Source organism: Olea europaea, unplaced genomic scaffold, assembly GCF_002742605.1.
Source record: "Olea europaea var. sylvestris unplaced genomic scaffold, O_europaea_v1 scaffold1948, whole genome shotgun sequence".
Lineage (NCBI taxonomy): Eukaryota > Viridiplantae > Streptophyta > Magnoliopsida > Lamiales > Oleaceae > Olea > Olea europaea.
The window spans coordinates 40,425-112,513 of record NW_019237320.1 but is presented as its reverse complement, the minus strand read 5'-3'; the positions used below and the strand labels follow the sequence as shown (position 1 = coordinate 112,513).

At 33.2% G+C, this 72,089-nt stretch overlaps 6 protein-coding genes across 6 annotated transcripts; 2 read left to right on the top strand and 4 right to left on the bottom strand.

Moving 5' to 3' along the window:
- Positions 1–12,870: 12,870 nt before the first annotated feature.
- LOC111379205 (phosphoglycerate mutase-like protein AT74) lies at positions 12,871–18,413 on the top strand. Its single transcript, XM_023002550.1, has 2 exons — positions 12,871–13,412; positions 17,791–18,413. Exons 1-2 carry the CDS (start codon positions 12,929–12,931, stop codon positions 18,177–18,179), a joined length of 873 nt encoding a protein of 290 aa, XP_022858318.1. The 5' UTR covers positions 12,871–12,928; the 3' UTR covers positions 18,180–18,413.
- A 1,340-nt stretch (positions 18,414–19,753) lies between these two features.
- On the bottom strand, positions 19,754–28,372 carry LOC111379204 (zeta-carotene desaturase, chloroplastic/chromoplastic-like). The gene is made up of 14 exons (XM_023002549.1): positions 27,933–28,372; positions 27,331–27,455; positions 26,892–27,026; positions 25,949–26,021; positions 25,733–25,806; positions 23,216–23,320; positions 22,841–23,085; positions 22,650–22,737; positions 21,852–21,894; positions 21,586–21,742; positions 21,335–21,463; positions 21,112–21,184; positions 20,458–20,622; positions 19,754–20,139 (listed from the first exon to the last, which is right to left on the bottom strand). Exons 1-14 carry the CDS (start codon positions 28,102–28,104, stop codon positions 19,984–19,986), a joined length of 1,740 nt encoding a protein of 579 aa, XP_022858317.1. The 5' UTR covers positions 28,105–28,372; the 3' UTR covers positions 19,754–19,983.
- A 6,169-nt stretch (positions 28,373–34,541) lies between these two features.
- On the top strand, positions 34,542–40,084 carry LOC111379202 (phosphoglycerate mutase-like protein AT74). Its single transcript, XM_023002548.1, has 2 exons — positions 34,542–35,083; positions 39,462–40,084. Exons 1-2 carry the CDS (start codon positions 34,600–34,602, stop codon positions 39,848–39,850), a joined length of 873 nt encoding a protein of 290 aa, XP_022858316.1. The 5' UTR covers positions 34,542–34,599; the 3' UTR covers positions 39,851–40,084.
- Positions 40,085–41,424: 1,340 nt separating this feature from the next.
- Positions 41,425–50,036, bottom strand: LOC111379201 (zeta-carotene desaturase, chloroplastic/chromoplastic-like). Its single transcript, XM_023002547.1, has 14 exons — positions 49,600–50,036; positions 48,998–49,122; positions 48,559–48,693; positions 47,618–47,690; positions 47,402–47,475; positions 44,885–44,989; positions 44,510–44,754; positions 44,319–44,406; positions 43,521–43,563; positions 43,256–43,412; positions 43,005–43,133; positions 42,783–42,855; positions 42,129–42,293; positions 41,425–41,810 (listed from the first exon to the last, which is right to left on the bottom strand). Exons 1-14 carry the CDS (start codon positions 49,769–49,771, stop codon positions 41,655–41,657), a joined length of 1,740 nt encoding a protein of 579 aa, XP_022858315.1. The 5' UTR covers positions 49,772–50,036; the 3' UTR covers positions 41,425–41,654.
- Positions 50,037–55,188: 5,152 nt separating this feature from the next.
- Positions 55,189–60,948, bottom strand: LOC111379200 (guanine deaminase-like). The gene is made up of 5 exons (XM_023002546.1): positions 60,631–60,948; positions 59,105–59,164; positions 57,464–57,654; positions 55,734–55,838; positions 55,189–55,511 (listed from the first exon to the last, which is right to left on the bottom strand). The coding sequence occupies exons 1-5, from the start codon at positions 60,644–60,646 to the stop codon at positions 55,323–55,325; spliced, it is 561 nt and encodes a 186-aa protein (XP_022858314.1). The 5' UTR covers positions 60,647–60,948; the 3' UTR covers positions 55,189–55,322.
- Positions 60,949–61,772: 824 nt separating this feature from the next.
- LOC111379199 lies at positions 61,773–68,553 on the bottom strand. The gene is made up of 6 exons (XM_023002545.1): positions 67,666–68,553; positions 66,911–67,013; positions 65,269–65,324; positions 63,311–63,475; positions 62,091–62,204; positions 61,773–62,011 (listed from the first exon to the last, which is right to left on the bottom strand). The coding sequence occupies exons 1-6, from the start codon at positions 68,551–68,553 to the stop codon at positions 61,919–61,921; spliced, it is 1,419 nt and encodes a 472-aa protein (XP_022858313.1). The 3' UTR covers positions 61,773–61,918.
- Between the last annotated feature and the right edge of the window lie 3,536 nt (positions 68,554–72,089).

The following is a 72,089-nucleotide window of genomic DNA, read 5'->3' as shown; positions in this document are numbered from 1 at the left end:
GTTTTATAAAGTGTGTGATAATATACATTTGCTTAATTAGAATTTAAGTAGTGCCAACTATGCTTTGTAATTTATTCAAAGACAAAAGAAAAAGAAAAATATAGAGATTAAAAAGGTAATATCCAAATGTTTTGAAGGATGAATAGTATAGTCATATTAATAATTTTATGGATTCAATATCCAAATTATGGAATTATTAAATTTCTAAATTAGGTATTTAAGAGCATAATAAATGATATTGACTTCTTTTCCTAATTTTGGAAATAGTTATTAATCTTCAATAGTTTAATCTCCTGATAATGTCATAATTGGTATATGTGATAAATTGATAATGTACAAGTATACCATGTTAGTCTTGCTTCTCTTTGATACGAGGAGCGGAAAATTCTCGTAGAAAAAATTGAAATGAGAGCAATAGGTGTTCTACGACAGCTAATAAATTCTATTTAAATTGCTTTGTAACCAGTTTTTTGTTAATTAAAGAATTAAGCACCCGTCCGGCCTTCATTATTTCACACTATAATAAGAGAAATAGTAATCATTTGAAGAATGGATGAAATTTTTTCGATTTACGTGTAATATTATTTTATTAAAAAATATACGATTAATAAGAATAGAGAGAAAATGAATTATAATTTACAAAAAATCTATTTATACATCACTTTTTTCACATCAATTTTCACGCTCCTCTCACAAAGGTGGGATCCACTATTAATTTAATCGTGGACTCCACTCACTTTGCATGTGTGTGTGCTGTGAAAAAAGTATACGTATAGAATGGTTGTATAATTTAATAGGGAATAATGGGAGCCAAACGGGGTTAAATGTGGGGGGATTTTTCTAAATGGCCTATCACTATTCATTCTTGTCAAAATGTCTATAATATCCTTAATGAAATGGCTTGTCATATTTTGCGCAAAATATCCTGATTTATTGGGATAGTTCCAAAATTCTTCTATTTCTTTCATTTCGAATTTTAATATATAGTTCCATCATTTGATCTAATAAATTAGCATAATCTGTAATATAATTGTCATATAATTCTTTAAGATTATCATATTCCTTAGACGATATATCTATAGTTTCTAGTTGAGAAAAAATACTCTTTATTTTTTCTAATAATCTTTCTAACAGATTATCTAGTCCCTTAATTGTATAGCCTGACATCATATAGATAATTCCTTACAAGGTTTATGATAATAATAACATGATAGATAAGTTTTTGCAAACATGATAAGTAATAATCCCTACGATTCTTTCAATATATTAGAAGAATTCTTTCTAAATTTAACAAAAACAATAATTTTACCTTACTTTTGATCTTAAATCTGTATTCTTAGAACCGAGTGACCTTCAGGCTCTGAATCTACAAACTGCTCCCTCAAACGGCCTTTTACCTCAATAGGAATTCTGCTATTTCAGCTTCTTGCCCTCACTGTATCTTTTCTTAGAATTAAGAATAAGGATTTTAAGTAAAGAAAATTCTCTCTTTATTAAAGTAAGAAAGAGATTATCTTCTTCAATCTGTCAAGAATCTATGGGATAGGAAGTTTAGAAACTCATATTTTTCTGATATCAAAAGATTGAAATTTTATTTATATAATGATTTATACAAGGTTTCTATTGTATACAAGGGGTTTCCAGAAAAATTGATTTTAAAACAAAGCTTAAAGAAAGAGAATGATTCCTGACTCGAGATGATCCATTCTCTCCCAAAGACCTCTATTTATACATGACTCAAATTTACTATTATTGGTCTATTGCATCATTGCATACATCAGAATTTGAAAAAAGGCTCACATGCCTCTCTATTTTTTTCCTCTTGGGGTCTACATTTTCACATGCGTTTTTTACTTTTTCATCAAAGGGACATCTTTTCCTCTATTATTGCCTCTCCATCTTTGGCTCCATATACAGCTGTCTAGATGCTTTAGTAGTGGTAGATCCCCTTTTATTTTTTTCCATTCATCTTTTATCTTGAAGAATCAATCTTTTAATTTTGTCTGCATGTGGGGCACTCCCTCAATCTGCATGATTCTTGGATTGTTGTAGGACTTCCATTAATTTGATGAGTATCAAATTTCTGGATATATTCTTTCAAAATAGTAGATTTTTCTTTTCCATTATTCGTAAGGAGTGTTCATCCTTCATATTGGCACAAGCATCTGAATTTTTTGTCATATAAGTTCTTTGCAATGTTGTAAAAAACTTTCATCCCCAAAACTCTTCGGGATTTTATCCATGATTTATTGATTTTAGGCAATGGTTTATTATTTCGGCCAATTTCAATCTAGAAATCTCGGCCAACATATCCAATTGTGATAATATGTTCAGCAGGATAGTATATCCTTCCATCAATCTCAGGACTTATTAAATAAAATTTGATATAAATTGATCTCCATTGGGCAAATTTTGAAACTTCTGCCCTGAATATATCATCAAATTTTTCAATTTCTTTTAAATCTTTTCCTGGATAGATCAAATCCAGAATTCCATAATCTGCTGCCATTTTGACCATGAAAGGGTCTGCATCTTTGATAATTATTAATTTGGGATAAACATGATCTCCCGATGCAATAAAATATGATTCATTTTCTTCCAATTCATAAACAATTTTGGTAAATGATCTATATTCTTCTTCTTTTGATGATAAAGGGATATCATCATCTTCATCAGTTTTGATTCTGATAACTCTTGTATGTTCATCGACATTTTTTATCGTCACCTTCCGGGGACTTGCTATGTCTCGTTTGATATTGCTGGGTCCACTGCTGCTTCTTGGCTGTGTACATGTTTGTATTTTTGAGATTGTATCAATTGGTATTTCCTGTTTGGTATTTAATGACTTGAATTGTGAAGTAATATCAACAATTCNTCTTCTTTTGATGATAAAGGGGTATCATCATCTTCATCAGTTTTGATTCTGATAACTCTTGTATGTTCATCGCCATTTTTTATCGTCACCTTCCGGGGACTTGCTATGTCTCGTTTGATATTGCTGGGTCCACTGCTGCTTCTTGGCTGTGTACATGTTTGTATTTTTGAGATTGTATCAATTGATATTTCCTGTTTGGTATTTAATGACTTGAATTGTGAAGTAATATCAACAATTCTGTCATTCAATTCTTTGGTATATTTGGAATGAGAATTAGAGATTTCCACCAACAATCTGACGTTTTGTTGGATAGATTCTACCATTTGCTCTAATTGCTCAATTCCAATTTTCATATCTTCTGATTCTTCCATGAGGAATTTCATTCGTCTGTTGACGTCTATTAATGAATTTTTGATATTATCCATCTCCGAATTCGATATTCCTGCTCAAAAAATCTGCAAGATAATTATTTATTCCTTTAATATGAACAATATCAAAATTGTAGAATGATAAATATACTTGCCATCTGTGTAACCTTCTATATTGAGGTTCCATAGGTAACTTATTTCTAATAAGTCCTGCAATTTGAGAATTATCAGTTTCAACAATAAATTTTTTAGATAAAAGGAATAATAAAAACTTTTTTATTCCTCTAATAATTGCTAACAATTCTTTTTCATGAGTAGTATAATTTATTTCTGCTTGGTTAAAAGTTTCACTTGAATATCTGCATATTTCATTTAAATCTGTTTTTAATATAGCTGCCCAATATTTATCCGAGGTATCAGTATTAACAATTAAATTATCTTTTTCATCTGGTAATCTTAGTTTTGGTAAATTTTTACATTCTTCTTTTTAATGCTTTAACAATTTCAGTATGTTCTTTATTCCAACCTTTAGTATTTATTTTTCTAAATAGAATTTGTATCTTATATCTCTTTTTGAGAGATTTTCAATAAATCCTTCAGCATAGTTTAGACATCCTAAAAATTTTTGTATTTGTTCTTTAGATTTTAATTCATCTGGAAAGTTTTCTATCTTTTTAGATATATGAGTTTGTAATTTTATTCATTTTCTATCTATTGATAATCCTAGAAAATCTATTTCTTGTTTCTCAATTATAGATTTCTTTTTATAAAGTACAATTCCTTCCTTTTTACATTCATTTATGAATTGTAATAAATGATTCATATGTTCCTTTTTATTATTAGAGCATATTAATATTTCATCTATATAAACAATAAGAAAATCACTATACTTTTTGAATATATTATCAATTTTTCTTTGAAATATTTGTGGTGCATTTTTTAAGCCAAATGGCATAACTAACCATTCATATTTTCCTTGAGGTGTACTAAAAGCTGTATATTGTATACTGTCTTCTTTCATTTTTATTTGCCAAAATCCTGATTTACAATCAAATTTGGAATAATATTGTTTTCCTTTTGCAAGATTTATTAGGACTTCTTTATTTGGTAAAAAGTAACCATCAAATTTAGTATCTTTATTTAATTTCTTATAGTTTATTACCATTCTAGCTTTTCCTCTAATTTGCTCAGAATGTTTCATAACCATAAAAACTGGACTACTATGAGGTCCATTATTGGGTCTAATTAGCTTTTGTTCTAATAGTTCTTTTATCTGAATTTTAAATTCTTGCATATCCTGTAAGGTATACATCATTGGTCTAACTCTTATTATAACATTTTCTGTTAATTCTATTTTAACTTTAGGGTGATATGGTTTCCAAAATAATAATGGGTTTTCTCCATAAATTTTTTCTAATTGTTCTATGATCTTATCTCTATTTCTGTTTTTAGGATCTTTTTATAATGATAGTTTTTTATTTTTTATTTCATCTTGTACTATTGGTCGTTTTTCCCATTTATCATCACGCTGGGTTGGCTGAACTCTGTAGGGTCTAAACTCTCTTGGTATTTTTAATAGATGTGCACAAGGTGTTTGTAATATTATCATGTAATTATTTTGTTTATAATATTGAAATTGTTGGATAAAATCATTTCCTAATAATATATCACATTCTAACTTATTATAATTATATACTTTATTTATTATAACTTGTTTACTACCAAGTATTATATTAACTTTTTTAGCACTATCAATTATTTTAGTACTTTCTCCAGTCACTCCTGTTATTTTTATTTTACTGTTTTTACTCCATGAATTTATTAATAAATTTTTAAAAATTGTTATATCACTTCCTGTATCAATTAAGGCACAAGTTGTTATATTTGTTTCTACTATAGTAACTTGTATATATACTGCTAATGGAAAACTTATTTGATTATTCATCCACTTCCTATTTTACATAATATAGTTTGTCCTTTATGAGTTATATATAATCCTTCTCTTTTTATACTATAATCTTCTAATCCATTTAAGAAACTCATTCCTAATAATATACGAGGTTCAATATCCATACTTTCATCCAAATAATATGGTACTAAAAGATCAATCCCACCTATTTTTATTGGTACCTTTACCTTTAATTCTGTAATATATAGTTGTCCATCAAAAGTCCTGTATTCATATGGTTCTATCTTGTAAGTAATTAATCCTTCATTTTTATTTGCAGCCATATGACATTCACCAGCTCCTGTATCTATCAATATATTTGGTCCTTTTATATACATTCTACAATTGAAATATTTTCCTTCTATTTTCATATTTCCAATATTTCCATGAGATTTTATTTCTTTTATACCACTAGTTTTTCCTAAATATTCTTTTTTATTAGGTAGTCTAAGATTTTTTGATTTCTTTATCAATCTTCCATTATGAAATGTTATTTTATAATTTTCTTCTTCTCTTAACTCTGTTATTTCAGACTTATTTTTAGTTATATTAAATTCATATTCTTTTGGGATAAAATTTATTTGTTTGTTTGGTTCCACTATTTTACTAATATCCTTACATTTCTTATGAATTTCTATATATGGTTTATTAGAATAAATATTCTCATAATTAGAATTAGTAAATGTGTATAATGCCCTATATTCCATAGTCATAATTTGATATCCTGGTTCTATTATATCATTTCTATGTAATTTGAAATGTAATCCTAAGACTTCATTAAAGTTTTTATCTTTCAATGAGACACAATGTTTTGAGTAACAAGTAAATATTAACTTTTGATATGCTAAATTTCCTTCTATAGTTCCTAAATGACCATCTTCCAGATTTATAATTCTTCCATCATGTAGACTTACAGTTAATGGTGAGTCTATTCCTTCCCTAAATAAAGATTTAAACATTATTTGTATTCATGCTAAATAAACATATTGGATCTTTTCACTATGTTTTTTACTTATTTTTTATAATAATTCTGATACTGTATTTTTTGTTAAAAGGTTTATTTTATGTGTTCTTTGAGTAGTCCTAACATCTATAGTTTTTTCAATGGGTAATTGGCGCAAAACGTCCCTACCTTTCGAGTGTATTGTGGAAAACGTCCCCACCTTTCATTTTTTGGCATTTTTGCCCCTATTTTCATATTTTTTTGTGCTGAATGTCATTTTCACTTATTTTTTTACGTGAAATGACCAATTTACCCTCATATTTAAACAAAACAAAACAAAACAAAACAAAAAGAAAAAAATTGCAACGATAGGCCCAAACTTTTCATATATGCAAATGAGCCCAAAATTGAAAAAACACAGCCCACAACCTTCGAGCCTTTTCCACCCCAATGGCCATAGCTATCCCTGTTTTCTCCCCTCCCCTCCTCTCCAATGCTGCCGCCTCACCTTCACCATACCTCTCTCCCACCCCTTTTCCAGAACTACCAAAACATGATAACTAACTTCAAAATTTTCATTTACACCCCAGCTAAACCATTTACTTTCCAAAATCCAGTTGCATCTCTCTTTTACAATTCCCTCCTCAAAAGCTCCTTTAACGCTCAAGACCCCAATAAAGCCCACCTCTTCTTCGTACCCTTTTCTTCCAACACCTTCAGGCGTTCTCTTGCGCATCTTGTCAAGGACTTCACAGTAAACATCCTTATTGGAATCGCACACTTGGTACTGATCATTTCTTTCCTATCACAGGCGGGTATTGATTATTCAGCCGACCGGAATGTTATTGAGCTGAAGAAAAATTATGTGCAAATTTCTGTTTTCTCTGTTATCTCCGGTAACTTTATCGCGCATAAGGACTTCACTTTACCTCCACTGAACCCATCCACTAGCGTCGTCTCTGTCGCACCGGTGAATGCATCAACGATGTCATTTCTGGGTTACTTAAAATGGGATGGAGAAATGAGTCAAATTTCACGGAAGAATTGAAGAAAGATGCCGATTTCTTGTTGATATGGAAAGAGATTCTTTAGATCAGGTAGGGAATGTCAAAACCAGTAAATTCTGCTTGCTTTTTTGGGATGGTGAAGGCGATAGCTCTAGGTTGCGTGCCGGTGGTGGTTGTAGACCGTACAATTCAGGACTTGCCGTTGATGGATGTTTTGAGGTGGTCCGATTTAAGTTTGCTGGTGGTCACACGCATCTACGCTAAGCGGCCATTAGGGTGGAAAAGGCTCGAAGCTGATGAAAGTTGTTTGTGGTGTGAGTCCGGTGTTTTAGGCGGCGTTTCGGTGGTGGTTGTTGAGGTGGAAGCCGGCAGTGGAGTGTGGGTGGTGTGTGGAACACAAATTTTTCAATTTTGGGCTCATTTGCAAATATAAAAACTCTAGGCCTATAGTTGCATTTTTTTTCTTTTCTTTTTGTTTTGTTTTGTTTAAATAGGAGGGTAAATTGGTTATTTTAAGTCAAAAATAGGTGAAAAGGACGTTCAGCGCAAAGAAATGTGGAAATATGGGCAAAAATGTCAAAAAAGAAAGGTGAGGATGTTTTTCACAATACACTCGAAAGGCATGGATGTTTTGCGCCAATTACCCTTTTTTTAATCTTATGGTATTCATTTATTGCTATTCTTTCTCTTCTTCATATTCTATCTAGAATTTCCCATTCCCCTATTTTTAAATCTAAGGATAACTTCTGTATTTTCTTAAATTTATTATTATCAAAAGTTACTTTTAATCCATAATCTTCTATTCCCTCATATTCTTGGATTTCTATGTTATTATTTTCTATTTCTTCAATTTCTCTATTCAGATTCTGATCCATAATCTTCTGAATCTGCTTCACTTATAAATACTTCCTGATTATTATAATGTTCAATATCAGATATTTCACTTAATTCACTTTCTATTTCAAAATAATCATTTTGTAATATTCCCACTTTTTTCTTTGTGCAGTCAGGATTTATATGGCCTATTTTTCCACAATTTCAATACTTATATTGTTTTTTTTTTTATCTTTTTTATAAGGTTTATTTTTTGTATATTATTTTTCTTTTTATAATATTTCCTTCCAGGTTTTATGTATTTTTTCTTAAAGTTTCTGTATTTTTTAAACTTTCTGTTTTTATATTTTCTTTTATTTCTTTTTTCAGAATTACATCCCCATCTTGTAGGTTTTTCCATATCTTCACAATATATTCTAATTAATTTTTCTAATTTTTTCAGTAATTGTCTTTGTTGACATATATATGCAAGTCTTTCAAACAAAAAATTTATTTTTGATCCTAATGTTTTATGTATTCCTATATTTTCTTTAATATATTTTTCAAATTATATTTTAAAATATATTCTCCCATAAACCTGGTAATTTATTATAATACATATCTTGATATACTTCTTAATTCTCATTACTATAAAATTGAGTATAATAATATTCCTTGAATTCACAAGTATATTCTTTAATTTTACACATATCACAAATTGTTAAATTAATTAACTTAACTCTTGCATTATCTTTTTCTCATATTGCTTCTTCTTCATAATTTCTTAACCAATTTTCTCCTAAGAATTCATCTGCAATATATTCTACTAATCTTTCTATTCCTAGTTTATCTGACTTTATTATTTCTGTTTGTACATTTCTTTTTATTAATGATTTTGTATCACTACTAATTCCTTCCCACCAATTTCTAACATTTCCTTCAAAAGATGCAATTAAAAAATCTATTCTCCTTTCAGTATTTTATCATGTATCATCTTTATTATATAAAAAGAATAATATCATTGAGTCTGTCCAAGTTATTAAGGCTTTCTTAGTATCTATTTTGCAATCTAAGTCTAATTTTGTCACTCCATGGTTAACAGGTTTATCATAATTATTATTTAATTCAAATCTATTACTATATTTATTTCCTTTGAACGGTTGTTTATCTCTTATTTTATCATAAAATTGTCTATATGGTTTATTATACATCGGAGCATAACTTGCATCTGGATCTATTGATTCTTGTTTAGAGGTTCTTACGAGATTAGGTCCTCCTCCAGTATTCATTAAGATTTGGTATTTATCATCTATACTTTCTAAATTTAAATGATCAAAATTATCTATAAATAGATCTAATTCTTCATTCATCTTCTTTGTCTTGATTTTCTTCAATTTTTTGTTTACCTAACATTTTTTCTTTAGATTCCTCTTCTTCTATTATTTTAGGTAATATATTTTTTCTAAACTCATCATCAAAGCTTCCTGTTTCTATTATTATATTTTTTCTTTCAATATGTTTTTTCCCCATTTTGGTTATTTCTTTTTCTATAAATTTTTTATCTATTCTATTATTTTTTTCTTCATTTTCTTTTAATTTTCCGACTTCAAGTTTCAATATATTTATATCATTTTTTGCTTCTTTTATTTCATTCTTTATTTCTTGTACATCATTTATTAATGTTCTTATTAAATGTTTTAATTCTTCCATATGATCACTGATTGACATTTTCTCTTATCGATTTTTTGATTGACAATAATAAAATGTTATATACTCAGCGTTTTTACAATCTCTGATCATTTTATCATACTTTTGTTTTATCACTTCAATATTTGTTAGTTGTTTTAATTTTTCATAATATCTTGCTTTTTCTTTATACCTTTTTTGTTTTAATTTTAATATTTGTTTTTCTTAAGTTTTAGTTATATCTCCAGGTATTAATAATTCATCTAAAATTTTATTATTTATTAATCTTATTCTTCTTAACTTTCTTTCTAAAATATTTATAGTTTATTCCATTATACTTTTATGATGATTCAAATATTTCTCTATGGTATAATTCATTTTCAAATACTTCGATAATTATTTGATATGTACGTCTATCTTCGATAACTCCTACAATTAATTTATGTAATATTTGTTCCTTTATTTTTCTAGGTAAATTTCTAGTTATATGTAATGTTATTATTTTTAATTTATTAGGGATAGGGTTGAAAAATATATAACATCCTTTTTCTTCAATACATTGATAATAATTATTTATTTTTATGATTTCCATAATAATTTTTTTTTCTCAAATTACTATGAAATCTATTTCACTCTGAATTTTTCCATATATATATATATGCATGCTTATATTCTTCAAATAATATCTTTTTAATTATTTTTTCTTTTAGTTCTAAAGGTAAATTTTTAATTGCTCTAAAAATTTCTAATACTTCTTTTATATCTTTACTATATGTTCCAACTATATTATCTTCTTCTATATAGCCTTCTATATTAGAACTATATTTTACCTGATACCTTAGTCTATTTTTATAAGTTTCAATAATTTCTAAAATCATAGATTTTATTTATTTTCAATATCTTTTAGGGAATTTATTTTTATATACTTTCTCATGATCTTTCTGGCTCTAATACCAACGGGATGGGTGCTACTATGAGCGAACAAAAATCTAATAATGTAATATATCTAAAATTCTAATATTCTAAAAATTCTTTTATTTTTGTTTTAGTTAATTTATTTGTTATTAAGCGTATATAAAATTTTAATGTAAGGTTAAAAACTAATTTTTTATATGCTTGTGGTAATTTATTTTTTATTGGTCTTCTCATAAATTTTTAAGTAATTCTTCAAAGTCTAATAATGTTTGAGAATTTATAATATCAATATCTGTTATCATATCTATGTCTATTCTAAAGGATATATCGTATTTTGAGATATTTTTCTTCCTTTTTTCTAATTTATCTATGATATCTTGTATATCTTTTATGATTATTGATCATACAATTCTTTTAGCAAAATTTTCTAATAATTTTCTTTGAAACATTTTAATATTTCTTGTGATGCATATAATTGTTCTTGATATCATATTTTCTCAATTTCTTTTTCAAACTTAATTTCTTTTTTACTTTTAACAACTTTTTTTATATTATATGGTCCTCTCTTATATTTGGATTTTTTCATTTTATAATTATTCATTAATAGTTTTTAGAAAAATTACTTGTTAATTTTTTAAGGACTTAAATAGAAATTTTTTATTATGAAGTAGGTTGTTTTTAATATTTTTTAAGGGTATTTTAGGTAGTTTCAAATGTTTGAAAAAGTCAAAGGTCATTTTGAAAAATGACCTCTTTTATTTGGGTCAAATTCATGTATTTCCCGTTAAATGTGTCCCATACTTTCTTTGATTTCTTGGTGATCTTAAAATCCTTGTTGAAACTATGATTAGTAAATCGTGTTCATGTCTATCTGAAGACACGGTGTGCCACATGGATGTGGCTGTGGGCTACATTTTATTAAATTCTTTTGTTGAAACTAAGATTTAATTTAAAAATATATATATCATGTCTACCTGAAGACACCGCATATGACGTGAATGGGGATCTGTGGGCTACATTGTTTCGTTTTTCATTTTCACTCTCTTTTTCATCTCTTGACAGAATCATCCTTAAACTGTTCTTTTACTAACGATTGTCATCCTTAATAAAGAATTGCCTTTAGATTTTTAATTAAGGCTATGTTTGAGCCATATTTTTTTAAAGAAATACATTCTTAAACTGTAATTTGACATAATTTTAATAACATTTTTCAATAAAATAATATTACACGCAAATTCAAAACTTTTCTTTATTTAACCATACATTTTTTAAAAATACATTCTAGGAATATAATGTGACTCAAACAAGGGCTAAGTAGTCACGTACTTGTTACATGATGACGATAGTCAAAATATTAATGAACATGCATTCTATAAGCTTCAATAAGTAAAAAATAATCTTTTTAAAGTCGAAGACAGCACTGTGAATGAATAAAGATTGAAAAAGTAAAAACTAAAGACATCTGTACTTTTAATAAATATAAATAATAATAGTTTTTATCTTGCTAAGAGTAGAGATGATAGAATTGCTCAATCATGTCCAGTCTCAAACCTATCACGTATATTCATAATTGAAAAAATTTTAGGCTCGATTCTTAGAAATACCCCGTGGGGTGGGAAGAGAGGGCGATCCCACTATGTTGCCGTTCTTCACTTTTATTAGTGTTTGTTTTTTAAATTTTATTAATTGATCAAATTTCAAGCCCCGTTTCATTTTTATTTTTTAAGTCAAAAAATTAATTTTTTGATCATTATTTGGCATAGTCAGTGGTCATTTTTAGTCTCTTCACTCATGGATGGGATCCATTTTCAAGTTAACGATTAAAAAATTAATTCTTATAATCAGCACCAAATAACCTATCAATTTTAATTGCGTACGAAACACACGACTTTCATATAAATAAATAAGTTTGTCAATGCCGTCCGGGGCATAGTCTAATGGTGCAAAGGACATGAGTGAGGTTATCTCACGCCTTACTGGCAGTCGCAGTGTGGGAGTTCGATTCTTGAGACATGAAATTGGACTTCTTGTAGGCGCAGTGTACAAGCAACTCTTGTTCCTTGATCTGTTGGGGCACCTTCCGCGATTTATCTCCCTGACAAAATTTTAGAGACGGGGTGATGGGACCCTCAAAGTTGAGGTTCAACTTTTTTATTTGTAAATAAGTTTGTCAAACGTCTTTCCTTTTATTTCTTTCAAACACGTTTGATACGTATGTGTGACGGAAGCCAAAATTGGACCGTTGATCAAAATCCAGTACCCAAATGCAGGTCAAACTATACGCGCGTCCCATTTCTACCTTTTTTTCTCAACGATCTCACCTATAAATGGGAGAAAAGACACAATAAACTCATCATCTCCAATACGACCAAGATGTTGGGCAACTCTTCGGAATACAACAACAATGGTCAAACCCACCATCCACGCTTCCTCCCCAAGCGCATAATTCTACTCCGTCACGGCGAGAGTGCGGGAAACATCGACGGCAGCGCCTACACCACCACCCCGGACCACAAAATCCCCTTAACATCCCAAGGCATCGATCAGGCCAAGAATGCTGGGTGTCGGATCAGGCAAGTGATATCCGATTCCGGCGAGCGTTCCAACTGGAAAGTGTACTTTTATGTGTCCCCATACGAGAGGACCCGCTCCACTCTCCGAGAAATAGGCCGGGCCTTCCCTAAGAAGAGAGTGATTGGAGTGAGGGAAGAATGTCGGGTTAGAGAACAGGATTTTGGCAATTTTCAGGTGGCTGAACGGATGAAGGCTATTAAGGAGACTAGAGAAAGGTTTGGAAGATTCTATTATCGATTCCCTGAAGGAGAGTCCGCCGCTGATGTGTACGATCGCGTTTCAAGTACGTTTTATTTATTTATTATTTTTTGTTTATCTTAGTACTTTATGCTTCAAACGTTGTACTATCTGTTTCTTTTGGCTAGAGATAAGTGCATGGTAGAGGGTAAATGACGAAAAGATTATAGTTTTCCTTGATGTTTCAGTTTTGGGTAAACGAGAATGCATGTGAATGGTTGTTTCATTTTCCCTTTTATTGGCCTTCAATAAACATATGATCCTACTGTTCTCCCCACTGTTTTAATGGTTTATTAAATTTACTATTTACATATTTTATATTGGTGGCTTTGTTGTTTCCAGTTGACAAAAATTATGTTATGTAAAAGTGTCTTCTCCAAAATCAGATGACATTCAATTTAGGATGATGGGGGACCACTTGAAGCCTTGAAAATCAAGAGAACCTCTCTTACATTACCTGAATGCTCCTTACTAGTCTTATAGTTCACACGGTTATCATTGATGTATTTCTAGAAAAAAAACTAACCTGTAAAAATACAAGCATTAAGTAATGAATATCATTTCTGTACTAGGAGAATTAGACAACCCAGTTGTATGAGCAACTGTTTAATCGACTCGTTCTGGTCTTAGAGGTTTTCCACTCAATGGTCTAATTAACCTGTCGTGTGTTCTTCGTTGTGCTATCCTTTATATTTATTTTGTATGTCCTTATTCTATACTCTGTTGATTATATCATGACATTATAATTACGAGCCAATCTGCTCTCTATTCACTTCCTAAGTGGGTGCACTAAAATTTGATTATGCAGTCCTATTTGTGCTATCCTTTTGATTAACACTTACTGTCTCTGATTAAGATTATCGTATTCATTAAGCTCTAGATGTATATTCATCGGCTTTACAACTATTCATGGAAGTGAAAGGTGGAGATTGGGACAAGGACTTGTCATAGATCTAGACTGTAAAGACTCCCCGAACTGAGAATTTCCTTGTCTTATTACAAACAACCTTGAAATCCTCGCACCCTCCTATACCTTGCAAAGATTCTCTAGCACAGGAAGAACCTTCCTCTGTGGCCATTCCTTAAGTCACTAATGAACTTGGAGACAAGTCTCTAGACTCCTTGTTGCATCACATTAGAGTAGTAGATCCTTGAACTTCCTTTCTTCGCCACTGATGTGTGAAGGTTTGCTTGAGGTCATACCGCCTCACACACCAACTTATATGTGGTTCAATAACCTACCTATGCAGTACATTAGAATAAAATCTCATGACCTCCCAGCTAATAAAGGTAGCTGGTGTACTCAACTGTAGACAATTTGCAAAAATCTCTTAGTTGACCCCTTGGGTTCCATTTTAGCAAAATGAACTCTTGATTCATTTGGCATGTCCTAAAAGTTTAAGTAATCGTTTATCCCATGCATCCAATCCATGAAAGCATTTGGTTAACCCTACTAGCAAATGAGGACAGGTTGACCATAATCATCCTAGTGAGATCATTAAGGTTCCTCATGTTTAGTCTAACCTTGTCAATGTGCTCTGTGTCCCTATCAATATGGAAGGGTATGTCTTCAAGTGGCAGCATCTAAGTGCCTCTATGGATAACTTACAAACGAGAATCCACCTGCCATAGTCGTCATTTTCGATTCATAGGCTATCATGTCTTAGGACATGTCCATGGAGAACAATCAGCATGAACTTACTGAGTACCATGATATAATGCATTGGGGGTGTAATGTATAGAAAGACTGGACGAATACATTTGGACTGGATCCCCAAGATAACTAGATTCTTGATGATCTCTTAAAAGCTAACTGTCTCTCTACTTGCTTAATGACCATTCCGTGGAACTCATGATGTACTGCATAATGAGTCTTAGGGATTTTGTAATACCATTATTGAATTCATTGTTTGTTGGTTTACTGACTATAAACATGGAAGTCTTCTATATTAGCTATGACTTCTTCCCCCTACCTCACTCAGGTGATTTGTTTTTCTTTCATTACTTTGTTGGGAGTGGATACAATGGAATTCTAAGTGTAGAGATGAGATGTTGGACCTTGGTATAAAACTAAAGATGCCAAGAACAATGCTGTTACTTGCCTATGAACAATTGCACCAAGTAGGATGTAAAACTTATTGGCTATTTTAACTAAGTGCAATATAGGTCATGGGCTAGTGATTTTCTTCTTCTTCTTTTTTTATTTTTTATGCACTTACAATTTCTATACGTTTGTCAGAGGCTAAGTAGACAAGATTTGATTTTTGACATATTATGTCTGTTAAATATACTCTTCAGTGTGTAGGATTAAATTGGGATTCTAAATATCTTACTTTTGTTCGCATATAGATTTTTATGATGTTTAATTTCATCTTTTAAATTGTAGTCAGTTAGTGGGCATTTTTCAAATGAACAATTCACATCTATATTATCAGCCTCTTTGGTAGAATTTCGGTGATGGGAAGTACCAGTTGTCAGTGGTTTTGATAAAATATTCATGCATCACAAAAAAGGGTTGCAAAGAATAAATATAAATTGAAGGAGGTTCTGCATACGGCTAAAAGTGAATATGTATTTCCATCTATCTTCAGTAGGGAACGTATATGGTCCATGCAATTGATGAAACCACGATGCTGTCTTATGGGCTACGTCAAGAAAAGGGGCTAGTGAGTGAAAATGTAGTTTAGCCTGAAATTCCTGTGGTATTTAATTTTTATATACCAGTATGCTAGAATTTTCTTCTTTTAAATTCGAGGATATTTCAGTTTTTTCAACCCAATCTCTTTCCACTGAAGCCCATAACCTTCGAACCCGTTAAGAAAATCCAAAACTTGCATAAGTATTGTTTATAGCTAGCTCGTTTCTGCTGTGACATGATTTAAATTTATAGTGTGTCACATCAGACTTTGATGTCGTATTCGGTCAGACTTTAAATGGATAACGGAGAGGGATCTTTCCTATCATGAAAAGTTCGTAATTTGTTCATGATCTATGAGGTTTACCCGTGCTTCAATATGTGACTGGGTCCTTCTATATTTGGAGGATAGATTTGAGAAATCTGTAGCTGTTTCTGTGCAAGTTAATGTATTTCCCTAGTTTTTAACTTAATTCACAAGAATCTGAGCTTCCCCTACCCATTCTCTACCTTTATTGTACAGATTGTTCAATATTCTTGTGGGATCATGTGTTTCTTTAGTGAAAGTGAACCATGAAAAATGAAAAATATTAAATATATTCTGATTCAGGTAAGACTCGTCTCTCTCTCTCAAACATATCTTTAAGTTGTATCTGTGAACTTGTTTGTACGGTCATATACTAACATTTCTATGTCCATGCATGTGGGAAATTCCCTTCCATGCTATCTGCTTTCCAATTGCTGTGCTGTGAAGCCTTTCAGTTCTCTCTTCTTCACTTTTTCACCTTTTGACACTATGTAACCCGCCATGAATTCCTTTTACTACCATACTTCATGAGTGCTTAAGTCAATGGACATTTATTTGTCTTGTTCATGGTCATCTTTTAACAGAGACTATATATTTTTAAAAAGTTAAACGTTAAATGAAGTTCCCTATCTCCTGCTTTTTTATTTTGGAACCATAAAACAATTTAGATCAGAAGCACAATTCAGTAATGCTGCATCTTAATAGTTTGGATCAGCTATGAATTGTGCTTAAATGCATGTACATTACTAAATTATTGGTCAATGAAAAGGCTATACCTCCTTCCTCTTTCCAGAGCAGATTTTGTTGGTTTCTTATGACAGTCCGCACACCATAGCATGTCAATAGGCATAACTTCAAGCATTTTGCTAGGGCGGTTAGTTAACTTATCTGGGATTTCCACTGCCATCAAACAGTAGATTTGGTGTAAACATGGGAAAGCTTCTTTAATAACTATCTTTTGAAAACGAAGCTAAAAAGGAAGAAAGGAACAAAACTATCCTCTGAAATTGTACAGTTGAAATCATAATTAAAATGTAAGATGAACTTTAAATCACATAACAGCTTCTGATATCACATCTGAGAGACTTCAGTTATCAATGTCTTTACTATAGAAAAAATTCTCAATTGAGCAGAATGAAAGAGAGGAGTGATGAACGGATCTAAGTACAGGACAAAGCTTTGTTGAATTGAGTTGGGTATATTTGAAAGCAATATGTGTTTAATTGTTTGAGAGAGTATGTTATGTGGGGTTCTATGCATGCAAAAGTTGAGAAGACAAGTTTGATGGTAAGGTAATGCTAGGTCAGAACGGTTAGTAAGGATGGTAAAAAAATGCAACATTGTGGAACTTAGCTTGGTTAGCCACCTGATATTGGACCGGTCGTATTCATATCATCATGTTCCTGTTTTGTATTTTGTTTGTTTTAATTTAAGATCCACATTCAATAGTCATAGTCAAAACTTTTATTATAAAATATGCAGGTTTCCTTGAATCGTTGTGGAGGGACATAGACATGAAGAGACTTCAACATGACACATCCGATGAACTTAATCTGGTCATCATATCCCACGGCCTTGCTATTCGTGTCTTTCTCATGAAGTGGTTTAAATGGACTGCCGAGCAATTTGAGTACCTGAATAACCTGGGGAACTGTGAGTTCAGAGTGATGCAGCTAGGCTTCAGCGGAGAATACAGTCTAGCAGTCCATCATACTGAAACAGAAATGCTAGAATGGGGCCTTTCCCCTCAGATGATAGCTGATCAAAAGTGGCGAGCTCATACAAGTCGAGGTGATTGGATTGAGAAATGTTCATGGTACCTGGACACATTCTTCGACCAGTTCGCAGACTCGGATGCTGAAGAAGACTGAAAACTTAAAAAGGTTATTTGACTATTTTTTTTCTCCTGTAAATGAGTTTGTGATTTGTTCAATTCATATTGCATTTGATAGGAGAGAGGATACCCTAGTGTTCTTTATTCTGCTATACTGACTATAACATGTACTATTTTAGTTCAAGGTGAAGTATAGAAATTGATCTCAATATTTACTAATGCTTTTCTGTATGGACTTGTTTCCTTGTATGATATCAAACGGCATTGATTCCAAGCAGATATTTTCCTCCCATATTTGGCCTATGAAATCAATTGTTTATGGATCAACAAGAAAAGAGAGTATTCTTGTAAAGTTCGAGGAAAAAAATAAGAATACGAAGAAACTCACCCTAAATTGTAAAAATATATTGATTTCAAAAATAACAAACAATCATATTATCGATCATTATTGACGAAAAATATCATTGATGAATAATCATTGACAAAGTTGTGTGGGTGATGATGACCAAATGTATCACTATCGGCTATTGTATCGGAATAAACAACTTATATTGATTTCAATCAAAATTATCAATAATCGTATTGTTGGAAATGAATATGCGAGTGATCATTTACTAAATTATATATTATTATTTTTTTGAAAAAGGCCACATCGACTATGCCTAAGACTCCCCAATTGCTTAAGCCACTTCTGTACAAGTTTACATGTCCAAAATTTCTAAAATATATGTTATTATGTCAGTACACTTGTTAAGGTGTTGATGTTTGTTTGAAATAGGAAAATACCGCTTGTCATTGTAAAATGTCATTTTTAGTAAATGATCACTTTTTATGAGAATTATCAACATAGTTTCAAAACTAATACTCATTTAGCCCCGTTTGATTTCTATTCTTTGACCACAAAAATAAAAAATATGACCTTCATCCATCACATCAAGTTATCATATTTGACTTTTTATCTTTTGTGTGGATCCCTTAATGGTTTTATTTTTTATTCTCATTCTTAAATATATGGGAACCAAATAGGGCCTTATCGTTTTCGTGAGACAATTGATTGGGTATGATAATTCTAAATATCTTGAAAGATGGTTCAATTTATCAAGATCTAAGTGTCTTTATAAATCTCAGTGAACTGTCTCGTAAAATCGATACTAAATGAATTTTATTTTGAAAACTTTCAAGATTTGCCTCAAAACTTGTGTGCCCACCGAATGACATGTATGATTTTTGTCAACTAAAAGGAATACAATTAACGTGTAAAAGTGACTATTCTCTTAATTTTTCGAAAAAGTGACCATTTTAATCTCATTACAAAACTAGTGAAAATGAAGAAAATGTTGTCATAACAAGAACATACGTACTTAGAAGTACCTTCTTAGCCTAAATTATCTATGTGAAGGTGCATTATGCAGTTAGCTTACGTACGAATACATTGTGCATTTATTTTATAAGCAAAAAATTAACTTCAGTTCTCAATTTCACTGTTAAATTAAAGAACTAACTCAATTTTAAAATAACTTGATTTTTGAATTTTTTTATGCAAGTGGAAAGTTGATAATCCAACTCAACACATTAAATTTAACAACTAGCTCGATTTTTAAATAACTTCAATTAAAATTTGACTTGTTTCTTGCAGGTTGAAGTTCCATATCCAACCCAAAGAAGAAGATAATTGAGAACTTGAGTAATATTTTTGAGATTTACACTGAACATTTTTGCAAGTTAACTCAATGAAGTCGAGCAGTTTTCCCTGCCCTCTACAAGTAAATTGCATTCTATTGCATTTGCCTTCTAAATCAATAATCTGACATATAAATTGTTGCGAATCAGACAAATGTTCTTCAACTACTCAAAGGTAGAAGCAGCTCAGGTGTTTCCCTCGATACAGAAGCCGCGAGATTCTTCCTCAAAGCCACCAAGTCTTCTCCTGCATTGCATATATATGCAGAAGCTTGTCTGCCCGACAGAGTCGCTCCTTCCATGCTGTCGATGTAATCCTGGCGATCAGACAGCGTTTGAATCAAATCTTCTGTATTTACAAACACATCCATACCCTAGAAAGGCTATAATGACTAGAACCAAGAATTTGTCTGCCGTATATCGTTGAAGGGTTAGCTCCTAAGTTCTGAATATATTTCTTCCTCGTATATTTTTCTCAAATACAAAAAACATCTATTTCGATGATGACTTTGGTCCCTGAACATTTAACCCTCACTCAACGATACACTATATTTATTCCCACTCGGAACGTTAAGTGGTAGAATCTTGCATAAAAGAGCCTGTCAATGTAACAGATATGTGGAAAGTAGTGTTACCTGTTTCGTATAGGAACCAGCAAGGAAGAAATTTGGCACTGGTGTCTTCTGATCAGGCCTAAATGGATCTTTACCAGGTGCTTCACGATATAGTGATTGCCCAATTTTGACAACTGATGACCAAGTGACTTCAAGACCTTGTGAAGAAGGAAATAGAACCAGAACCTGATACCATGAAACATTATTCTTTATCCGTCAATGATCTAAAAAATGGATGATGTAAGAATACACTTTTCGTTTCACTTAAATGCATTTCATGAAATCATGTTCTAATCCTCTTTTTTTCCCTTTCTCCCCACCTGTAAAAGTACAGATTTCTTTTATTTCCCCTTCTAATTTTTTGGGAAGGCTATCGGGGGAGTAGCAGTTACTGTTGAGTTACACTTTCAGTCTAGAATTGATTCAAGTTTGTCAATAGAAGTATATTATTTCACCATTGTCTCCGACACACATTCTCAGTTTCACTTAAAAAAGAACAACTTACAGTCTCGTTACTATACCCAATTAAATATTTTTTTTGTTGGCTTGGTTGGACTAGAAAAATGAAGTGGTGATTTTCTACCATTAGTAAGAAAAGAGTTTTCAGCTTTGACTAATGCATGCAATGCCCAAGTTCTCGGCAGAATGAAGGGATAAAGTCCAACTAGCGCCAACCTGCTTTGAAACTCTCGTTATAATTTCATCATTCGGCAAAGGCATGTATGGGTCCCCAGGTGTAAGCACACATCTGTAAGCAACCACCGAAAACAAGGGTGTTTAGATGGATAAAGATCATCAGTAGTCACTAAACTATAGCTCATAATGGCATGAATATGTGCTAGATAAGCACGATGATCTTTGTCATTTGAACAGATATAGAAAAAAACACTGTTCTTACTGGAGCAATGAACCTTGACCCTCAAGATAATAATCTTCAGGAGATGTGAGTGCAAGGTCTGCAAAGCAAGAAAAATCTGCATCTGATGTGTAGAGGAGATTGTCCAAGCCAGCCGCTTGTCTTAATTGCCTGGCCATCACATAATAGATCGTTAATTTCATAGTTAATTTCATAATAGCAATTGCATATCACATGAAAATAGTTGTCCCTCGGCTAAACAGAAATTAAATTGCAGAGTTTAAAATCTTTACCTTGCACGTTCCAGGTCCTGTAACTCTGTAACCCAGCCATTATAACGAAGCTGTACTGTAACAACAGGTACTCCAACTAGTTTATAGATATAATCAAAGAACTCCAATTCCCTCCACTTCTGTGGAAGTAATCTTTTAATTCCTGGGACATCACAAGCTGTAATCACATAGAATTTTTAGCTTCATATGAGTTTAGCAACACGGGAGAAAGGGACGTGGGGGTGTTGGGGGGGTAAAATAGAGAAAGTACAGATATTGATTATAACCTGCTACATAAGCATCAGCTTTTACAATTTTCTTTTGAGTAGCCTGGACAATAGGGACACCCTAAATTAGTGTCCATACCTCGCCTAACATAAACAAACATGCTCACTTCATGCGCATAGGTCAATACTGAATATGAAACATCGTACATCCGCAGAGTGATGGTTCATTATAACATGAGAAATATGGATTCCACATATCAGTTGCTTCATTTCTCCATTTGTAATTTAATTCATCAGCTTCTAAAAATGAGAACAAAAAGTATGTGCATACGATTTCAGTTGATTATGCAGATTATTTTAAAGATGTATAGTTGTGGACAATTAAAAAAGTCAACAAATTCCAAGTGACTATTTACAAACTTAAATAACATAGACATGCAGTGCACTCTGTAAAGTGATCGCTTAATGAAGAAATATCATGTCGTTAATAGAAAAGCATTACCAAATGACATGCAATACCACTTTTTATTTTTCAAGAAGTTGAATATTCTTATGATCAAATTAATATTTTGTGGACTACTAAATATCCCTCAGCACTTATCGAGGATTTAAACCAAAATGATATCACTTGTAACTATACACTTTTGTGGAGCAGAGGCAAGATTCACTTGAGGCAACAGAAGGAACGATATGTGACACTTTGATTAAACCAAAGGTTCATGAAAAGAACTAATATTTTAAGATCACATTGGTTCATTTTGTTGCTCCATGTCCTTCTTAAAGATACTTGATTTGTCACAACAAAAAATTCTGATTAGGCTTACAAATTTTAAAAGGATCAGGTCAAAACACTTATACCTTGGACATGGCAAGTCCTGTTACATATATCCCTCCATCAGAAGATCTATGATAGAGAACTTCTCTGCATCCCCACCTCAGATGGAACCTGTTCCGATGTAGAAATATAAAGAATGTAACAGAAAAATAAATTGCTGAAAAAGAAATAACATCATTTTTATATACTTTCACAACCATATATGCAGTCATACCTGCCTCCCTTGTCTATAATATACTTTTTGATGGGACCACTTAAATAGATGTCAGGAGAACCTTTAAGCATGCGTAGCAGGGAAGCCTCAGTTTTAGTTGCAAACAATGAAAATATAGTGAGCATACAGCGGGCACTCATATTATCACAGTCAATGAATCCAAGGGCATAAGCAACAGGATCCCACATTCGCTGGATACTAGCGCGTGTCCCTCCTTTGGATAAGAACCAATCGGAGAAGCTTATCTGTTATAAATATTCGACCAATTTAACAAGAAACATATGCCAGAGAAATTATTCCTCGAAAATAATGGCAACAAATCAAGCACCAGAATATAAGAATACGAGATGCTAATATTATGAAGAGAATACAAACATTATCCAGATCCCGTATCTGCCTCATTGCACCATCTGGATCAACAAGTGCCCTAACAACTGGACTAAGGGCAAGAGCCACAGCATTTCTTGCTTTATCATAAGTCTGCAAATCGAAGTATAAATACATTTAGATGATCCCAGTGAATTAAAAAAAGATTTGGAACAGTCTGTTTCAACTGTCTGACACACAGCAATACATGATAGGGTAAAGATTTTCCACTTCTCCCGCTTTATAAACAAATAAAAGCATTATCCAGAAAGCATATTGTAATGTATGAATTTGGTTGCACCAGGAGTAATTACATTGAAGTCTGTAAGTCATTTGAAGCTGAAAGTGACTGTATGCATTTCTCGCAATGGCCCATTCTCAAATCAAACACAAACTAAAACCCGCAGGAGATTCCAAGTCACGTGTTGATGCTCTCCTTAAGACATATTTGTCCGACTACCGGTGATGCACACAGGAAAGCAAAATTTTGATTCATGCACTAACAAAAACAACCCCAAACACCAAGGAGAAAAGAAGCCGCCATACGAGAGGCCTCGTATTTTGTATATCCAGATTAATAAAATATTTTAGAATGCATGAACTTTTTAATGCAAGAATAAGAAGACACGGAGGAGAAATCATAATCTCTGATTTTCCAAATGATCCATCCACTTATTTATAGATTATTGTTACAACCCTTACAAAAGTTTACATCTCTTCATTTGAGTCACAACCTTTAGTTTTTGAATTAAATAACTCAGTGAGGATGAAATGGACCAAAATGAAAATGTGTAAAAGCTGGAACAGGTGCAAAAAGCTCATGTTCGGACAGTGCTGCGGCAGAAGCAAGCGCAACTTGCCAACTACCTCAAGGTTGCAGTGCGACTGCAGGAAGCTTGCTGCGGTCACATGTTGCCAACTGCGGCCTCCGGTCACTTCTGACCTCCGCTCCCTTTGTTCTGTCCTTTTTATCTCTTCGTTCTAACCATGAACCATGACTCAAAATACTACCTACAATGTCAAAATGACATTTACAGAAAATCTCTCCCACAATTCTCCACCATTTTCAAATGATGACGTTCTAAAAAAAACCCCTCATAGTGGCTTCAGAAAACTTGTGCATTGATGAAGGTGTCTTTTAAACTTGAACCTCCACTTAGTAAAAGTATATCAAATATTAACCAAGGTGGCATGGTAGACAAGCTTTGAATCAGCAACCCTATGCGGCTAACCGAAAACACTTCATGCACTCACTTCCAAATCCTTATGTGTTTATATACCGACCTGTAAATATGCCATGTGTCTTTTATAGAACCACGCACCAATAAAAGAGAATACAAGGCAGTAGGGTCATGGGAGAGAGAGAGAAGAAAGTATGGAAAGAGAGACAAAGAAAAGATACATGCATTGGGTGTTTTAGTTTTGTGTAGAGAGAAGTTGAGAGAGTTACATGAAGTCATGTAGTCAAAGATTTGATTAGTAAGTTGTTTCTCTCTCTCCCGAGGGCGCAGGCAAATTCGCTGCACCACACAAATTCGTGTTTCCTCTCTGCTACTCATTTTTTTTCTCCATTGTGTTCGTTAGTGTGTTGCGGCAATTCCTTCCCAACAGTTTCCAAGATTTATTAATCCCTTGCGTTCTGCAGATATTCTGAGCCCTTTGAGGAATCATTTTTCAATTCCTTTACCCATTATGTACTACAAGAAGATTAGAACAGGGCTGACGAGGAGGAGCAAAAAAAGAAAAATGCCTTTCCTTTTATTTCTTGACTTTTGGGATATAACTTTTCCCCGAGTGATTTCAAAAAAGACTATCTAACTAACATTTTAGAACAAGATAGCAGAGAAGAAACTAATATGTTAACAATTTACAGACTTGAATTTTGTGTGGCTATGCTGTTGGGCACTGGGCCAGGGGAAGGTATAGGGATTTCACCAACTTTTCAACTCCGAGTAACTATTTAAGATAAATTTCTGATGAATTCCAGTGTGAATATGAAGCTTTAACTTCTGCATATTATGGCTGTGGCTGGGATCGTAGAAGGTAAGAGAAAAGAACATAATATGCTACACCACTGAAAGAGTCACCAAAAGCAGATATTTTTTTTTTTTCCAATCTTATTGGGAAGGAAACTAAAACTGCAACTCAACTGGAAAGCAAAAGAAATATATAATGCAAACAAAGAAATGTGACTTGTAGAAATTCTTCAACAGTGCTCAAAATGAAAGACCATATGCTGCCTTCGAATATAAAGTATGGAATACACAATGAACAAGTACCGGTTTTAGACATTATAATCAAGATGGTGAACTTGTCAACTGACTCCACCACCGACAGTAGGTAAAGGTTCAGTTACAGCATTAGAAGTAGTGACCAGGAAGCACACAATTCAGGTTACAGTATGCCCATTTAAATAGTGAAAATGAAAGATAGATTTGTTCTTCACAGACGGAGATAGTTGACAAATCAAAACGCAGAATAAACATTCAGAAGAGAATATAGAAACCATCTACGAAATTCTATTACCTTGAGCTGATTTGTAGACAAAAATGCACCTATTCCATGTAATGGTGCTCCAAATGGAAAACGAAAATCAAGTTCTGCAGTAAGAGTTTTCAATTAGACATACAACGTTTGATAGAATTACGTCAAAGATAAAACAACGTCTTCAATTCATACATGAAAAAAGTATCAAACATTGACAATAGATGTTTGCATGTTGTCAAGAAAATATTATCATACCGCCTATTTCACCCCCTCTATTAACAAAAGTATGAGTATGATCCTTCACAAGCAAATTTTTGTCAGCACCAACCTATGGCAAAGCAAAGGAAAATAATCAGAGACCATCAAACTTCAATTATTAGATGAATTCATCAATTTGCAGAAATCACCAAATATCTCAGCTATGCATAATTTGATCTTGGGATGACAGGTTGATACATATATCCAGACCATCACACATGTATTTAGCAGAACTCATTTAAAATCAATGAGCAATCTTCTCAAAAGTTTTCGTCACAGCCCATAGAAGAGAAAAACAAATGTTGCTATTGAGGGAAGAAAGAAAAAGCATGAGGGAAAATTGATTAATTTAAAGTTCCTCTAGGAGTTCAGTTGAAGACAACGCCATGACACCCAGATTTCAGTCCTGTCAAGCATGGCCATATTCCTTAATACAGATAAAAAAATTTCGATGCATTAAATTTGGTATTCAGAAATTAAGCCATGGAAGTGGCTTATCAAAAACGTAGTAACATTTTCTATGGTAAATACAATGGCATAAAATGATCGTGCTGAATAAATAGGAGGGTTTATATGACCTGTATCAGCCATATGTTATTCGCATTCACAATGTAAGTGAAATTGTATAATCTATTTCACTCATCTCATTATAGAAACTATTTCTTCTTTCCTATTTTTGCTAATAGTCCCAACTACAAAAATATTTCTGTGACACTAACTAAAGGATGTACCTACATGCATGGTAGACAAAGACTGATGGTTCAAATGGATGGAAGTATCCACATATAACAATTTTCCGGTTATTAGCCAAAAAAAAAAAAAAAATAGAGGAAAAAATTCATGAACTTAGCAAATGTTTGGGACAAAATTTCCTTCAGAAATTTGGAGGGTGGGGGGACAATTGTTTCAGCTTATTTGGCAGAAAACTAGCTGTAATTACCTTTTTCATTAAACGAAAAAGATTATTGTAGCAACCAAAGAAAACGTGGAGTCCCATCTCAATATGGTTTCCACGTTTGTCAACAAATGAACCCACTTTTCCTCCAATGAAAGACCTTGATTCATATATATCCACCTGCAAATATCAGAGCATGAAAGTCACTATGTTTGCGTGCATGGAAATACATAGACTACTTCAATAGACTGAGAAAAATGATATTCTTATATCCAGCATTAATAAATACTGCAACTAAGATGGATATTGCATATTACATTTGCACCGCGAAGTCAATTTTGTAGTCAATATAAACATTGCAGGTGGTCTGATGATCAAGAATTCAGATGGACAGCACAAATAATAGCATTTTGTTTGTTTATATGATTATTTGTTACTTATTCCTATCAATACATTGCTCCTTTTTGCAGGGTGGGATCAGTACCTCGTGGCCTTGATCCAAAAGTTCCACTGCTGTTGACATGCCAGCAAGCCCAGCTCCGATAATAGCCACTTTTAGTTTGGGGCCCCTGTAATGTTCAGGTTCCGGAGGAAACAAACCTTTTGGAGCTGCAAGGTGTAGCAGTAATTTTAGTAAATGAATATTAATTCCAGATTTTTTTCTAAATTCATTAACAAGTCTCCAGTCTCAGTCTAGAAATCAAACTCATAGATGATGAACTTGATCATGGCCGCAAAACATATGGAACCAGGTAAATTTGTCCAGTTAGCTTTCCAACCAGGTACTTAGAGCATGTTTTAATAAAAAATTAATCTTAGAAAGCAAGTAAAAATAAGTTAACTTTCACCAATGAAAAAATTATTTACTCTAAAATTTACTTTGACAAAAGTGTTGTTAAGCTTAGACTAACATGCTCTTAGCTCACGTTGGTGAACAAGTTCTCAAACACCCAAAACTTTATATACAAAGTGAATCGCCTAACAACCAACCAAAATGAAGATAGCATAAATTTCAATTGAATAACCAAATTTCATCTGCATTTAAAAGCACAATTGCAAAGGAGCGATGAAATTGATGAAAGTTACCATTATTGCTCATGTCAGAAACATTAGAGTCCAAATCAGAGCGAATTATGAACCTCCGAGTCCTGAACTGAGTGGACGACACACGCCTGTTACATAATCCGGCAGACCCACATCGAAAACCAGTCCGTTTTCCATTTGGCGGAAAACAGAGTGAAGCAGAAGAAGAAGCCATGTAGTTGATACAACCTTATACAGATATGTAAAAAAGCCGAAACTGAGGTAACTGAATTGAGTGAAAAGATTGTTTATTGAATAATTTAGGAATGAAGACAGAGTATAATAAGAGAAGAAGAGAAGAATGGATGAAGGCGGTTTGGGGGTATCTGAAGAAGAGATGCCGTGAGTGCTCAATTTGTCATCACATCACAAGAATTGGAGGGTAGAGTGTGGGAATTGGTTTATCGGTGCTCGTTTGTATTCTTTATTGGTTGGTAAATGGTATCACTGTCGTTGCAAGATTGGTAGCAACGAAAAAATACTATCATATTTTGAAATTTAATATTTTCTTGTTTTCTAAAGCAAGTCTTTGTTTCACGAAAATTTATAATTAAATAAAAATGAGTGATAAATAAGTGAATAATGCGTAAAGATCTGTTCAAATCAAACGTGTTGCTGAAAATTAAATTTGCTCGTATCTATACAATTATAAATACTTAAATTACTTTTTAACTCCACATTTTAAAAGGCATACAATAAGTATCTATCGCTCTCATTTCTTTTTTACGTCCCTTCTTTTTTTATTTTTACTTTTACTTTTCATGGGACAGGATCAGGATGGGGAGTCACGCCCTGCCCAACTCCGCCAACCCGACGGGGTGATAGGGTAGGGCAAGAATTTTTACCATCACTAACCAGAGACGTAATCTAACCTTTTAAAAATATCACGAACCTATCATATTTCTAAATTTGAGGGTTCAATGCACTCCTGCCACATCTTGATCTATATATCATCTAAAATTAGGTTTATATACTTAAAATGCACTTATAAGGCAGACGATACAATTAATTGCAATTTAATTAGTTCAAAAGTTGACCATAAAATTTACTTATTTTGTTAAAAAATATTGAAATGATTAATATAGTACATTAACATAACATTCTATTATATAGCATGGTATTTATTTAGAGCCTGTTAGAGCCACATTATAATGAGAATGAGAATGAAAAATAGAATCGTTATGGGCCCCACACCAGAAATAGAAATTCAAAAATGATGGCTTGATGTGATGGATAACGATCATATTTTTCATTTTAATGAGATAAAAATATGACGCAAACAGGGGCTTAATAACCAATTTTGAAAGTGTATAACGTTTTAAAGAACTAACTTAACTATATTTTATATGAATTATAAAGTATGGGTTTATATTTAACATCTTATTTTAGTTTTAGCTAAGTTATATTTGAATTGTATAGCACACATCAACCACCAAGTGTCCACATCGAAAGTCATATGAGTTCTGTCATCCCACTCTGGACGACCTCAACAAATGAGTTCGACTAGTTAAATGTTTAAGAAGGATATTGAACTCGAATCAAGCAAATCTCATTCAAGGCACGGAATTTGTCTCCCAACCATCTAAACTAATCAATAAGAAAGAAGAAGGTGGAATAGGTGCCAAACATATGACCTAGGTTGTAACAACCTAAATCTTGGAACTCGAAATTAGTATAAAAACAATAGTGTTCCTTTTGTTTCTTTCAAAAATTCAAGTTAAATTAAAATTTTCTTAATTTTCTTTTAACTTTGTAGTTACCCTCTGCGTTCTATTACAAATTCTAAAATTTATTGGAAACAAATTATTCAAGGCAGATAACTTTGATTTGTTAAATAGCGAAGTTGAAACGAATCGTTAAAATGAATGTTATGTGCATTAAAGGATAAATTTTAGCAATGCGCTAACCAATGATCGAGCTTAGTTGGACCATTTATCAAATACATAATTTCATGAAATTTTTATAGTATTTTCTAAACTTATTCAAGTACAACATAGTAAAATTTTAGAATTTTCTAATATCATTTAGGCACTCAAATATGTGGGGGCAAAAAAAATTTTGTTTTCAAGTACACTAAACACAGTACACGAAAAATGGCACAACTTATTCTACTGACCTTCAGTTGACTTGATCCAAAAGCCAAAGGATAGAGGACTTATAGGGCTTTTAAACTACACTAGTTTTTTTCCCAAAAATTGAAAGAATTCTGTTTGAAATGACGAGAAAAAGTTCAGCTAGTAAGCTGAATTTTTTTTGTTTACAAGTCTAACGTTTAATCTTAACTTTTTTAGAAACTTTTAATTATATGCATACTTCAACCAAATAATAATTTAAATGTTCACATCAAGAAGAAGATCTAGAAAATCTTAAAGAAAGATAAACTAACATTTTTAAAAAATCAAACGTAAGTTGTATAATTTGTAAGAACTAGTAACTATTCAAATGTGACTAATTACACAAATGAAGCATATTTTTCCCTCCAGATCTTCTACAATCGACTTAAATTCCACTTCCTCGACCATCCTTTAATCTGAAAATTTTGTCAACATAGAAGATGTGAACTTTAAGCTCAGTAAGACTAATATCACATTGTGCACCCTATTTGTCATAAACATATATACAAAGTCATAGGAAAGAATTTAACATTTTACATAGATGAATACTAGCAAATGTATGATTTCAAAGAATCCCTTGGGGTCATGTAAACCAATTATGATTATACATAAACTTCTAGTTTCAAAAATTCTTCCACATATCACAAGTATACATACATACATAATGAACAAAAAGGTAAATACTTAACACGACCTACCACCTTTGCTATTTCTTTAACCTTAACTTAAAATAAAAGATATTTCTCAAAGAAAATTAAAGTAAATTTGAATTTGAGAAGACGTGTAATGAAAAAGTGACTTTCCTCTTCTTGTAATCTTCATTTTTAGTGAAAAGCTAAATGGGAGAGTTATATTATTATTAAGGGTAATTAGTACAAAACGTCCTTATTTTTCAAGTTTATTGTGAAAAACGTCCTAACCTTTCATTTTTTGACATTTTTCACCCGTACCTTTTACATTTTTTTGCGCAGAATGTCATTTTCATTAGTTTTTGACAATTTTACCCTCCATTTAAATAAAATAAAAATAAAATAAAGAACTAATTGCAATAATGGTTCCAAATTTTCAAAAAAAAAAATACAAATCGGTCACAATTTATTGTGAACTGAAAAATTTTAAAATTACCCAAAAAAATAAGGGAAACTTGAATGTACAGAGAAATAATTAAGAAATAGAGAAATTTTTGAACTATAGCTGAAACTGAAAATCTTCAAAAATGGATAAGCATAACTCTCAATTTTTATTCAGTGAAGAGTAGATGGAAGGCTTGAGGCAAAAATCACCTAATCTTCAAAGTTTTTCATTTCCATTGGTTATGATTAAAAAAATTTCTCAATTTCTCGATTATTTCCTCTATTTAAATTTAAAATTTTTTAGTTTACAATAAATTATGACCGATTTATAATTTTTAAAAAAAATTGGAACTATAATTGCAATTAATTCTTTAATTTTTGTTTCATTTCAATTGATGGTAAAATCGTCAAAAGGACCTTTTGTGAAAAGAAATGTGGTAGCTAGAAGCAAAAATGTCAAAAAAAAAAAAAAATGAAAGGTAGGATGTTTTCAACAATAAACTTGAAAGGTAGTACAATAAAGACCACATATCAATTCGAGTGTTAGCAACACAATTGAAATGAATTAACAACTATAATATTCTCCAAGAAATTATGTATTATGCATTATGAGAGCTTCCCCTTTAGTTGTTAGATGAATGTATGTTTTTCTAGGACAAGATTTAGGTTAAGATCCATGTCATAAATGATTTCAAAGTAGTTGATTCAAAGAAGGAAACCATCCCGAAAAATATACCTTGCAGTCGCACCCCCATAAAAGCATTCCAATCGCAACGCGTATGGACATGTGATCGCATGCCTCAACTTCTTTTCTTTACACTTTGGTCCCCAATATTCTCCCTTCTTCTAGCTTGAGTCCATCTTCTATTCTCCATAATTTAATCCATGTAATCTTCAATCATCCATTCTTGATCCAAATCACCTTATGAACAATTACAATTTAGTCCCCCAAATTTTATATTTCTTTCTTTTTCGCCCTTCTTTGACCAATTTTCATTTCTTTTCATAAAAGTTCATCCAAACTTGATTTTATCCTACAACAATCAATATGTAATCAAATTAAGTAATAATTCTCAAATTGACTCCCAAACACTTTTGATGGTCCAAATTGGTATAGAAATCACACCTATGAGTAATCGTCTATGATCATAGTTATTATTCCCTCCTTTAACACTTCACTTCTTGGAATCCGGCGTCGAACTATCTAGTTTAAAAATTTAACTTTCTAGGAAATTAACTAATCTTCCTTAATATTTTGAGTGGAAATCAACCCTGAGGGTTAGATCAATAGTTAGGCATTGGGTTTGCTCCTCAGTGATCACCAGTACGAGTTCCCTCAGGACCACTGAGGTGAGTAAATTTCAGGGCCTCGTGGGATTAGTCGAGGTGCGCGTAAGCCACCTTGGACATCCACGATTATAAAAAAAGAAAAAAAGAAAAAGGGAAGAATATTTTGAGTGGAAATCAACAGCATTTGCTTGATAATACCAGATTTGCTGCGTGGATTATTATAATCTCGACACTTTAAGACACTTCGCTGTTGGACATATCTTTGAGCAAAGCTCTCCTATATCTGGTTATCGAAGGAGGGTGTTCGACAACTGGGGAGTTGAGCATTATACAAACTGAAGCAGTCTCTTCGAGGAGTGGGGGCTTATGCATATTTTCTCGTCCAGAGTTAAAGTTGCACTTAGACTACGTTTAGAGAAAAAAACATTATAAGTTGCATACTCATTTTAAAGTCGAAAAAGATAACATACAATAAGTTTAGGAGGCGGGCTCAATCTAACCTTCAGCTAAGATGTCGTGCCATAGTAAACTTATTCGAGAAATAGTGAGTACTATTGAGAACCGTGTAGTATGTACTAAATATGTCGATATGTTCGTTCACTTGATGGAAAATAATTGCCCTTTCGATAAAATTTCCATCTTTAAGAACCGGGGCCTGACGCCTCCATCCCTCCATCGCACAACTTGCTCCGTAACTGCTTTATATTTACACACTCATTTAACATTTACACAATATCCTTTAATCCTTCTCAAATCTCTAATTCTCAGAATAAAATCTATATTAACTGAACTGTAAAACTCATATTATTATGGTTTTAGGTCCTAACTATTCTGATCACCCTAATTAAGGAACATAATTGTGTGAATCAAAGTCATTTTTGCAAAATTTTCTTAAATTTCAAGAAACCTTGCATATGCATATGACCACATGCTTCTGGCTAAATATATTAATCATTGATTGTAATCTAGGATATAACATAGACAAATGCCTGTGGGTTATAATAACCCACCATTAGAGACGTTTTATTTTCTCATTGTATGAAATAACTAATTTGACGAAGAAGATCGAAATCTAGGTATTTATCAAAATAATCACATATATTCATCAGGAAACGACGCTATTACATCACTTACTTGGATTGGTATTTGTAGAGATCTTCTTTTCCTAGGCAGAAATGAGACTCGTACAATCAGATATCCCAAGAAGAAAAGATTGAAGCTACTTGTGTTCCAACCTATACTCATAGGAAAAGCTCAAACGACCTTAAAAAAAAAAGAAAAGATACATGTACTTAAAATTGACTCGTGGTTGGGTAAAGAATACCTAGAGGTGTGAGGCAACTCTTTCTAAGAACTCGACAAAAAGTCCCCGAAATTTTGGGAGAATGGGGACTCCTCATAAAAAAGTTCGCAGTGACTAGGCCAGAGTATACTTTATCGACGAGGTACATAGTCAAATCCCTTTTATAAACTCATTATCTACCTCGTGTCCAGCTTACTCTTCTACCAACACAAGAAAGGGAGAGATAGAGACTTACCACCGGAGGGAACCACCAAGAAGAGAAAACAAATAGTCGATAATTGCTAATGCAGCATCATCAAGATTCTCATTGCACATTGCAATACTTAGCATTGCATGTGAATCTTGATGACGCTGCATTTGCAAGAAACGACTCACGATCAATTTGTTGCAGATTGGTTCAAGACACTAAGCCAGGACACAACTGAAAATGCAATAACAAAGAAAAATTTTCAAAAGAAAAAAAATTCCACTTTTGACTCGTAAATAAATATAAAGGAGGGATAATTTGACCAAGGCGAGATGAACTCAGAAAGAAGAAAAATGTGATGGTGGAGAGGAAAATCATACTGCAAAGTTGAATACCTATATAACAGAAACCCTAAAACATTTTAGACTGAAATCAATTCATTACGGGGTGATGGGACCCTCAAAGTTGATGTTCAACTTTTTTATTTGTAAATAAGTTTGTCAAACGTCTTTCCTTTTATTTCTTTCAAACACGTTTGATACGTATGTGTGACGGAAGCCAAAATTGGACCGTTGATCAAAATCCAGTACCCAAATGCAGGTCAAACTATACGCGCGTCCCATTTCTACCTTTTTTTCTCAACGATCTCACCTATAAATGGGAGAAAAGACACAATAAACTCATCATCTCCAATACGACCAAGATGTTGGGCAACTCTTCGGAATACAACAACAATGGTCAAACCCACCATCCACGCTTCCTCCCCAAGCGCATAATTCTACTCCGTCACGGCGAGAGTGCGGGAAACATCGACGGCAGCGCCTACACCACCACCCCGGACCACAAAATCCCCTTAACATCCCAAGGCATCGATCAGGCCAAGAATGCTGGGTGTCGGATCAGGCAAGTGATATCCGATTCCGGCGAGCGTTCCAACTGGAAAGTGTACTTTTATGTGTCCCCATACGAGAGGACCCGCTCCACTCTCCGAGAAATAGGCCGGGCCTTCCCTAAGAAGAGAGTGATTGGAGTGAGGGAAGAATGTCGGGTTAGAGAACAGGATTTTGGCAATTTTCAGGTGGCTGAACGGATGAAGGCTATTAAGGAGACTAGAGAAAGGTTTGGAAGATTCTATTATCGATTCCCTGAAGGAGAGTCCGCCGCTGATGTGTACGATCGCGTTTCAAGTACGTTTTATTTATTTATTATTTTTTGTTTATCTTAGTACTTTATGCTTCAAACGTTGTACTATCTGTTTCTTTTGGCTAGAGATAAGTGCATGGTAGAGGGTAAATGACGAAAAGATTATAGTTTTCCTTGATGTTTCAGTTTTGGGTAAACGAGAATGCATGTGAATGGTTGTTTCATTTTCCCTTTTATTGGCCTTCAATAAACATATGATCCTACTGTTCTCCCCACTGTTTTAATGGTTTATTAAATTTACTATTTACATATTTTATATTGGTGGCTTTGTTGTTTCCAGTTGACAAAAATTATGTTATGTAAAAGTGTCTTCTCCAAAATCAGATGACATTCAATTTAGGATGATGGGGGACCACTTGAAGCCTTGAAAATCAAGAGAACCTCTCTTACATTACCTGAATGCTCCTTACTAGTCTTATAGTTCACACGGTTATCATTGATGTATTTCTAGAAAAAAAACTAACCTGTAAAAATACAAGCATTAAGTAATGAATATCATTTCTGTACTAGGAGAATTAGACAACCCAGTTGTATGAGCAACTGTTTAATCGACTCGTTCTGGTCTTAGAGGTTTTCCACTCAATGGTCTAATTAACCTGTCGTGTGTTCTTCGTTGTGCTATCCTTTATATTTATTTTGTATGTCCTTATTCTATACTCTGTTGATTATATCATGACATTATAATTACGAGCCAATCTGCTCTCTATTCACTTCCTAAGTGGGTGCACTAAAATTTGATTATGCAGTCCTATTTGTGCTATCCTTTTGATTAACACTTACTGTCTCTGATTAAGATTATCGTATTCATTAAGCTCTAGATGTATATTCATCGGCTTTACAACTATTCATGGAAGTGAAAGGTGGAGATTGGGACAAGGACTTGTCATAGATCTAGACTGTAAAGACTCCCCGAACTGAGAATTTCCTTGTCTTATTACAAACAACCTTGAAATCCTCGCACCCTCCTATACCTTGCAAAGATTCTCTAGCACAGGAAGAACCTTCCTCTGTGGCCATTCCTTAAGTCACTAATGAACTTGGAGACAAGTCTCTAGACTCCTTGTTGCATCACATTAGAGTAGTAGATCCTTGAACTTCCTTTCTTCGCCACTGATGTGTGAAGGTTTGCTTGAGGTCATACCGCCTCACACACCAACTTATATGTGGTTCAATAACCTACCTATGCAGTACATTAGAATAAAATCTCATGACCTCCCAGCTAATAAAGGTAGCTGGTGTACTCAACTGTAGACAATTTGCAAAAATCTCTTAGTTGACCCCTTGGGTTCCATTTTAGCAAAATGAACTCTTGATTCATTTGGCATGTCCTAAAAGTTTAAGTAATCGTTTATCCCATGCATCCAATCCATGAAAGCATTTGGTTAACCCTACTAGCAAATGAGGACAGGTTGACCATAATCATCCTAGTGAGATCATTAAGGTTCCTCATGTTTAGTCTAACCTTGTCAATGTGCTCTGTGTCCCTATCAATATGGAAGGGTATGTCTTCAAGTGGCAGCATCTAAGTGCCTCTATGGATAACTTACAAACGAGAATCCACCTGCCATAGTCGTCATTTTCGATTCATAGGCTATCATGTCTTAGGACATGTCCATGGAGAACAATCAGCATGAACTTACTGAGTACCATGATATAATGCATTGGGGGTGTAATGTATAGAAAGACTGGACGAATACATTTGGACTGGATCCCCAAGATAACTAGATTCTTGATGATCTCTTAAAAGCTAACTGTCTCTCTACTTGCTTAATGACCATTCCGTGGAACTCATGATGTACTGCATAATGAGTCTTAGGGATTTTGTAATACCATTATTGAATTCATTGTTTGTTGGTTTACTGACTATAAACATGGAAGTCTTCTATATTAGCTATGACTTCTTCCCCCTACCTCACTCAGGTGATTTGTTTTTCTTTCATTACTTTGTTGGGAGTGGATACAATGGAATTCTAAGTGTAGAGATGAGATGTTGGACCTTGGTATAAAACTAAAGATGCCAAGAACAATGCTGTTACTTGCCTATGAACAATTGCACCAAGTAGGATGTAAAACTTATTGGCTATTTTAACTAAGTGCAATATAGGTCATGGGCTAGTGATTTTCTTCTTCTTCTTTTTTTATTTTTTATGCACTTACAATTTCTATACGTTTGTCAGAGGCTAAGTAGACAAGATTTGATTTTTGACATATTATGTCTGTTAAATATACTCTTCAGTGTGTAGGATTAAATTGGGATTCTAAATATCTTACTTTTGTTCGCATATAGATTTTTATGATGTTTAATTTCATCTTTTAAATTGTAGTCAGTTAGTGGGCATTTTTCAAATGAACAATTCACATCTATATTATCAGCCTCTTTGGTAGAATTTCGGTGATGGGAAGTACCAGTTGTCAGTGGTTTTGATAAAATATTCATGCATCACAAAAAAGGGTTGCAAAGAATAAATATAAATTGAAGGAGGTTCTGCATACGGCTAAAAGTGAATATGTATTTCCATCTATCTTCAGTAGGGAACGTATATGGTCCATGCAATTGATGAAACCACGATGCTGTCTTATGGGCTACGTCAAGAAAAGGGGCTAGTGAGTGAAAATGTAGTTTAGCCTGAAATTCCTGTGGTATTTAATTTTTATATACCAGTATGCTAGAATTTTCTTCTTTTAAATTCGAGGATATTTCAGTTTTTTCAACCCAACCTCTTTCCACTGAAGCCCATAACCTTCGAACCCGTTAAGAAAATCCAAAACTTGCATAAGTATTGTTTATAGCTAGCTCGTTTCTGCTGTGACATGATTTAAATTTATAGTGTGTCACATCAGACTTTGATGTCGTATTCGGTCAGACTTTAAATGGATAACGGAGAGGGATCTTTCCTATCATGAAAAGTTCGTAATTTGTTCATGATCTATGAGGTTTACCCGTGCTTCAATATGTGACTGGGTCCTTCTATATTTGGAGGATAGATTTGAGAAATCTGTAGCTGTTTCTGTGCAAGTTAATGTATTTCCCTAGTTTTTAACTTAATTCACAAGAATCTGAGCTTCCCCTACCCATTCTCTACCTTTATTGTACAGATTGTTCAATATTCTTGTGGGATCATGTGTTTCTTTAGTGAAAGTGAACCATGAAAAATGAAAAATATTAAATATATTCTGATTCAGGTAAGACTCGTCTCTCTCTCTCAAACATATCTTTAAGTTGTATCTGTGAACTTGTTTGTACGGTCATATACTAACATTTCTATGTCCATGCATGTGGGAAATTCCCTTCCATGCTATCTGCTTTCCAATTGCTGTGCTGTGAAGCCTTTCAGTTCTCTCTTCTTCACTTTTTCACCTTTTGACACTATGTAACCCGCCATGAATTCCTTTTACTACCATACTTCATGAGTGCTTAAGTCAATGGACATTTATTTGTCTTGTTCATGGTCATCTTTTAACAGAGACTATATATTTTTAAAAAGTTAAACGTTAAATGAAGTTCCCTATCTCCTGCTTTTTTATTTTGGAACCATAAAACAATTTAGATCAGAAGCACAATTCAGTAATGCTGCATCTTAATAGTTTGGATCAGCTATGAATTGTGCTTAAATGCATGTACATTACTAAATTATTGGTCAATGAAAAGGCTATACCTCCTTCCTCTTTCCAGAGCAGATTTTGTTGGTTTCTTATGACAGTCCGCACACCATAGCATGTCAATAGGCATAACTTCAAGCATTTTGCTAGGGCGGTTAGTTAACTTATCTGGGATTTCCACTGCCATCAAACAGTAGATTTGGTGTAAACATGGGAAAGCTTCTTTAATAACTATCTTTTGAAAACGAAGCTAAAAAGGAAGAAAGGAACAAAACTATCCTCTGAAATTGTACAGTTGAAATCATAATTAAAATGTAAGATGAACTTTAAATCACATAACAGCTTCTGATATCACATCTGAGAGACTTCAGTTATCAATGTCTTTACTATAGAAAAAATTCTCAATTGAGCAGAATGAAAGAGAGGAGTGATGAACGGATCTAAGTACAGGACAAAGCTTTGTTGAATTGAGTTGGGTATATTTGAAAGCAATATGTGTTTAATTGTTTGAGAGAGTATGTTATGTGGGGTTCTATGCATGCAAAAGTTGATAAGACAAGTTTGATGGTAAGGTAATGCTAGGTCAGAACGGTTAGTAAGGATGGTAAAAAAATGCAACATTGTGGAACTTAGCTTGGTTAGCCACCTGATATTGGACCGGTCGTATTCATATCATCATGTTCCTGTTTTGTATTTTGTTTGTTTTAATTTAAGATCCACATTCAATAGTCATAGTCAAAACTTTTATTATAAAATATGCAGGTTTCCTTGAATCGTTGTGGAGGGACATAGACATGAAGAGACTTCAACATGACACATCCGATGAACTTAATCTGGTCATCATATCCCACGGCCTTGCTATTCGTGTCTTTCTCATGAAGTGGTTTAAATGGACTGCCGAGCAATTTGAGTACCTGAATAACCTGGGGAACTGTGAGTTCAGAGTGATGCAGCTAGGCTTCAGCGGAGAATACAGTCTAGCAGTCCATCATACTGAAACAGAAATGCTAGAATGGGGCCTTTCCCCTCAGATGATAGCTGATCAAAAGTGGCGAGCTCATACAAGTCGAGGTGATTGGATTGAGAAATGTTCATGGTACCTGGACACATTCTTCGACCAGTTCGCAGACTCGGATGCTGAAGAAGACTGAAAACTTAAAAAGGTTATTTGACTATTTTTTTTCTCCTGTAAATGAGTTTGTGATTTGTTCAATTCATATTGCATTTGATAGGAGAGAGGATACTCTAGTGTTCTTTATTCTGCTATACTGACTATAACATGTACTATTTTAGTTCAAGGTGAAGTATAGAAATTGATCTCAATATTTACTAATGCTTTTCTGTATGGACTTGTTTCCTTGTATGATATCAAACGGCATTGATTCCAAGCAGATATTTTCCTCCCATATTTGGCCTATGAAATCAATTGTTTATGGATCAACAAGAAAAGAGAGTATTCTTGTAAAGTTCGAGGAAAAAAATAAGAATACGAAGAAACTCACCCTAAATTGTAAAAATATATTGATTTCAAAAATAACAAACAATCATATTATCGATCATTATTGACGAAAAATATCATCGATGAATAATCATTGACAAAGTTGTGTGGGTGATGATGGCCAAATGTATCACTATCGGCTATTGTATCGGAATAAACAACTTATATTGATTTCAATCAAAATTATCAATAATCATATTGTTGGAAATGAATATGCGAGTGATCATTTACTAAATTATATATTATTATTTTTTTGAAAAAGGCCACATCGACTATGCCTAAGACTCCCCAATTGCTTAAGCCACTTCTGTACAAGTTTACAGGTCCAAAATTTCTAAAATATATGTTATTATGTCAGTACACTTGTTAAGGTGTTGATGTTTGTTTGAAATAGGAAAATACCGCTTGTCATTGTAAAATGTCATTTTTAGTAAATGATCACTTTTTATGAGAATTATCAACATAGTTTCAAAACTAATACTCATTTAGCCCCGTTTGATTTCTATTCTTTGACCACAAAAATAAAAAATATGACCTTCATCCATCACATCAAGTTATCATATTTGACTTTTTATCTTTTGTGTGGATCCCGTAATGGTTTTATTTTTTATTCTCATTCTTAAATATATGGGAACCAAATAGGGCCTTATCGTTTTCGTGAGACAATTGATTGGGTATGATAATTCTAAATATCTTGAAAGATGGTTCAATTTATCAAGATCTAAGTGTCTTTATAAATCTCAGTGAACTGTCTCGTAAAATCGATACTAAATGAATTTTATTTTGAAAACTTTCAAGATTTGCCTCAAAACTTGTGTGCCCACCGAATGACATGTATGATTTTTGTCAACTAAAAGGAATACAATTAACGTGTAAAAGTGACTATTCTCTTAATTTTTCGAAAAAGTGACCATTTTAATCTCATTACAAAACTAGTGAAAATGAAGAAAATGTTGTCATAACAAGAACATACGTACTTAGAAGTACCTTCTTAGCCTAAATTATCTATGTGAAGGTGCATTATGCAGTTAGCTTACGTACGAATACATTGTGCATTTATTTTATAAGCAAAAAATTAACTTCAGTTCTCAATTTCACTGTTAAATTAAAGAACTAACTCAATTTTAAAATAACTTGATTTTTGAATTTTTTTATGCAAGTGGAAAGTTGATAATCCAACTCAACACATTAAATTTAACAACTAGCTCGATTTTTAAATAACTTCAATTAAAATTTGACTTGTTTCTTGCAGGTTGAAGTTCCATATCCAACCCAAAGAAGAAGATAATTGAGAACTTGAGTAATATTTTTGAGATTTACACTGAACATTTTTGCAAGTTAACTCAATGAAGTCGAGCAGTTTTCCCTGCCCTCTACAAGTAAATTGCATTCTATTGCATTTGCCTTCTAAATCAATAATCTGACATATAAATTGTTGCGAATCAGACAAATGTTCTTCAACTACTCAAAGGTAGAAGCAGCTCAGGTGTTTCCCTCGATACAGAAGCCGCGAGATTCTTCCTCAAAGCCACCAAGTCTTCTCCTGCATTGCATATATATGCAGAAGCTTGTCTGCCCGACAGAGTCGCTCCTTCCATGCTGTCGATGTAATCCTGGCGATCAGACAGCGTTTGAATCAAATCTTCTGTATTTACAAACACATCCATACCCTAGAAAGGCTATAATGACTAGAACCAAGAATTTGTCTGCCGTATATCGTTGAAGGGTTAGCTCCTAAGTTCTGAATATATTTCTTCCTCGTATATTTTTCTCAAATACAAAAAACATCTATTTCGATGATGACTTTGGTCCCTGAACATTTAACCCTCACTCAACGATACACTATATTTATTCCCACTCGGAACGTTAAGTGGTAGAATCTTGCATAAAAGAGCCTGTCAATGTAACAGATATGTGGAAAGTAGTGTTACCTGTTTCGTATAGGAACCAGCAAGGAAGAAATTTGGCACTGGTGTCTTCTGATCAGGCCTAAATGGATCTTTACCAGGTGCTTCACGATATAGTGATTGCCCAATTTTGACAACTGATGACCAAGTGACTTCAAGACCTTGTGAAGAAGGAAATAGAACCAGAACCTGATACCATGAAACATTATTCTTTATCCGTCAATGATCTAAAAAATGGATGATGTAAGAATACACTTTTCGTTTCACTTAAATGCATTTCATGAAATCATGTTCTAATCCTCTTTTTTTCCCTTTCTCCCCACCTGTAAAAGTACAGATTTCTTTTATTTCCCCTTCTAATTTTTTGGGAAGGCTATCGGGGGAGTAGCAGTTACTGTTGAGTTACACTTTCAGTCTAGAATTGATTCAAGTTTGTCAATAGAAGTATATTATTTCACCATTGTCTCCGACACACATTCTCAGTTTCACTTAAAAAAGAACAACTTACAGTCTCGTTACTATACCCAATTAAATATTTTTTTTGTTGGCTTGGTTGGACTAGAAAAATGAAGTGGTGATTTTCTACCATTAGTAAGAAAAGAGTTTTCAGCTTTGACTAATGCATGCAATGCCCAAGTTCTCGGCAGAATGAAGGGATAAAGTCCAACTAGCGCCAACCTGCTTTGAAACTCTCGTTATAATTTCATCATTCGGCAAAGGCATGTATGGGTCCCCAGGTGTAAGCACACATCTGTAAGCAACCACCGAAAACAAGGGTGTTTAGATGGATAAAGATCATCAGTAGTCACTAAACTATAGCTCATAATGGCATGAATATGTGCTAGATAAGCACGATGATCTTTGTCATTTGAACAGATATAGAAAAAACACTGTTCTTACTGGAGCAATGAACCTTGACCCTCAAGATAATAATCTTCAGGAGATGTGAGTGCAAGGTCTGCAAAGCAAGAAAAATCTGCATCTGGTGTGTAGAGGAGATTGTCCAAGCCAGCCGCTTGTCTTAATTGCCTGGCCATCACATAATAGATCGTTAATTTCATAGTTAATTTCATAATAGCAATTGCATATCACATGAAAATAGTTGTCCCTCGGCTAAACAGAAATTAAATTGCAGAGTTTAAAATCTTTACCTTGCACGTTCCAGGTCCTGTAACTCTGTAACCCAGCCATTATAACGAAGCTGTACTGTAACAACAGGTACTCCAACTAGTTTATAGATATAATCAAAGAACTCCAATTCCCTCCACTTCTGTGGAAGTAATCTTTTAATTCCTGGGACATCACAAGCTGTAATCACATAGAATTTTTAGCTTCATATGAGTTTAGCAACACGGGAGAAAGGGACGTGGGGGTGGTGGGGGGTAAAATAGAGAAAGTACAGATATTGATTATAACCTGCTACATAAGCATCAGCTTTTACAATTTTCTTTTGAGTAGCCTGGACAATAGGGACACCCTAAATTAGTGTCCATACCTCGCCTAACATAAACAAACATGCTCACTTCATGCGCATAGGTCAATACTGAATATGAAACATCGTACATCCGCAGAGTGATGGTTCATTATAACATGAGAAATATGGATTCCACATATCAGTTGCTTCATTTCTCCATTTGTAATTTAATTCATCAGCTTCTAAAAATGAGAACAAAAAGTATGTGCATACGATTTCAGTTGATTATGCAGATTATTTTAAAGATGTATAGTTGTGGACAATTAAAAAAGTCAACAAATTCCAAGTGACTATTTACAAACTTAAATAACATAGACATGCAGTGCACTCTGTAAAGTGATCGCTTAATGAAGAAATATCATGTCGTTAATAGAAAAGCATTACCAAATGACATGCAATACCACTTTTTATTTTTCAAGAAGTTGAATATTCTTATGATCAAATTAATATTTTGTGGACTACTAAATATCCCTCAGCACTTATCGAGGATTTAAACCAAAATGATATCACTTGTAACTATACACTTTTGTGGAGCAGAGGCAAGATTCACTTGAGGCAACAGAAGGAACGATATGTGACACTTTGATTAAACCAAAGGTTCATGAAAAGAACTAATATTTTAAGATCACATTGGTTCATTTTGTTGCTCCATGTCCTTCTTAAAGATACTTGATTTGTCACAACAAAAAATTCTGATTAGGCTTACAAATTTTAAAAGGATCAGGTCAAAACACTTATACCTTGGACATGGCAAGTCCTGTTACATATATCCCTCCATCAGAAGATCTATGATAGAGAACTTCTCTGCATCCCCACCTCAGATGGAACCTGTTCCGATGTAGAAATATAAAGAATGTAACAGAAAAATAAATTGCTGAAAAAGAAATAACATCATTTTTATATACTTTCACAACCATATATGCAGTCATACCTGCCTCCCTTGTCTATAATATACTTTTTGATGGGACCACTTAAATAGATGTCAGGAGAACCTTTAAGCATGCGTAGCAGGGAAGCCTCAGTTTTAGTTGCAAACAATGAAAATATAGTGAGCATACAGCGGGCACTCATATTATCACAGTCAATGAATCCAAGGGCATAAGCAACAGGATCCCACATTCGCTGGATACTAGCGCGTGTCCCTCCTTTGGATAAGAACCAATCGGAGAAGCTTATCTGTTATAAATATTCGACCAATTTAACAAGAAACATATGCCAGAGAAATTATTCCTCGAAAATAATGGCAACAAATCAAGCACCAGAATATAAGAATACGAGATGCTAATATTATGAAGAGAATACAAACATTATCCAGATCCCGTATCTGCCTCATTGCACCATCTGGATCAACAAGTGCCCTAACAACTGGACTAAGGGCAAGAGCCACAGCATTTCTTGCTTTATCATAAGTCTGCAAATCGAAGTATAAATACATTTAGATGATCCCAGTGAATTAAAAAAAGATTTGGAACAGTCTGTTTCAACTGTCTGACACACAGCAATACATGATAGGGTAAAGATTTTCCACTTCTCCCGCTTTATAAACAAATAAAAGCATTATCCAGAAAGCATATTGTAATGTATGAATTTGGTTGCACCAGGAGTAATTACATTGAAGTCTGTAAGTCATTTGAAGCTGAAAGTGACTGTATGCATTTCTCGCAATGGCCCATTCTCAAATCAAACACAAACTAAAACCCGCAGGAGATTCCAAGTCACGTGTTGATGCTCTCCTTAAGACATATTTGTCCGACTACCGGTGATGCACACAGGAAAGCAAAATTTTGATTCATGCACTAACAAAAACAACCCCAAACACCAAGGAGAAAAGAAGCCGCCATACGAGAGGCCTCGTATTTTGTATATCCAGATTAATAAAATATTTTAGAATGCATGAACTTTTTAATGCAAGAATAAGAAGACACGGAGGAGAAATCATAATCTCTGATTTTCCAAATGATCCATCCACTTATTTATAGATTATTGTTACAACCCTTACAAAAGTTTACATCTCTTCATTTGAGTCACAACCTTTAGTTTTTGAATTAAATAACTCAGTGAGGATGAAATGGACCAAAATGAAAATGTGTAAAAGCTGGAACAGGTGCAAAAAGCTCATGTTCGGACAGTGCTGCGGCAGAAGCAAGCGCAACTTGCCAACTACCTCAAGGTTGCAGTGCGACTGCAGGAAGCTTGCTGCGGTCACATGTTGCCAACTGCGGCCTCCGGTCACTTCTGACCTCCGCTCCCTTTGTTCTGTCCTTTTTATCTCTTCGTTCTAACCATGAACCATGACTCAAAATACTACCTACAATGTCAAAATGACATTTACAGAAAATCTCTCCCACAATTCTCCACCATTTTCAAATGATGACGTTCTAAAAAAAACCCCTCATAGTGGCTTCAGAAAACTTGTGCATTGATGAAGGTGTCTTTTAAACTTGAACCTCCACTTAGTAAAAGTATATCAAATATTAACCAAGGTGGCATGGTAGACAAGCTTTGAATCAGCAACCCTATGCGGCTAACCGAAAACACTTCATGCACTCACTTCCAAATCCTTATGTGTTTATATACCGACCTGTAAATATGCCATGTGTCTTTTATAGAACCACGCACCAATAAAAGAGAATACAAGGCAGTAGGGTCATGGGAGAGAGAGAGAAGAAAGTATGGAAAGAGAGACAAAGAAAAGATACATGCATTGGGTGTTTTAGTTTTGTGTAGAGAGAAGTTGAGAGAGTTACATGAAGTCATGTAGTCAAAGATTTGATTAGTAAGTTGTTTCTCTCTCTCCCGAGGGCGCAGGCAAATTCGCTGCACCACACAAATTCGTGTTTCCTCTCTGCTACTCATTTTTTTTCTCCATTGTGTTCGTTAGTGTGTTGCGGCAATTCCTTCCCAACAGTTTCCAAGATTTATTAATCCCTTGCGTTCTGCAGATATTCTGAGCCCTTTGAGGAATCATTTTTCAATTCCTTTACCCATTATGTACTACAAGAAGATTAGAACAGGGCTGACGAGGAGGAGCAAAAAAAGAAAAATGCCTTTCCTTTTATTTCTTGACTTTTGGGATATAACTTTTCCCCGAGTGATTTCAAAAAAGACTATCTAACTAACATTTTAGAACAAGATAGCAGAGAAGAAACTAATATGTTAACAATTTACAGACTTGAATTTTGTGTGGCTATGCTGTTGGGCACTGGGCCAGGGGAAGGTATAGGGATTTCACCAACTTTTCAACTCCGAGTAACTATTTAAGATAAATTTCTGATGAATTCCAGTGTGAATATGAAGCTTTAACTTCTGCATATTATGGCTGTGGCTGGGATCGTAGAAGGTAAGAGAAAAGAACATAATATGCTACACCACTGAAAGAGTCACCAAAAGCAGATATTTTTTTTTTTTCCAATCTTATTGGGAAGGAAACTAAAACTGCAACTCAACTGGAAAGCAAAAGAAATATATAATGCAAACAAAGAAATGTGACTTGTAGAAATTCTTCAACAGTGCTCAAAATGAAAGACCATATGCTGCCTTCGAATATAAAGTATGGAATACACAATGAACAAGTACCGGTTTTAGACATTATAATCAAGATGGTGAACTTGTCAACTGACTCCACCACCGACAGTAGGTAAAGGTTCAGTTACAGCATTAGAAGTAGTGACCAGGAAGCACACAATTCAGGTTACAGTATGCCCATTTAAATAGTGAAAATGAAAGATAGATTTGTTCTTCACAGACGGAGATAGTTGACAAATCAAAACGCAGAATAAACATTCAGAAGAGAATATAGAAACCATCTACGAAATTCTATTACCTTGAGCTGATTTGTAGACAAAAATGCACCTATTCCATGTAATGGTGCTCCAAATGGAAAACGAAAATCAAGTTCTGCAGTAAGAGTTTTCAATTAGACATACAACGTTTGATAGAATTACGTCAAAGATAAAACAACGTCTTCAATTCATACATGAAAAAAGTATCAAACATTGACAATAGATGTTTGCATGTTGTCAAGAAAATATTATCATACCGCCTATTTCACCCCCTCTATTAACAAAAGTATGAGTATGATCCTTCACAAGCAAATTTTTGTCAGCACCAACCTATGGCAAAGCAAAGGAAAATAATCAGAGACCATCAAACTTCAATTATTAGATGAATTCATCAATTTGCAGAAATCACCAAATATCTCAGCTATGCATAATTTGATCTTGGGATGACAGGTTGATACATATATCCAGACCATCACACATGTATTTAGCAGAACTCATTTAAAATCAATGAGCAATCTTCTCAAAAGTTTTCGTCACAGCCCATAGAAGAGAAAAACAAATGTTGCTATTGAGGGAAGAAAGAAAAAGCATGAGGGAAAATTGATTAATTTAAAGTTCCTCTAGGAGTTCAGTTGAAGACAACGCCATGACACCCAGATTTCAGTCCTGTCAAGCATGGCCATATTCCTTAATACAGATAAAAAAATTTCGATGCATTAAATTTGGTATTCAGAAATTAAGCCATGGAAGTGGCTTATCAAAAACGTAGTAACATTTTCTATGGTAAATACAATGGCATAAAATGATCGTGCTGAATAAATAGGAGGGTTTATATGACCTGTATCAGCCATATGTTATTCGCATTCACAATGTAAGTGAAATTGTATAATCTATTTCACTCATCTCATTATAGAAACTATTTCTTCTTTCCTATTTTTGCTAATAGTCCCAACTACAAAAATATTTCTGTGACACTAACTAAAGGATGTACCTACATGCATGGTAGACAAAGACTGATGGTTCAAATGGATGGAAGTATCCACATATAACAATTTTCCGGTTATTAGCCAAAAAAAAAAAAAAAAGAGGAGAAAAAACTTGAACATATCAAAAATTTTTGGGAAAAAATTTCCTTCAGAAATTTGGAGGGTGGGGACAATTGTTTCAGCTTATTTGGCAGAAAACTAGCTGTAATTACCTTTTTCATTAAACGAAAAAGATTATTGTAGCAACCAAAGAAAACGTGGAGTCCCATCTCAATATGGTTTCCACGTTTGTCAACAAATGAACCCACTTTTCCTCCAATGAAAGACCTTGATTCATATATATCCACCTGCAAATATCAGAGCATGAAAGTCACTATGTTTGCGTGCATGGAAATACATAGACTACTTCAATAGACTGAGAAAAATGATATTCTTATATCCAGCATTAATAAATACTGCAACTAAGATGGATATTGCATATTACATTTGCACCGCGAAGTCAATTTTGTAGTCAATATAAACATTGCAGGTGGTCTGATGATCAAGAATTCAGATGGACAGCACAAATAATAGCATTTTGTTTGTTTATATGATTATTTGTTACTTATTCCTATCAATACATTGCTCCTTTTTGCAGGGTGGGATCAGTACCTCGTGGCCTTGATCCAAAAGTTCCACTGCTGTTGACATGCCAGCAAGCCCAGCTCCGATAATAGCCACTTTTAGTTTGGGGCCCCTGTAATGTTCAGGTTCCGGAGGAAACAAACCTTTTGGAGCTGCAAGGTGTAGCAGTAATTTTAGTAAATGAATATTAATTCCAGATTTTTTTCTAAATTCATTAACCAGTCTCCAGTCTCAGTCTAGAAATCAAACTCATAGATGATGAACTTGATCATGGCCGCAAAACATATGGAACCAGGTAAATTTGTCCAGTTAGCTTTCCAACCAGGTACTTAGAGCATGTTTTAATAAAAAATTAATCTTAGAAAGCAAGTAAAAATAAGTTAACTTTCACCAATGAAAAAATTATTTACTCTAAAATTTACTTTGACAAAAGTGTTGTTAAGCTTAGACTAACATGCTCTTAGCTCACGTTGGTGAACAAGTTCTCAAACACCCAAAACTTTATATACAAAGTGAATCGCCTAACAACCAACCAAAATGAAGATAGCATAAATTTCAATTGAATAACCAAATTTCATCTGCATTTAAAAGCACAATTGCAAAGGAGCGATGAAATTGATGAAAGTTACCATTATTGCTCATGTCAGAAACATTAGAGTCCAAATCAGAGCGAATTATGAACCTCCGAGTCCTGAACTGAGTGGACGACACACGCCTGTTACATAATCCGGCAGACCCACATCGAAAACCAGTCCGTTTTCCATTTGGCGGAAAACAGAGTGAAGCAGAAGAAGAAGCCATGTAGTTGATACAACCTTATACAGATATGTAAAAAAGCCGAAACTGAGGTAACTGAATTGAGTGAAAAGATTGTTTATTGAATAATTTAGGAATGAAGACAGAGTATAATAAGAGAAGAAGAGAAGAATGGATGAAGGCGGTTTGGGGGTATCTGAAGAAGAGATGCCGTGAGTGCTCAATTTGTCATCACATCACAAGAATTGGAGGGTAGAGTGTGGGAATTGGTTTATCGGTGCTCGTTTGTATTCTTTATTGGTTGGTAAATGGTATCACTGTCGTTGCAAGATTGGTAGCAACGAAAAAATACTATCATATTTTGAAATTTAATATTTTCTTGTTTTCTAAAGCAAGTCTTTGTTTCACGAAAATTTATAATTAAATAAAAATGAGTGATAAATAAGTGAATAATGCGTAAAGATCTGTTCAAATCAAACGTGTTGCTGAAAATTAAATTTGCTCGTATCTATACAATTATAAATACTTAAATTACTTTTTAACTCCACATTTTAAAAGGCATACAATAAGTATCTATCGCTCTCATTTCTTTTTTACGTCCCTTCTTTTTTTATTTTTACTTTTACTTTTCATGGGACAGGATCAGGATGGGGAGTCACGCCCTGCCCAACTCCGCCAACCCGACGGGGTGATAGGGTAGGGCAAGAATTTTTACCATCACTAACCAGAGACGTAATCTAACCTTTTAAAAATATCACGAACCTATCATATTTCTAAATTTGAGGGTTCAATGCACTCCTGCCACATCTTGATCTATATATCATCTAAAATTAGGTTTATATACTTAAAATGCACTTATAAGGCAGACGATACAATTAATTGCAATTTAATTAGTTCAAAAGTTGACCATAAAATTTACTTATTTTGTTAAAAAATATTGAAATGATTAATATAGTACATTAACATAACATTCTATTATATAGCATGGTATTTATTTAGAGCCTGTTAGAGCCACATTATAATGAGAATGAGAATGAAAAATAGAATCGTTATGGGCCCCACACCAGAAATAGAAATTCAAAAATGATGGCTTGATGTGATGGATAACGATCATATTTTTCATTTTAATGAGATAAAAATATGACGCAAACAGGGGCTTAATAACCAATTTTGAAAGTGTATAACGTTTTAAAGAACTAACTTAACTATATTTTATATGAATTATAAAGTATGGGTTTATATTTAACATCTTATTTTAGTTTTAGCTAAGTTATATTTGAATTGTATAGCACACATCAACCACCAAGTGTCCACATCGAAAGTCATATGAGTTCTGTCATCCCACTCTGGACGACCTCAACAAATGAGTTCGACTAGTTAAATGTTTAAGAAGGATATTGAACTCGAATCAAGCAAATCTCATTCAAGGCACGGAATTTGTCTCCCAACCATCTAAACTAATCAATAAGAAAGAAGAAGGTGGAATAGGTGCCAAACATAAATTGCAATTTAATTAGTTCAAAAGTTGACCATAAAATTTACTTATTTTGTTAAAAAATATTGAAATGATTAATATAGTACATTGACATAACATTCTATTATATAGCATGGTATTTATTTAGAGCCTGTTTGAGCCACATTATAATGAGAATGAGAATGAAAAATAGAGCCGTTATGGGCCCCACACCAGAAATAGAAATTCAAAAATGATGGCTTGATGTGATGGATAACGATCATATTTTTCATTTTAATGAGATAAAAATATGACGCAAACAGGGGCTTAATAACCAATTTTGAAAGTGTATAACGTTTTAAAGAACTAACTTAACTATATTTTATATGAATTATAAAGTATGGGTTTATATTTAACATCTTATTTTAGTTTTAGCTAAGTTATATTTGAATTGTATAGCACACATCAACCACCAAGTGTCCACATTGAAAGTCATATGAGTTCAGTCATCCCACTCTGGACGACCTCAACAAATGAGTTCGACTAGTTAAATGTTTAAGAAGGATATTGAACTCGAATCAAGCAAATCTCATTCAAGGCACGGAATTTGTCTCCCAACCATCTAAACTAATCAATAAGAAAGAAGAAGGTGGAATAGGTGCCAAACATATGACCTAGGTTGTAACAACCTAAATCTTGGAACTCGAAATTAGTATAAAAACAATAGTGTTCCTTTTGTTTCTTTCAAAAATTCAAGTTAAATTAAAATTTTCTTAATTTTCTTTTAACTTTGTAGTTACCCTCTGCGTTCTATTACAAATTCTAAAATTTATTGGAAACAAATTATTCAAGGCAGATAACTTTGATTTGTTAAATAGCGAAGTTGAAACGAATCGTTAAAATGAATGTTATGTGCATTAAAGGATAAATTTTAGCAATGCGCTAACCAATGATCGAGCTTAGTTGGACCATTTATCAAATACATAATTTCATGAAATTTTTATAGTATTTTCTAAACTTATTCAAGTACAACATAGTAAAATTTTAGAATTTTCTAATATCATTTAGGCACTCAAATATGTGGGGGCAAAAAAAATTTTGTTTTCAAGTACACTAAACACAGTACACGAAAAATGGCACAACTTATTCTACTGACCTTCAGTTGACTTGACCAAAAGCCAAAGGATAGAGGACTTATAGGGCTTTTAAACTACACTAGTTTTTTTCCCAAAAATTGAAAGAATTCTGTTTGAAATGACGAGAAAAAGTTCAGCTAGTAAGCTGAATTTTTTTTGTTTACAAGTCTAACGTTTAATCTTAACTTTTTTAGAAACTTTTAATTATATGCATACTTCAACCAAATAATAATTTAAATGTTCACATCAAGAAGAAGATCTAGAAAATCTTAAAGAAAGATAAACTAACATTTTTAAAAAATCAAACGTAAGTTGTATAATTTGTAAGAACTAGTAACTATTCAAATGTGACTAATTACACAAATGAAGCATATTTTTCCCTCCAGATCTTCTACAATCGACTTAAATTCCACTTCCTCGACCATCCTTTAATCTGAAAATTTTGTCAACATAGAAGATGTGAACTTTAAGCTCAGTAAGACTAATATCACATTGTGCACCCTATTTGTCATAAACATATATACAAAGTCATAGGAAAGAATTTAACATTTTACATAGATGAATACTAGCAAATGTATGATTTCAAAGAATCCCTTGGGGTCATGTAAACCAATTATGATTATACATAAACTTCTAGTTTCAAAAATTCTTCCACATATCACAAGTATACATACATACATAATGAACAAAAAGGTAAATACTTAACACGACCTACCACCTTTGCTATTTCTTTAACCTTAACTTAAAATAAAAGATATTTCTCAAAGAACATTAAAGTAAATTTGAATTTGAGAAGACGTGTAATGAAAAAGTGACTTTCCTCTTCTTGTAATCTTCATTTTTAGTGAAAAGCTAAATGGGAGAGTTATATTATTATTAAGGGTAATTGTACAAAACGTCCTTATTTTTCAAGTTTATTGTGAAAAACGTCCTAACCTTTCATTTTTTGACATTTTTCACCCGTACCTTTTACATTTTTTTGCGCAGAATGTCATTTTCATTAGTTTTTGACAATTTTACCCTCCATTTAAATAAAATAAAAATAAAATAAAGAACTAATTGCAATAATAGTTCCAAATTTTCAAAAAAAAAAAATACAAATCGGTCACAATTTATTGTGAACTGAAAAATTTTAAAATTACCCAAAAAAATAAGGGAAACTTGAATGTACAGAGAAATAATTAAGAAATAGAGAAATTTTTGAACCATAGCCAATGAAATTGAAAATCTTCAAAAATGGGTAAGCGTAAATCTCAATTTTTATTCAGTGAAGAGTAAATGGAAGGTTTGAGGCAAAAATCACGTAATTTTCAAAAATTTTCATTTCCATTGGTTATGATTCAAAAAAATTTCTCAATTTCCTGATTATTTCCCTGTACATTCAAGTTTCTTTTCTCTATTTAATTTTAAAATTTTTTAGTTCACAATAAATTATAACTGATTTATAATTTTAAAAAAATTTTGGTATTATAATTGCAATTAATTCTTTATTTTTTTTTCTTTTCTTTTCTTTTTGCTTTATTTCAATGGAGAGTAAAATCGTCAAAATGACCTTCTGTACAAAGAAATGTGGAATGTATGGGCAAAAATGTCAAAAAATGAAAGATAAGCATGTTTTCAACAATAAACTTGAAAGGTATGGACGTTTTGTACCAATTACCCTATTATTATTAACTTTGTTAAATTGAGTATTTAACTAGGAATTTAAAGAGTTTTAAGCTCATAAAGAAAATAATTCTTATAAAATTTTATATAAAACAGTTACCTAATGAAAAATAGAGGAAATGAACTATTCATGTGATTTATAACCTATCTCTATAAATGCCCACTAATAAAATATTTATTTCATCAAGTTAACTTTATATAATTTTCTTCATGTGCAAAATGAGGAGTTTTAACTCAAAAATAATTTTATAAAAAATTCTACATATGATTCGAACGTGGATTGCCTACATGAAATACCATGTAGATGATCATTGTCACAGTCCAATTATTTATTAAATATTTGTAATCAAATTTACTTAAACCTACTTAGCATTACGTTAGACCTCCCTTGATAGCTCAATCCTGAACATAATAAAATTCAAGGAAGCATGTGGTTGAATAATTGATAAAGTTATGAATCTCTTAAAATATGTCGATAAAAATGAGTTCAAGAAATAAATTTTAAGAAATGGGAGTCTATTGGGGGGCTTAAATTGCCTTCTAACGTTCAAGGATGGTGTTCAAGCATCGTGAGAGAGACTTTCATAGCGTAAGATGAGATAGCATAATGGACAAATATATCACTTAGGGTCCGTTTAATTGCAAGAATAAAATTTAGGTGAAAAGAAAATGAATTCCAGAAAATTAAATTGCCTAAAACTTGTTATATTAAAAATTGTCAATTAAATGTGTTTGATTGGTATAATTTTCCACCTAGAAAATATTGCAATTTTGGATCTTTTAGTGTTCATTTGATTTTGTTTTCCATAAAAATTGTCAATTAAAGGAATAGAATTTGTTACAATTGTCAATATATATATATATATATATAAACCAAACAAAAAACCACCAAACTCATGAGAAAACCAATTCTCCAAAGAGGGGGAAAACGGGAGTTGCCAAGAAAACCAATTGCCAAGAAAATTTGGCCAATGAAACATGCAAAAATGTGAAAAATAGAATTTAATTTCCTACTTCCCTAGAAAATCAGTGCAATCAAACAGGGCCTTATTTACCTTCTTTAATCGCGTTATTCTTGTCCAATTCCAAGCTTCAAATGTTTCCTAATCTTGCTTCTCATAATTTTCATAAAAATACGAACTAATTTCTATCGAATCTACTATCATATTATGTTAGAACCTCACAAGTAAAGAGATGAATGCAAGGGCTAATGAAATTTTCAATTGCCATTAAAACCACATTCAACAATTGAAATTTAATGTAGAGATTTGTAAAGTATTCAAACATGAATGAGTTGAGAGTTCTGCAACTGTGTCAGTGTGGAAAATAGAATAAAGTTCACTTAATACAATTGAAATTTGGCCTTCGTTTTCTCGAACACCTGCTCTGCTATGATGGCCTCTTTACCATCTGCTCTCTTGATCTCCAAATTAGCCTTCTGATAAAACCCAGTACCTCTCAGTGCATCTGCAATAAAATCATCAAATCCGATGGCAATGGCAGCTTCCGCTTTGGCTCCATATACCAACCTCTGGTTGAAAAAGCAAACAGAAGAAAACACAGGGAACATGATTCAACCAAATACTTAAAGCTCCAAGGACATGTTTGGTATGCAATATTTAAAAGGCTTGTATGATTCTCTTTTTTCTTCCCTTAATATTGTCCTGCACTAGCCAATTCAACTTATCAAACATGTCATTATGGTTGATAAAGATGATAGCATGAAATAAAGAAGGCGATTCAGTGACTAAACCTTAATTCTTGAGAGATGGATGGCACCAAAGCACATAGGACATGGCTCACACGAAGCATAGATTTCACAATCAGAGAGCTCGATTTTGTTTAGCTTTTTACATGCCTGGAGATGGATCCATTGTGAACATGAGATGACATTTTAAAGAGTGATAACGATAAAAATCAGCAAAGCATAAACTCGGGCAGTAAATAGATGACATTTTTGCATATGAAAAACATTGATCATCAAATGCAGGGTTAGACAACATTCAATTCTCTCATATAACTTAAACAATTAAGAGCACGGCAGCAACCAACATAGCAATTGCAACATCGGACAGGAGATTATATCCTTTTGACATTATAAACATTTATCCGTTAAACCTAGATCCCCATATTTCCCTTGAAGGAAAAACAAAGAAAAAGAAAAAATATTTGAAGGCCTTTCGTTTCTTCTAATTCTCCATCTAGATAACTTTTCTTCTAGCTACTAATTGAAGAAAAGGCATCCTTCTTATCATTACAAGCTTATAACTTGCCCAAAACTGGAGAGTATTTATTTACGTAGAGCACAATTTTGTCAAGCTTCCTCCAGGCTCAAAGTTTATTCTCATCTCTATATGAGCATCCACAAAAACATATAGAGCACCAAAATTATTCAAAATGAACTAATCATAAACCTAATGCCGGACACACTACTCTATTGTAAGTATATAACAGGAAGACGAAGGACTTGCCACAAAAAATTTCAATGATTTATTTTATACAACATTTTTAGCAAAAATGAAAACTGGAGAACTTCAAATATGGGATACATGCAAAAGCTCTATTGGGCCTTTTCTGCAAATGAACTGTTGATTTAAGGGTTACTTTTTTAATCAGTTTGGTGATAACATTTATACAAGGATGGGTCTGATTCAACCATTGGATCCCCAGTTCCAGAAAGTACAATGTGCTAGGTGCCCTTGGTGTTATATTATCTTAGACATGACGCCAAAAGAAACCACAAAAATCAAATAAGTTGTGAATCAGGAATTACAAAATAGACAGGAAAACAGGCTTTCATCTTGGTGAACACTGAATATCAAGATAAGTTGAGAAAAAATAGTATCCACATTGCAGTTTTTCATAAAACATCAAACATGACAGGCAACAGGAGTTTGTCAAAGTGCACAAATTATGGAGAACTAGATGTCAAATAATCAGTTCCAACAATTGCCCTAAACTATGATAAGATAATGTAGTCCAGCACTAGCAGAAATCAGTCCGACAATAGTCTAGAAAAAAATACATAAATGAGCAAATGGTAGCTGTTAACATACAAGACCATCAAATGATAACAAAAAATATGTCAACAATAAAAGAGAGAGTTAGTGCCATGCTTCCATTTTAAACATGGGTACGGCATATAGCAATTCGCTAACAGTCATCCATCCAAAAAATCGGGAAAATTAGCAGATTGAATCCCAAAAAAGTTTAATACTTTCTCACAACATAACAAAAAATGTATGAAGTATCATACAACAGTCTGTATATTGTTCAGCTGCCTAAAATTGCAATTCCACTCTTTCTAGAAAAATCCAGCCACTAGATGTAACAATCATTTGTCATAACTACCTGGTGGATGTAAACCCACAATATTCAGATGCACATTTGACTATTCTGGAGAACACTTCGATCACAAAAACTCTGAAGAACAATTACCTCCTGAAAGACATTTGAACTTTAAATAATTCAGACAATTCTAACCTCTCTTATTGCTGTAACCTCAGCATGAGCAGTAGGGTCAGTGTGCTTCAAAACCATATTGTGACAGCTTACAATAACTTCATCATCACGAACAACAACTGCACCGAAAGGACCTCCATTTCCACAGTCCACTCCTCTGTAGGCTTCTTCAACAGCCTTTGTCAAGAATTTGTGGTCTCTATCTTGAACAGCTGCAACAATCACAAAAGTAGATAAATATGATTACTATTAATTTATGACTGCAAGTTTTAACAAAACATAGCATGGTTCAAGAAGTGAAATTTTAAGTATGACATCAAAAGAAGAAACGTGAACCCCGAGGGGTAGCTCAATGGTCAGATCTTAGGTTTATTCCCCAATGGTCACCAGTTCGAGTTCTCTCAAGGTCACTGAGGTAAGTACCCAACTGTAAATTTCAGAGTCCCGTGAGATTAGTCGAGATACACGTAAGTTGGCCCAAACACCCACGATCATAAGAAAAATAAAAAAAGAAGAAAAGTGCAGACAGGATATCAATTAACCAAAAGTACATCTAAAGGTGCTATTTCAAATTGCATCTGTGACTAACAAAGCCAATTTAATTGTTCGCAGCAAATACCGAGAAGCATTATATACAAAAAGGAAAAATGGAAAGAGAAAAAAGAATAATAGCATGGTTCAAGAAGTGAAATTTTAAGTATGACATCAAAAGAAGAAACGTGAACCCCGAGGGGTAGCTCAATGGTCAGATCTTGGATTTATTCCCCAATGGTCACCAGTTCGAGTTCTCTCAAGGTCACTGAGGTAAGTACCCAACTGTAAATTTCAGAGTCCCGTGAGATTAGTCGAGATGCACGTAAGTTGGCCCAAACACCCACGATCATAAGAAAAATAAAAAAAGAAGAAAAGTGCAGACACGATATCAATTAACCAAAAGTACATCTAAAGGTGCTATTTCAAATTGCATCTGTGACTAACAAAGCCAATTTAATTGTTCGCAGCAAATACCGAGAAGCATTATATACAAAAAGGAAAAATGGAAAGAGAAAAAAGAATAACGTTGAATGTAAAACAGAAGACAACATATTCGGATGACTATCTCACTAGTTTACTCAATTCAATAAGAGATTGTCCTGACTAAGTCAAATTAGCTTCTCAAGCTGTGTTCCCCAATTTGCTCAATCCACGCCTATTTCTCCCTTTTATGAACCACGCCATTGGACACTTTTTTAATATCTTAATCAGTCGATTCTAATCTTTATCTGTCCCTATTCCTATGATAAATAGACATCGCATCTCTTCTTATGGGAGCACTAAGAAGTGAGAGGCCCCATTCCATGTAAAACAATCTTCTTATGGACTGGTATCAGTTTGAAGACCTGGAAACAATCTTTTCAGATACATCCTATGGAGGCTACATTTGCCCGGTAACATGTGGGATTGTTTTCTCTTGACGACATGATCTTGGCCTCGAATCCATTAATGGGAATGTAAATAAACAACGAAAGATTAGCAACTTGACCGGTAAAAAGGAATTTCTCATGTATCCCTATCAACTTCAAATGAAAATACAGCACATGGTTGCTAAAAAAAAAAAAAAAAACTTATTGCATTCCCATAAGAAACGGAAAAGACTAATTCAAAACAAGAAATTGAGGTTACCTTCCTGGTGACCAGCAAATGCGGAAGCAACAGAAATAGTTCCATCTATAGCTTCAACAACTGATATAAGAACAAGAAGAGTTAGATAAATTTTTAAGATGACAAAAATAAGCACTAAATTCTAATCAGAATATAGTAGACCCACAAAATAAAATCAATAAAATACGAGCAGAAACTTCAATCTAACTAAGCAATAGGGATTTCAAACAGCTTTAGAGAGTTTAAATCACAGCTTTACAGAGCATGCACGAAGTACACCTTTTACAGCTTTTGAGCACAATTAATGTGGCATTACAAGCGAGGCAAATAGCTAATTCTCCAAATTACGTAGTTTGCTGTGGTAAATTACCTATCTAAGATCAAATCTGACTAGTCTGATGAGCAAAATAGTGAAATATCATATTAGCATATTCCTCTAGTGCAATCAAATCATAAGCACTCATATAATGGATCATAACTAGTTTCCAACTATATGCTAGAACTAAATCCAAGACGATCCCTAATTTGCACAACAATCTCATCAGTAATCACTAAGCAAAATGCCGCTGCATTAATGTCTATCAAATTGCACAATGTCATTATTGACTTCCCTGTTGCCTTAATCTAAGCCTGGAGACCTAGGTGGAGATGTCAAAGGGGCTTCTTACTTCCCAAATAGATCCTCCTCCATCTATCCATAAACGCTGGTTTTTCTTGCTCACTTGCCAGCCATAGACTTTTACTAAGCAAAAGCAGGGGCTAACTCCACCGATGCGGTAACGTCGGCATATAAATCATTATTGGGTGGTGTTGGGAGATAATGAGATTCCATCTAAAATCAAAATTGTGCTTTATTTCAGTAAGCCCATTATCTTTTTATTGTTAATTCAGCATCTATTTGAATTGTCCTCTCAAATTTTCAATTCGATTGCATGTAACTCGCATAAAAAACCATACACCTAATTATTGGATCTAGAATAATTATATAGCATTCGATCTGAAAAAGGAATTGTGAATCCGCTGTTCTATGTAATTCATGAATACATTTCAAATTTAGACTTCATGTGAACAAGAATAAATGAGTCTTACGCCTGTATAAAAAGGGAAAAGCTACTGTAAGGAGCTATTGTAAAAGAAACAATTGACAGAGAATTATAAAATTTTCCACTTAGAATTTGATACGTTTGAATCAACAATTTCTTCTGGATCCGAGTTCAATAGCCTAATCGTGCTGAACAGAAAGGTCCACTAATCAATATGACCTACTTCTGCAGTAAAATTGAATTCATTTTCATATAAAAAATACCCAAAAAGGGATTAGATCCTCAAACGATATAAGAAAGAGAATATTCCATTCCATCTGAAAATTCCAAAAGAAAAAGATCAAATCATCTTGCACATCACCATCGCCCACTAATATAATAATACTTTTGACACGGAAAAAAAATCAATCACATTCCACAATAAGACAAAAAGAAAATTAATGTATATTCACTAACACTTCAATCAAAATAGTAATGAAAAAAATTAAGAAATTCCTTCCTTACCATTAGCTTCTTCCATGACGAGAGTAAAATTCAACAATTGGGTACCGTAGAAATGGATCTGATGAGAAAAGTGAGCAAGAGAAAACTGATAGGTCAGCGTCTCTATCTTATATAAAAATGTATGTACAGAGTCGGTAGCATATGCGCGTGTCGGGGAGAGATGAGCCGAAAGGACAACTGTTCATTGACAAAGTGAAATTTGCATGGATTCTTAAATTGCCTTTTTCCAAAAAAATGTGCTAAATCCAACAATCTGCGGACAGGATTCAGCGGCATTTGGAAAATGTTGTAAATGCGTCCATTAATTCTATGCCCTTCGAGCCTCATTCTTTGAAAAAACAAGTTATTTTAAACCATATTTTGAAATTATTTCAATCACAAATTCTTCAATAAATTAATAATATAAGTAAATTTAAAATTTTTCCTTACTTTTTAACCACACATTTTCCATCAATACACTATTTAAAAATACATTTTTCTCCCAAAAGAAATGGGGGCTCAATCAAGGGCTATAAATTATTTGTAAGTTAGTAACCTTCCATCTATTTGTCCACCGTAAAATCGCAACCCCTCGAATTTTAAGCTACTCAAATAATGACATTTCAAATAGATTAATTCTCTTTGGCTCTATTAGGTTACAACCTCAATTTAAGTGACATTAACGTGTCATTAAATTATAAATGAAATTAAATAAATCATTTAATTTCAAATTCCATTCTTTCTATCATCTAACGCCAAACTTCAGTGGCGCTACATAGCATTATTTTTTCTAATATGAGTCAATGAGCAAAAGCAATGAATGTATGAACAAATTCACTCGACAACCACAGTGTCAAAATCTGAGTAGATGATTCTATCACGTGTACATATAGGACCATCCAGGTGAGCAAAGACGAATTTAGGTGAGCTTGAGCGATAGCTAGATAGCCACTCTAAGTGGGGTTGGGGGGAGAAAAAAAAAATCCGTCAGCACGAGCAACAGCAGGGACTCTCCAGGTTCTGGCTCACCCCTGATCAACATCTACTTACTCCCCTAACTTTTAATCTCAGAGATTATATATATATTGTAAAGAATGATTGTAAGTGTTTATATGTATTGTAATTTGTAATGAATACGTGAAGAACAGTTTTGCCTCTGCACATACATAATTTTGCCCTTTATAACGAAATGAAGCATTGTTAGCTCAAAGTATTGGAAAAGTGCTGCAATTCTGTACACCTCACATTTTGTGAAGTTATTAACAAAAATTTAAAAGCCCCTAGTCAAAACATGAAAGAAGCTGTCCTCTCACAGAGGCCTCAACAAAGGGTAATCTTCAAGTAATTCTTGTTCCGATAAAGCGTCATTTTCGTTCTGGGGAGTCCATAACACCTCGACTGCCTGCAAGTAGACAATTATAGATGAGACATGGGAAGAAATGAAAATTAAAATCAACGAGGTGTCGAGTTTCAAGACCAACCAATGTTTTGCTTGAGGGGATAGAGCCGAGTTTTTGTAAGGCTTCCTTCAAATCTCTACTGTTATTGATAGATGGCAGTTTATGTACTCCTTCAGCAGCCACCAATACTGTGATCTGAAATCATAAATATTCGCAAACAGTGATAATCAGAAACAAATTGAGAAAAAATGTTGTACAACAAACAGTTACATTGCTCGTATCTCATTGTAGTGTTTGCCAAGAACAGAATTACCGGTTAACATCATATGCTTTAACCAAAAATAAGATGTAAGCTAACCTGACTACCTTCCTTATCAGAAAAGAGCTAAAATAAAATAGGTTTGATCTTCAGGGAAGGTTCCAAATTGAGCAACTTTAAAAAACAAACAGTTCAACTTCTAATCAAAACACATCAGATACAAATCTGGATGCCGTTTGCAAAAATGATGTTCCAAATGGTTTTTTTATTGTGATTGATGCGTGAATGGGAACGGGTTACAATAATTATTCCGGCCAAAACATGAACATGGAAAACATTTGTGACAATTTGTAAAGATAGATGCCAACTGAAAATAGAACTTCAAAAGCATAGACTTCTCTATCCAATTCAAGGATAAGATCTAAAAGGTGTTTGTGTAAGGTGGACTTGACAATAGACGACAATATTAAGGAAAAAAGTAAGTTAAAATCTTTTCCATTGTAGTGTTCACTCCTGCCCACACTATGCACAAAACATGTTATCAAAGCTTTTACTCGAGCATAAGATTGACCGTTAAGCATCAGCTTACAACAAACATTAAACATTTCACCAAAAGCTTATACTTGAGTATTAAATTGACCATTAAGCATCATCTTATCACAAACTAGCTATAATACCTTAGATCAAACAAGTAAAAACTGGATAATTATATGTTCGTCATCATTTTGCAAGTTCTTACGTGACTCAACCAAGTAATTGCAAGACCCAGAAGGCTTATCGATATTTGCAAAGGAAAAAGGAAGCTCAACACTCAGGCACTCTATTTTGTGGAATAACAATGTTATGGCTTGCAAAGGCAATCAGTAAAACCAAAGGCAGCTACAAAATGAGATGCATTTTAACTGGATTCATTTGATGGCCGTAATCATAAATGCCTTGACTATCTAACACCAGCTGCATGGATCCAGTTTTCCCCATCTCGATCATCTAGGATCCACTCACCTCCAATAATAATAATTTGGAGTCTGAAAAGTAGCCTTACCACTATGTATTCATTGCTAAAACCAGTTGATCTCTGGCTTGTTGTACTTTTCTTCTTTATGTTATTCACATTAACAAATGTCTCCTCATCAAATTTACCACGTTCTTCAATAGAAAGTTGATTGAATCTTTTTTCTCCTTCCTCAGGGCTCCTTTTCACGTCAACCTGCATTTGACGTGGCAAAAATAAAGTAAGTTTTATGTACAGCAATCCTAATCAAAAGGGTTCACACTGCACGCTAAATTTATAAGATAATGTTCTTCAATGTTACGCACAAGTCCAGTTTCAAAAGAAATGGTAAGAATAAGCAACAAATCTGAATTAGGGAACATTAGACATTAAGAGCGTGGATGCCAGGACATGTTTATTCCCAAGAAAGGAACCTTTGCTACGGGAGAATGCTGTAAGTGCTCATGACAGAAGAAAAACTATAAAACAATCTTTATCGTGGTCAGATCATAGAACCAAATCAGAAGAACCGCATCTTAAGTATGCTCACTTCTATCCTCCTCAGTCACATACAACTTGGGTATCAAAGAACTGTTGCAACCATATTATAGATCAAATCCTAACCATATTTATAGTGGAATAAAATCAACTCGACTAGTAATGGTCAACCATCAGATCATTATTTCATTTTATCGACTTGTTGAAAGTTGAAATATTGCTCTGGTAATGATTAATTATCAAAGTATTAGACGTAGGAGGTTGTATTCCTTTCATTTTACTACTATTATTCTAATTAATTTTAAGTATTTTCAACATACACCTTTAGAGGGTGTTTGGTGGGATTAAGATTAGATTTTTTTAGTAGATTGTGATAGAAGTTTTTGAAATGTGTGGTTGAAAAATTGTAAAACCTATGAAAGATGTGATTAATATTAATTATTTGACTTTGACTTAGAAAAAAATCTGATTTTAATCCAAACCAAACAGGCTAGAAAGTTGAAAAGAAATTCTTGTGTGAGTGTATATTATATAAATACAAACACAAAATCATTAGAATATACCTATACAAAAAAATAAAAACATCTTGGCATGCAAGATACAATGAACAAAATTTAGCATTATTGTAACTAACTGTATACCAATTCGAACGTTTAGTTTATCTTTAAAAATAGAATATAAGCCCCCGTTTGGCCCCCATTATTGCCAAATTTTAATGGTTGTAATAGTATTTTTTTGAATAATGTGTGGTTGACAAAAAATGAAAAGTTTTTATTTGCGTGTAATATTATTTTATGAAAAATTTTGTGGTTGAAAATAAGAGAGAGAAAAAGAATGAGAATGGGGGCCAAACGGGGGCATAATTTTACAAAGAGTGCAATAAGTAACTTTTTGATGTTAGTAAGTTGATTTTCATAAATAGATATACGTAGGGGTGAAAATGCATCAAAGAGTGAGATGAATAGGACAATATGAGGTACACAGAAATATTAAGGGCCTGTTTGGGAGGAATTTTTTACCCAAAAAAATTGATTTTTTGACCGTTATTTCACTATTCCATCCGTAATTTTTGACTTCTTCTCTCACGGTGGACCCCACTTTTCTTCTAACGGTCAAAAAATCAATTCTCAAAATCTCTCCCAAACGGGGCCTAAATTTATAATGCTAGCTTGTGTCATTATATTTATATAATAGTCAAAATATGAACCGTGATTATATTTATGAATGCGATGCAGTGTTAACTTGTAGTATTGTTTAAACTTTAGTTAATGCCATATGAAGACCTCAAGCATTGTGAATGATCAACAGCTGATCATATATGGCCATGCCAAAGAACATCACATCACGAATACAAGACTAATCCAGCCTAAAATTTGAGGAAATGAGGGAGATAAAATATGTCATCATTACAGTCTGAAGTTTCAGTAGCAGCTCCTACACTATATAATATAATGAGTTTACAAAATAAAACATATAGAGTTACACAAGACAGTGAATGTGTTTCAACTTACAGATGAATAGGCAGAGATGCAATAATCAGGATGCCGAAGCAAAGCTAGCATTGTCTCTGCAACCAAAATTTAAACCATTTAGTTACAGAATGATGAAGAAAGAAATTACAATAGTGATATACAACTTGCATAAGGGGAGAAGTGTCAAGTTGATGTAATAAATTGGCTGAATTGAAACCCAGGATCATTAAAGAGCATGTTTAATGTTAATATTTTCTAATTCCTACTTCAAACCAGGGGAAAAAATGAATCATAATGCTTTCTGATGTCATATTTTGTACATTTAACCCAAAAGACGTCATCCAAATATAACATTACATGTTATATGGGTGCTTTTTTAAAGTTTTATATAAATCTTTCCAAATTTTAATACTTAGGCTTCAAAACTTGAATAATCAGCTGTGAGTAATTAAAAATTATCACGAAAGCATCATATGATAATTGTTCTCTTTTTAATAGAAAAGAGAGTTTTATCTGGAGACAAACAATAAGATGTGAAGTAAAATCGACAAGTCCTCACCAAAAGCCTGAAATTAAGAATGCAAATAAAACAGTCAAGAAAGCTTCTCATCTCCTTGCAATCAGTCAGGCCACAAAATACTTGTGCATTTTAGTCTATGGTGATCATACACAGTAACACATAACTGCATTTGGTCCACTGGAAAACTTGCTATTGAAAAATTACAGCATTTTCTTCAACCAAATGCACCAAGTAATAGCCAGCAAAGCACACCATTAACATGTCTTACCATCTCATATTCCTTAAATGACTAAAGCATCATTCAAGTAATGAGGGGATATTATTGTTTATCAGGATTGTCAATAAAAAGCATTAAATCTGATAGCGCAAAGTCTCAACCCAAACATTCAGGGCCACTCTCTGTTTATCTTTTATTCCCTTCCCCGCCATTCTCTAGACTACACTACCCCAAATTACACATGACAGTAACCTACATGTTATATATTTGCAAAGCACATAACTGCATTGACAATTGAAATCATGGACTTGTTTAACAATGATAAGAAACTTTTTTCTTGGCTTCTCCTTTTTGTTTGTTTTTTACTAGCAAGCAAGATTGAATTCTTAAGAGGATTCTTGCAATTTATATTACGGGGTGAATACATTACCTATTGTTCTTGTTTAGCATCAAGAATGAGAAAATCTTCCACAAAGGTGACTCTACCTCTAAAATATTATAACATAAAAGAACATAGGTAAGTCATCAAAATATGAAAACACAACCTTTTGATTGCAAATTTGATAAACTGTTTAAATCTTTTGGGAGTTTTTTACTACAAGAACACTTCTCAAAAAGCACAAAACATACGTAGCACAGAAGAAAATTTAAAAAGTAAATGTGTGACATCTGCACGATAAACATCTTTTTCAAGATCATCAAAATCAATAGAAATGTCTCTAAGAGAATTTTTCTATTACTATTTTTGGGATATATGCATTATCAAGTTTTATAATGGCCATGATATCATGTAAAACATTAAAGTTCATGAATATTTCAGTGCCATCTTTCGATAACATTTCTAATCTAATCTAGAGTGAAGCACCTCATCTTATGTCCACCACCTAAAAGCAAAAGCTAAACTGATAAACTAATTATTAAAAATCATATGATAAGAACATTACCTGTCAATACATAATGTAGGCCTTCTGAGCTGGATGTATCCGCATTTTCAGCTATTCGGTTGAGATCCGTTTGGAGTGATCTCCCCATGCCCAACAACCCAACCTTCAGTGATAATAATCCAAAAAAAAAAATAGTATAAAAAATGAATAAAACAATGGAAACAAACAAGAAAATGAACCAATTGTACAAAAGTTTTGTGAATGCCTAAAAAAGGGTCTCAACTGAATTTAAAACCACCCACGAGTACATGAAACGGTTTGGATTTGCTTCTTTCTAAAATAAATTACTTAAAATCTTCGACTGAGGCCACCAATCAACATGTTAGTTTCCTAGTGTTACCAAAATTATTTCCTTTGTATGTGATCCAAATAACCTAGCTTCTCAAAGCACATTTCATTCATAATTCTTCCTTCCACATTCCATCTTACCTCCTCACAGTCTATCCTCGTATTAATTGGTGAGTGCCCATTTAAAATTTCTATATCAAGGTCTACCCATCAATATATTCAGCCATGCAAGACCCTTTACACATCTAGTTCCTCCAATTTTTTCCTTTTCTCTTGTAGTTATTAATAAGTACCTTAATATTGGAACTATCACCACATAGTGTATCAGAGCTTCCACAATTCAACAATTTATCATAAAAAGTGTTACAATACTGCAAGCCGATATAAACTTAAAGAAATGAACTCCGACTACACTTTATCCACCAGTAATATTCAAATGAATTCAAGTTTATGGACCAGAATTTTACCTGCAGCTTGAGCACACTTGTTTTCTCAGTGGCAGTGAGCACACCACCCTCAGACCGGTCAGATAAGAATCCAGAGGCCAAAACAAAAACTGCGAAACCCATTATTATCATGAATAGACTCGACCCACCCACGGCAGATCCTACATAAACCCCTCCAAAGGGAGATGGTCCGTAATACGGCGCAGAATATGAGAAACCAGAACCCGACCCCATCCTCGGCACACTATAACTCCTTGACGACGACATTGATGACCTCGACGAGAATGAACTTCCACCCACCCTTCCCCCCGAGGCTGCCAATGCAGAAAAGGGATCACACATCAATAATAACCCCACAAGAACAGCCGCCACTGCCGGTTTTTGCAAAGCCTTGAGTGCTTTTATTACGTTTGTGGCGACAATCTCTATTGGGTTTCTTTCTTTCTTTATCATTTCCGGGAACATTTCCTCATTTTTGAGGGTATCGTAATCGATGGTGCTAGCATTATTCTTGCTGCAATCGATCGAGAAAAGTTTCACCCGAAGTTGTTTGGAAATTTTCCGAAACTTGAAGCGGATAAACGGAGGGTGGAGGTGTTGAATTTTAGGGATTGTAGAGTGGGATAAAGGGTTCCATTTGAGGTTTGGTTCTTGTAGGAAAAGGGTCGCGATAGTGGCCATTAGCAGTTTGTGTGAATTGAGGAGGATGACTCGCAGTATTATGATTTGAGAATTATGGGGATAAGATGAGGAATGACAGTCGGTTGCATTCAGAGTTGAAGATATGTATGGTGGGAAATTTTCGTGGGCAATGGAAATGGAATGGTCTTCGTGCACAAGGACCCAGTTCTGTCTCAAATTAGGCAAAATTTGACAAAATATTGCATTCGTCCATCGTCCATCGTCCATCGTCCATCGTCCATTAGTATGCTGATTTTTCTATAATTATTAATTACTTTTTTCATACACATTTTCAATATATTCTCTAAAAAAATATAATTTTTCGTAAATTTTATGTTACCTGCCCATATTCTCTTCTTTTCATGTTCCCCATTTTCTTTACAATTTTATCAGTCAAATATTTTACATTCGTTAAAAAGTTGAAGAAACGTAACTCACCTACGTTTAAGTGGATATAATTTAGTCATTGTGGATCGAGAATGATACAAAAGTGAAATGATGGAGACGATACTGAATAAAAAATCAAGTAAAACAAGAACTTGCTACATCATGTACGAGTGAGGGACTGTATGTTGAAATTAGGGTGTGTTTGATTGACATGAAAAATATTACTTAGAAAAGAAAATATTTTCCATTTTTTGTGAAAAATAAAAACCAGCTCTACCCAAGGAAAATATTTTCCTTAAAAACAAGGAAAATTAGGCATATTTTCAAAAGTTGGAAAATGTTTTCCATGGAAAAAAATAGCAATCAAACACTCAAAGTGAAAATTTGGATGGCAAAATGATATTTTCCATGAAAAATAAATGTAATCAAACACACCCTTAGGTTTGAATTTGGTTAATTGGAGATTGATTTTTTTTTTTTTAAAGGTATTTTCAGATGTTTTTAACCAAACACTAATCTCATTTTAGTTTAGCTAAAAAAGTAGATGTCATGGTAAACAATAATTTTTAACAATAACTTTTATGGAGTTCACAAACTTTATCAATTTTTAACAATAGATTTTATCAAAATCTATTAAAAATGCAAGGTTAAACGAATCTCAATTATAATTACCTGGGATATGGAACTCGAGCAACCGTGGTCTACACATGAGGGCCTATACTAGCTACTCTATGTCATGTGCCTCCCATGAGAAAAAGAGACGAGGAATTAGCCACTCCTCTTTCTTGAGATGCATGATTTTTTTCTAGTCTCTCATCTTCTATCTTGTCTTTTCATTAGTCCGAAACGGTATCCACACCATCCACAAGTTGTTCTATGTGAATGTTTGAAATATTAATGATTGAAATCAAGAATTAAGCCACGTGCACAAATAAATTCCCAGCGAACAATATTTTTTTAAAAAGTTTACTTCTACCAAAACTGTGTTTTTCGAAGTTTGAAACTAATGATTCCAGCACCCTTAACACTACCACTCGCTACCTGCATACAAAGTATAGAAGCATAAAAAAAATATTGATGGACCCATTCCCCCATTGTAGCCACCCCTATCTCTACTTCTCCTATTAGTTTTTGCAAAACTTGCTATATCTTGATTTTTGACGTACCAAGAGTAGATTTATACTTCACGGAGGGAGATGAAGACGTAAGTGAAATTGATTGACTTGTACTAAAATTGATAGTTTGAGGACCTGAATGCAAACAATTGAATGGGATCCCAAGTGCTCTAGGAGTTAAATGTTTGGGGATCACACATGCAAATTTCTCTAATGTCAAAGACGTGGCGTCGATAATCGATTATCACGCTTCCCTTTTAAGGGTAAATGTATTTTTCACACCACATTATAATTACAATAAATATCTCTAGACTTTTCTTATTTTTACATTTATATTCTCAACTTTTTCATCTTTTTAATTTTTATCATTAACACTATTAATTTTCATATCTTGTTTATAGAGATGATATTCATCCAAAATATTTGCTATGAGGGCTAAATAGATATATTAATCTTTCATATTTTTAAATAACCGAAATAAAAACCAATACAAAAGTTAAAATAAAATATTTCCCATCTTTTCATTGGATGTTAGTAGAAAACAAAATATGTTAATTAATAAAATTAAGAATGACAATGCGACAAAAAAGTTGAGAAAATAAAAGTAAAAAAGAGCAAATATTGAAAATCTTTCTCGTATTTAAAATGTGGTGGAGACATAAAAAAATGGTATCGTTATTTGCATCCACAGTTTTTATATATACATCACATTCTATGTACATCCCTATATAAATATTAAAATTAAAAAAAGTTACTATTTTCATCTACGTTAAATTTCAATATTGTCCTTATGAATGGTTTATTCGATAGTGATTATGAAAATTGATTTTTTGACTATAAAAGAGAAAGGTGGGTCCCACATTTGAGTGAAGGAGTAAAAAATGACGGTTAGAATAATAAAATAATGATAAAAAATTAATTTTTGGGATGAAAATTTGCTACCAAACGGGGGCTAAATTCGTTCATTTAAACATTATAAGTCTGAACAAATTTTATATATTCATCTCACTATAAATACGTTCCTAATATAATTTCGAAAATTATTATATTCATCCAATCACTGTCGACATTTTATCTGGTTCTTACTTTTTATTTTCTATATTGTCATGTCGGTGCTTTATTGTTTAGTTATAAAAGTTAACAACTCTCTCTCTCTCTCTCTCTCTTTAAATTTATAGGATTCTCTAAAATATATGCTGCTCATGCAACTAGACAAATCTCTATTAATTAATTTTTTTGCTTATAAACTCATAATTTTGGTTGTTTATGTTTCGATTGATAATTTTAAATTTGTTTCCTTTTATAATGTAAGAATATTGGACAAGTATTAAAACTTATTTTGAAATTTCTCATATATTTTCATCTGTCAAATCAATACTTAAAAAAGCATAAAAATAAGATTCCATTTTTCATATCATTAAAAAATTATAGCTCTAATTATGTGTTGATTTTATTTATTTATTTTTTTTTTGAATTTTCATGGAAGAGGATATTTTATTATTAGGGGTTTGTGATTTTAGTTAAAGATGATGTTTTATGATTATTAAGGTTTTAGTCAAACACAAACTCTAAAAGAATATAAAAATGTTTAAAAGAATTTATGAAAATAAACATCATGTTATGATTTATGAAAAACGTGTTTAACATAATTCCAATATCTTTGAGTTGGTGAAGAGTAGTATCTTGCAAGGGAATTATAGAAAAAGCTATATTGGTTCAAGTGCAATTTACAATATAAGTCAATGCTCCAATTGCACTAAGATATGATACTTTAGGATCAAGAATCTTTTCTCCATATTCAAGTAGACGAAATTGATATTTTCTCACATCAAGTAATCAACCAACTATAGGTGATGTCAATGGATGTGCATTATCTATATAAAAGCTTTTTAAGACTTTTTTGTATAAGGAAATTGATGAACAAATAATCATTTTGGAAAATGTTCAATCTGTAATCCAAGACAATTTGATTCTTCCCAAATCTTTTATCTTAAATTCATTTTTCAAATAATATGCAGTTTTGTTGAGATCTTCAAAAGTTTCAATTAAATTTAAATCGTCAATATAAACTACCATAATTACAAATCCTATATCTATTTTATTTATGGAAATACATAGGCGGATATTGTCATTTTTATAATCTTCATTCAACAAATATTCGCTAAGGCGATTATACCATGTTGATAACCGAACTCCGATCTAAGCTAAAACAGTTCGCTGACCCCACCTCAGGCAAATGTAAGTTCGGTCCATGCTCCCAGG

What these genes read in the sequence shown, in the direction of transcription:
- LOC111379205 (XM_023002550.1), top strand. Translation starts at nt 12,929, where the DNA reads ATGTTGGGCAACTCTTCGGAATACAACAACAATGGTCAAACCCACCAT. An exon ending in TGTGTACGATCGCGTTTCAA is followed by an intron (nt 13,413 to 17,790) that starts GTACGTTTTATT and finishes TAAAATATGCAG; the next exon opens with GTTTCCTTGAATCGTTGTGG.
- LOC111379204 (XM_023002549.1), bottom strand. Translation starts at nt 28,104, where the DNA reads ATGGCTTCTTCTTCTGCTTCACTCTGTTTTCCGCCAAATGGAAAACGG. An exon ending in TGTCTACAAATCAGCTCAAG is followed by an intron (nt 23,321 to 25,732) that starts GTAATAGAATTT and finishes TTCGATTTGCAG; the next exon opens with ACTTATGATAAAGCAAGAAA. An exon ending in AGCTGATGCTTATGTAGCAG is followed by an intron (nt 21,743 to 21,851) that starts GTTATAATCAAT and finishes ATGTGATTACAG; the next exon opens with CTTGTGATGTCCCAGGAATT.
- LOC111379202 (XM_023002548.1), top strand. Translation starts at nt 34,600, where the DNA reads ATGTTGGGCAACTCTTCGGAATACAACAACAATGGTCAAACCCACCAT. An exon ending in TGTGTACGATCGCGTTTCAA is followed by an intron (nt 35,084 to 39,461) that starts GTACGTTTTATT and finishes TAAAATATGCAG; the next exon opens with GTTTCCTTGAATCGTTGTGG.
- LOC111379201 (XM_023002547.1), bottom strand. Translation starts at nt 49,771, where the DNA reads ATGGCTTCTTCTTCTGCTTCACTCTGTTTTCCGCCAAATGGAAAACGG. An exon ending in TGTCTACAAATCAGCTCAAG is followed by an intron (nt 44,990 to 47,401) that starts GTAATAGAATTT and finishes TTCGATTTGCAG; the next exon opens with ACTTATGATAAAGCAAGAAA. An exon ending in AGCTGATGCTTATGTAGCAG is followed by an intron (nt 43,413 to 43,520) that starts GTTATAATCAAT and finishes ATGTGATTACAG; the next exon opens with CTTGTGATGTCCCAGGAATT.
- LOC111379200 (XM_023002546.1), bottom strand. An exon ending in ATTTGCTGGTCACCAGGAAG is followed by an intron (nt 57,655 to 59,104) that starts GTAACCTCAATT and finishes TGATTGTTGCAG; the next exon opens with CTGTTCAAGATAGAGACCAC. An exon ending in AGGTTACAGCAATAAGAGAG is followed by an intron (nt 55,839 to 57,463) that starts GTTAGAATTGTC and finishes ATCCATCTCCAG; the next exon opens with GCATGTAAAAAGCTAAACAA.
- LOC111379199 (XM_023002545.1), bottom strand. Translation starts at nt 68,553, where the DNA reads ATGGACGATGGACGATGGACGAATGCAATATTTTGTCAAATTTTGCCT. An exon ending in CAAGTGTGCTCAAGCTGCAG is followed by an intron (nt 67,014 to 67,665) that starts GTAAAATTCTGG and finishes TTATCACTGAAG; the next exon opens with GTTGGGTTGTTGGGCATGGG. An exon ending in GCATCTCTGCCTATTCATCT is followed by an intron (nt 63,476 to 65,268) that starts GTAAGTTGAAAC and finishes CGTCAAATGCAG; the next exon opens with GTTGACGTGAAAAGGAGCCC.